The sequence below is a fragment of the Hipposideros armiger genome, unplaced genomic scaffold, assembly GCF_001890085.2.
Source record: "Hipposideros armiger isolate ML-2016 unplaced genomic scaffold, ASM189008v1 scaffold_547, whole genome shotgun sequence".
NCBI lineage: Eukaryota > Metazoa > Chordata > Mammalia > Chiroptera > Hipposideridae > Hipposideros > Hipposideros armiger.
The window spans coordinates 139043-211131 of record NW_017731897.1 but is presented as its reverse complement, the minus strand read 5'-3'; the positions used below and the strand labels follow the sequence as shown (position 1 = coordinate 211131).

The 72089-nt window shown below is 40.9% G+C and overlaps 1 protein-coding gene and 1 long non-coding RNA gene across 2 annotated transcripts; both read right to left on the bottom strand.

The window, feature by feature from the left end:
* Positions 1 to 26476: 26476 nt before the first annotated feature.
* Positions 26477 to 37650, bottom strand: LOC109396821 (7-methylguanosine phosphate-specific 5'-nucleotidase-like). The gene is given in 6 exon segments (XM_019668979.1): positions 26477 to 27765; positions 27767 to 27835; positions 27837 to 27950; positions 29669 to 29743; positions 33251 to 33374; positions 37448 to 37650. Coding segments are annotated over 6 exon segments (1515 nt in total). The 3' UTR covers positions 26477 to 26835.
* A 1950-nt stretch (positions 37651 to 39600) lies between these two features.
* On the bottom strand, positions 39601 to 42909 carry LOC109396820 (uncharacterized). Its single transcript, XR_002126926.1, has 3 exons — positions 42348 to 42909; positions 41427 to 41541; positions 39601 to 40042 (listed from the first exon to the last, which is right to left on the bottom strand). It is a non-coding gene; the product is annotated as an uncharacterized LOC109396820 (long non-coding RNA).
* Positions 42910 to 72089: the final 29180 nt, after the last annotated feature.

Sequence of the window (72089 nt, the reverse complement as noted above, 5' to 3'; positions counted from 1 at the left end):
GGGAGGGGGACAAGGATTCTAAGGGAGGCTGGGAGTGTGAACTTTTCTAGGCAGTTTATCTTACCTATCTGAGTAAAGGGGACAAAAAGAAAAAGAGAAGAAAGAAAAAAAATGCTCCTTCCAACCAGGCACCTCTTCTCCTCCCTAGTTGACATTTCTGCCCCAGCCACTGCGCCCTATGAATCCTGACGAACACTGGGCGGGATGGTCAGCACCAGAGGCTGAGCGTGTCCAGATGCTGCAAACACAGTCTGCCTTGTCTTGGATCCCCGGAGCTCTGCAGCCACGCAAGCAGACAGACTAACCCCCGTTCTGCTTCACGCGTGGCCCGAGGATTCTGCCTTAGCGTGCGCATGCTGGAGGGGTAGGGAGAGAGCGGTGAGCACTCTCCAATCTACTGAGATCCCCCGTCTCAGCCACCATGGGCGCAAGCAGCCTATGCCTCCGTTTACGCACCCTCCTCCTCTTCCGATCTGCGATGCGCGCGGCCCCAGGATTCTGCCCTAGCGCGCGCCAGCAGGGTAGGAAGAGAGCGGCGAGCACTCTCTAAACTACTGAGAATCCGCGTCCCCGCCGCCGTGGGCGCAAGCAGTCCGTGCCTCCGCTCATGGCGCCCTACTCCTCAGTTCTGCTTCACGCAAGGCCTGAGGACTCCACCCCAGCGCGCGCGGGCCGGAGGACAGGTGAGGGAAGTTTCCGATCTGCTGAGATCCCCGACTCAGCAGCCCGGGCGCTACCCGTGTCTCCACGCGCCTCGCCTCCCAATTCCCGAACCCGCCGGGTCTGCCCACCTCCAAGTAGTCCACATGGGAGTCCCTTTGCTGCTCAGCGTGTCCCGCAGAGTTGTGTTTTCGTGGCCAAAATTGCTGTGGGCTGCGAGAACAAACTCAGAGTGACTTCCTCACCGCGGCCATTTTTTCTCCCTGGGAGTAATCACTTAAACCTTGTTTTTAATTGTGGAATGAAGGATAATAGGACAGGAAATAAATTCTAGAGCTCCTAAAATTATACTTCTTTTAAATTAACTGTATTGGAGTGACTGGTTAACAACATTATATAAGTTTCAAGTGTACAAATATATATCATCTGTATATTGCATTGTGTTCTCACCACCGAAAGTCTAGTCTCCCACCATTACCACATATTTCACCTCCTTTACCCTCTTCATCCTCACCCTACTCCATCCCTTTTCCCCTCTGGTAACCACTCTCTGTTGTCTGTGTCTACAAGTTTGTTGCTTTCTGTTTTATATCTTACGTACGAGGTCTGACATTGTTTGTGAACTTGTTGCAATGATGTTGCTAATCGGTTTTGAAATCAGAGGGATTATTCATTATGAATTTGTACCAACTGGACAAACAGTTAACCAAGTTTACTATTTGGAAGTGCTGAAACAGCTGTGTGAAAAAGTTAGACAACCTGAACTTTTCACCAAAAATTCATGGCTCTTGCATCATGAACACGCACCAGCTCACACAGCACTGTCTGTGAGGGAATTTTTAGCCAGCAAACAAATAACTGTATTGAAACACCCTCCCTACTCGCCTGATCTGGTCCCCAATGACTTCTTTCTTTGCCCAAAGATAAAGGAAATATTGAAAGGAAGACATTTTGATGACACTCAGGACATCAAGGGTAATACAACAACAGCTCTGATGGCCATTCCAGAAAAAGTTCAAAAGTTGCCTTAAAGGGTGGACTAGGTGCTGGCATCAGTGCATAGCTTCCCAAGGGGAGTACTTTGAAGTTGACCATAGTGATATTCAGCAATGAGGTATGTAACACTTTTTTTCTAGGATGAGTTCACAAACGTAATTGTCCCACCTCATATATATGAAATCACATGGTTCTTGTCTTTTTCCTTCTGACTTATTTTGCTTAGCATGATATTCTCAAGATCCATTAATGTTGTCACAAATGGCAGTATTTCATCCTTTTTTATGGCTGAATCATACTCCATTTTATACATGTACCACATCTTCTTTATCCATTTGTCTACAGATGCACACTTAGGTTGCTTCCAAACCTTGGCCACCATGAATAATGCTGCAAAGAACATTGGGGTACATATATTTTTACAGATAAATGTTTTCAGATTTTATGGGTAGATATCCAGAAGAGGGATTGCTGGGTCATATAGTAGTTCTATTATTAATTTTTTGAGGAAACTCCATACTGTTTTTTATAGCGGTTCTACCAATTTACATTCCCACCAGCAGTGTACGAGGGTTTCATTTTCCGCACAGCCTCTCCCACACTTGTTATTTCTCACCTTGTTGATAAGAGCCATTCTAACTGGTGTTAAGTGATAGCTCAGTGTGATTTTGATCCGCACTTCCCTAACAGCTAGTAAAATTAAGCATTGTTTCATAATCTATTGGCTGTTTGTATGTCTTTTTGGGAGACGTGTTTGTTCAGATCCTCTGAGCATTTTTAAATTGGATTGTTTATTTTTTTGCTGTTGTTGAGTTGTATGAGTTCTTTATATATATTGGATATTAGCCCCTTATTGGAAGTGTTGTTCGCAAATGTCTTTTATGTCTTTTCCCATTCAGTTAATTGACTTTTTGTTTTCTTGATGGTTTCTTTAACTGTGCAGAAGCTTTTAATTTGATATAATTCCATTCATTTACTTTTGCTTTTTCTTCCCTTGACTTCAGGGTCAAATTCATAAAATCTTCTCTGACACCAAGGTCCATAAGTTTAGTACCTATGTTCTCTTGTATGTATTTTATTGTTTGGATCTTATAGTTAGGTCTTGGATTCATTTCAAGTTAGTTTCTGTATATGGTGTCAAATAGTAGCCTAATTTCATTATTTTGCATGTATCTTTCCAATTTTTACAGCACCATTTATTAAAGAGACCTTTTTTAAAGATTTTATTGGGGAATTAGGGGTGGGGAACAGTGTTGGGGAATTGGGGAAGGGGACCAGTCAAGTTGTTGCTCTTCAATCTTTGTTGTGGAGGGCACCAGTCGCCATTTGGCTTTCCGTTGGCAGCTCGTGGCCTCTACACTCAAGGTGTTGTGTTCAATCTTAGTTGCAGGTGGGCATAGCCACCATCCCCTGTGAGAGTTTAACCAGTAACCTTATTGTTAAGAGCACATGTCCTATCCACTGAACCATCTGGGTGGCAGCTCAGCTGAAGGTGCCGAGTTCAGTCTTAGTTGAGGGTGGGCATCGCCCACCATCAAACAGGCAATCTTATTGTTATACCAGCTGAGCCATCCTGCCACCTGTTGGCAGCTCAGCTACAGCTTAGCTCAGGCACAGCGTCACTGGCCCATGTGGGGATCGAACTGGCAGCCCTGTTGCTCAGAGCTCGTGTTCTTAAGCCAACTCTTAACCAACTGAGGCACTCGGCTGGTCCCAAGACTTCTTTTTAGCTATTGTATGCATGTTTTGGACTCCTTTGTCAACAATTATTTGCCCATATACATGTGGGCTTATGTCTGGGCTCTCAGTTCTATTTGTAGACCATATACAAAAATAAACTCAAAATGAATTAAAGACTTAAAGGTAAGACCCAAAACCGTAAAATTCCTAGAAGAAAACATAGACAATAAACTCTTTTACATTACTCTTAGTAGTATGAGGTATGACAATTAAGTTTGCGAACTCATCCTAGAAAAAGTGCTACATATCTCATTGTTGAATATCACTACAGTTACCTTCAAAGTACTCGCTTTGGGTAGTTATGCACTGACACCAGTGGCCCCTTCAAAGCAATTTTGGAACTCTTTCTCTGAAATGGCCATCAGATCTGTCATCATATTACCCTTGATGTCCTCAATGTCATCAAAATATCTTCCTTTCAATATTTTCTTTATCTTTAGGTAAAGAAAGAAATCATTGGGGGCCAGATCAGGTGAGTAGGGGGGTATTCCAATACAGTTACAGTAAGTCCCCAACTTACGAACATTTGGGTTGCAAACTTTCACAGATATGAACGGATCTCACATTCCCAATATGCTAGTTGTTGTATTGTACCATCATTTTAAGATAACTGTCAAAGTAAAAATAGCTTATTTATAGTATTTTGTGTGTTTGTTTAGTTTTTTTATGCTTTACATTGTATATTTGTGTCAAAGGTGTATAAGACTCACTTTGTTGGACTTACGAATGAATCCGACTTACAAACGTTCTCTTGGAATGGAACTTGTTCGTAAGTCAGGGACTTACTGTATTTGTTTGCTGGCTAAAAACTTCCTCATAGACAGTGCCATGTCAGCTGGTGCATTGTTGTGATGCAAGAATCATAATTATTGGTGAAAAATTCAGGTTGTTTTTGTCTAACTTTTTTCACACAGCCTTTTCAGCACTTCCAAATAGTAAACTTGGTTAAGTGTTTCTCCAGTTTGTACATATTCATAATGAATAATCCCTCTGATATCTAAAAAGGTTAGCAACATCATTTTGACACTTGATTTGGACTGATGGAACTTTTTTGGTCATGGAGAATTGGCTGACTTCCATTGTGCACTTTGGCACTTTGTTTCAGGGTCATATTGGCATACCCATGTTTCATCACCAATAATAACATGGCCCAAAACATCATCTTGCTTCTCAAAAGGTCTTGGCAAACTTTGACTTTCCTTTGCTTTTGTTCATTCGTGAGCTCCTTCGGGATCATTTTTGTACACACCTTCTCATGCCAAGATTTTCCTGTTTCTCTATCAATGTTTACTTGGTCTGCTATGCTTCTCATAGTCAGCTGATGATTTTGATGCACAATTCGATGAATTTTTGTAATGTTTTAATGTGTTCTGCTTGTTGCTGTCCACCCTGACCTCTCTTCATTAATGATGCAGTCTTTCCCCTCAGAAAAATGTTTAATCCACTTGTACCTGAATAGATATTTCTCCAGAGGACATACAGATGGCCAATAGACATATGAAAATGTGCTCAACATCACTAATCATTAGGGAAATGCAAATTAAAATCATAATGAGATACTATCTCACACCACGTCAGAATGGCTATCATCAATAAATCAGTATAAAAAATGGAACTAGCATATGACCCAGTAATCCCATTTCTGGGTATTTATCTGAAGAAATCCTAAACAGCAATTCAAAAAGATATGCACCCCTATGTTTATTACAGCATTATTACAACAGCCAAGATATGGAAGCAACCTATGTGTCCATTAATAGGCAATTGGATAAAGATGTGATGCATATACACAATGGAATATTACTCAGCCATAAAAAAGAATGAAATCTTGTCATTTATGACAACATGAATGAAAGTAGAGGGTATTATGCTAAATGAAATAGCTAGAGAGAGACAAATACCATAGAAGTTCACTTATATGTGGGACCTAAAAAACAAAATAAATGAACAAACAAGACAGAAACAAACTCATAGATACAGAGAACAAACTGATTGTTGACAGATGAGAGGGGAATTGAGGGGATGGATAAAAAAAAAGGAAGAGATTAAGATGTTAAAATTGGTAGTTACAAAATATTCACAGGGATGTAAAGTTTAAGAATATAGTTAATAATATTATAATAACTACATATGGTGTTAGATGGGTACTACATTTATTGGAGTGATCGTTTCGTGAGTCATATAAATGTCTAAATACTATGTTGTACACCTAAATCTAATATAATATTATATGTGAAATGGAATTGGAAAATAAACCCCCCAAAATTCATAAGTTTTAAATTGCACACCATTCTGAGTAGCATGATGAAATCTCATGTCTTTCTATTCCATCCTCTGGACATGAATGATCTATGTCCAGCATATGCATGCTGTATATACCCCCTTCCCTCTAGTCATTTCGTAGCCCTCCATGTGATCAGATATACTATCATGGCAACTCAGTGCTTATGTTCAGGTAACCCTTATAGTAGCCTAATTCTAGGTATATGTCTATGTCATTTACCTCATTTCATCTCATCAGATAAGCATTGTATCATCACAACAAGAAGTACAATAAAATATTTTGAGAGACTACAGTCACAAAACATTTATTACAGTATATTATTATAATTGCTCTATTTGATGATTAGTTATTATTGTTAATGTCTTACTATGTCTAATTTATAAGTTAAACTTTACCATAGGAAAAAACATAGTGTATGTAGTGTTCAGTACTAACCGAGGTTTAGGTAATTTCCATGGATAAAGGAGGACTAATGTAGTGAAACACTAAAAGGTCTTTCCACAGTCTGGGCACCTTAGTGTCTAATAATTAGTCTCCCCAGGGCACCACATGCCACTCTCTTCTGCGACCTGAGCAACTCCTTTTCCAGCTCTCAATTATTGCAGAAGAGGGAGTTGGTTTACATTCCCCTATCTCTCAGAGATGCTCTTCCAACCTAGTCTTTCCAACATAACTACTGTTCCCCAAACTTTATATGCATTTGTAAATCACAGAAAATCTACAATTCAGAGAACAGGAATATCACAGTGGCAGCTTGCATTGAGGTAGGTATACTTCCTGAAAATTAAAAATGTATTTTGGTAATATTGCATGGTAGATGTGTTATAGTTTTATACAAAAAGTTATTTTATCAGATTCTGTCCATGGCTTTAAAGCTTAAGAGTAAGAGAAATTAGAGAAAAGTTACACTTCAATTCCAGAAAAATGTCAGTTGGATAAGGTAAATTGGTTTCATAAGTGCTGTCTATCACCCAGCCTCTGGCTGTAAACCTGTGGGGTTGGGTTTCATCAACATGCATCAATATATCTAAAAGCAGTTTCAGATATACCATCCCACTGTATCACATCCTGTTTAGCACTTAGTCAATGCTGAATACATATTGCTGAGCACATTCTGTAGGAAATAAAGATCAATAGGTAGTGAAAATGAAGGGAAATAATGTGATTGTCTATGCTTAATTAAGATCATAGGATTGGATGGACTTAATATGGTAGATAATGAAAACAGAAAGACCAGAGTATCTTTTTTTTTAAAGACTTATTGGGGAATTGGAGAAGGGAATAGTGTTGGGGAATTGGAAAATTGGGGAAGGAAAACATTGTGTTTTTCCAGAACCCATCAGCTCCAAGTCAAGTTGTTGTCCTTTAATCTTAGTTGTGGAGGATGCAAGCTCAGCTCCAAGTCCAGTTACCACTTTCAATTCAGTTGCGGGGAGGCACAGCCCACCACCCCACCCCAACTGAGCCACCCAGCCTGTGCCAGAATATCTTTTAACTTGACAGTTATTTTTTATTGTTAATTTCAAAGTTAGAATTCACCTACTCACTAAAATGTATGCAATCCCCAAGTCAATACTTGCAGCACTTTCACAGTCATTCATAGACATGTGCAGAACAGCAAAAACTTGAGTTGCCCGATACACATGTTCCCACTGAGGGTGAATAAGGTGATGCTCTACTGTCTGATTTCAGCTCTTACACTGTAAACAAGTGTCCTTTTCACAATTTATTTAGAGCCACATTTTTTATGTATTTGCACTTTCTTATAGTGATTTCTTTTTTTAAAATGGCCCCCAAGACTAGTGCTGAAGTACTGTCTAGATGTGCCAAACACAAGAAAGTTGTGATGTGCCTTAAAGAGAAAACACATGTGTAGATAAGCTTCATTATAGTGCTGTTGGCCAAGAGTTCAATGTTAATGAATCAACAAATATATGTTAATTAAAATGTCTTTAAACAGAAACACACATAAAACAGGTTATGTTTTGATCAGTTGACAAAAAAGTGTTTTTACCAGAGATCTGCAGAAACCTAGCCCCATATTTCCTTTAAAAGCAGTGTTTTAGCATTCACTAATTCAGTGTCCAGAGTAACTTTATAGAACATAAACCTGTGAATAACAAGAATAGACTCTATGACTATATAAATATTTTATCTGCTATTTTTATTTGAAAATTCACAACACCTATGGACAGTGAAAAGGGTCAGAAAGCAAGTTAAAAAACATGAAGTCTGCAAATAACCCCTTACTCCAGGATGAGTTCAAACTATCATGGGGTAGAGGAGGTAGGGTTGTGATCCTAAGGAGAAAGGATGCAGAATTAGGGAATAAGATCAAAAAGTCTCGGAGAAAAGACATGTAACTGAAACTCTTTTATTCAGATAGCTTTTAGAATAGGAGAATTTTTTTAAACCTCTGTATCTCCAAATCAAATAGAAGACATGGTCTCTGAAATAAATCCATAAGTAGAGAAATGGCTTAAAAAATTTATATCTAGACCCTTCCTAACAAAAAAATGTGAATCACACACAAAAAGCTTATAGTCAAAAGAAGAAAAAATGTTCAAAGATTTAGAAAATGTTATGTTAAGATGTACTGTAGTTAACTGGTAAAAGGAAATTGTATTAAGAACAGAAGAAAAGAAAGTCATGTTCTAAAAAGCACTAAAACAAGTGAAACACCAACATAGTTCTGTATAACTGTGGCCATTCTGAACATAAAACTGAACACTTAGGTGAAAAGTTATTCTTCAAAAGGTATACATATGGTGTAAAAATATTGGTGTATTAGAAATAACCTAGGTCTAGATCTAAAACTACATAATATGTTATAATATGTATCAATAATAAATTATATAATATTGTGTTATAAATTATATTATAGTATATTAACAAATTAAATAGCAAGGACTACATGGGAAATGAAGGAAGAAAACTTGAAACCTTATGGATTTCTCATCTTAAGTAGCATGGATAAAACAATATCATTTTGCTCTTCACTATGATATTTAGAAACTTAGGTTAAGAAATACTTTTGAAACTTGAAAGTAACTGTTAGTCTGAATAAAGAGCTGATTTCTGTAACAAAATAACAGTAATGTAGTGCAGAAGATGTTTATTGTTCACTCACTCAAAGTCCAATGAAGATTTTCTGGTTGGATGGCCCTCCTCAGGAATTTGGGCTTCTTCCAACATATGACTCCACCATCTTGGAGACCTTCATTTCCAGCCATACAGAGGAGGAGAGAGTGTATGCATGAGAAAGATAGTGCTAGCTATTATATTGCCAGGGTTGACACTCCATTTGAATGTCACAATTGGATGTGGGGTGGGGAAGGGACAGCTGCTGGGAACTGTAGTTAACTTTGAGCACAGAAAGGAGAGTAGAAATGGGAATTGGTCTTTATCACAATAATCAATACATACATATAAATGTTTACCTTCCAAAATACTAGGGAAGACAAAGATGTAGAAAGTGTGGTCCATGTAGCCACACATAGAAAATAAAGAGACTAGTATGCTGTGTAATCACATTAAAAAAAAAGCCTAGTTTAAGCTACTGAAGAGTGAGAGGCCATGAAGAGGGAACAGCCCAGAGAAAAACATGCACCAACAGCCAGATGTATTAGTGAGGTGTCTCTGGACGAGCCAGCAGCCAAACTGCCAATTGACTTCAAATACATGAGTTATCACAACTAATACCATACAAAGCAGAAGAATTTCTAGTTGAGCTCAACCCAAATTGCTAATGTACTATTGTAAATAAATACATGATTACCATATTAAACCATAAGTATGGAGAAGGTTTATTGTGCAACAATAGGTAAGTGATAGAACATTTATAGAATATTGATTTTAAAGCACATTTTTGTAGAGTCTTCTGTTGCGAACCACAATGGAATAATTGGGGATCAGACTTACTTTCCTTCCTTAAATATGTACAGTGACAGACAAAAGATATGAAACAAAGATTTTCAAACATTGAATAAGCAGCACAGGACCTGAGAGAAGAGAAACACATGAGGTAAGCCCAAAGGTTGTCTCAGCTTATTGCCTAGAGAAAGTTTCCAGGCTGTAGTGTAGAGAAGGAAATAGAGCCTGGTAGTCTCCATAAGTTAAGGAGATAAACAGAATTCAGTATGCTGCAGAGGCTAGAATTTACAGAGCAAAGTACCACAGACTAGAGAACTGCTCAGAGAAGTGAGATCTGCACAAAGAGAGCTCTGGAGATCTACAGAGGATCCACCTCAAATCTTCAGCTGGGTACTAATCAGCACAAGTATGTGAGGAAATTACCCAAAACCATAACAAATAAAATAAAATTACCCAAGAGGATTAGAAGGAACAATCCTGGAAACTCACACTGATCAAAAAGTACTTTGTATTTTACCAACCAGAGTGGAACAACTATATTTCATACAGTCAAGTAGGTAGAGAAAAGAATGAATATGTTAAGGAAAGACACAAGAGTATAAAAAAGACCTAAATTAAATTTCTAAAGATTAAAAAAATCTATGTCTGAAATGAAAAATACATATGATGGAATGAATGGCAAATTGGACACTGCAGAAGAAAAATTTTAGAAAAATAAATAGGTATCAATAATCTGTGGTAGAACTGCAAGATGCCTACAGTTGAGTGAGGACTTATATTTGAAGAATTAATGGCTAAGATTTCCCCAAATTTGATGAAACAATAAGCCCATAGAACCAAGAAAGCTTAATGACTCAAGCAGAAGGACACATAAAGAAAACTTCACCAACGGACATCATATAATCAAATTACTTAAAACTAGTGATAAAGAGAAAATTTTGAAAGCAGCCAGATGAAAAAAGATACACTATGTATAGAGAAACAACATTTGTGTGTAACAACCGATTTCCTATTGGAAACAATACAAGCCATTGCAAGCCAGAAGACAGGAAAACAATATCTTTAAAATACTGGCTAAAAAACAACAACAACAAAATGCTGTCAGTCAGAATTCTATACCTGGCAAAACTATCCCTCTAAAACAACAGTGAAATAGTTTTTTTCAGACATACAAAATCTAAAAGAACTTTTCAGAAGACCTACACTACAAGAAAATGAATAAAACAGAATGCATAGAATCAGAAGGAATAGAGCATGAAGAGATGGAAGACAAAGATATCATTGATTAATGATTTATGTAAAATGGTTTAAACTATAGATAGATGACAAAGAGTCTTGAATTGAGTTCCAAAATAAATCCCAAGTATTGTTGGTTAATGGGAGCTTATCATGGTTTAGAAAAAGGTCCACAAATTATTTAATACTCCTCCCCAAAATGTTGATCCCCTTAAATGAGAACTTGGAAACTTGCTTCTAACGAAGAATGTGGCAGCAGAAAGATGATGTATAACTTCCATAATAAGGTGTCAAAAGGCATTGTGGCTTTCTCTTCGCTCTCTCTTGGATCTGTCACTGTAATGGAAGCCAGCTGCCATGTCATGAAGATACATTCAAGCACCCCTAGAGAGTTCCATAGGGTGAAGAAATGAGGTCTTCTGCAAGTAACCAACATTGACCTGTCAGGTGTGTGAGGGAGCCATCTGAAAGCAAACCCTTTAGCCTCGGTCTAGCATGATTACAGACTGGGTGACAATTTAACTGTAACCTCAGGAGAGGCCCTGTGCTAGAACCACTCCTGAGTTCTAAGCCTGTTCCAACTAAGCCACTCCTGAATTCCTGACGTACTGCAACTGTGAAATAATAAATGGTTACTATTTAAGACACTAAGTTTGGGGTAATTGTTATGCAACAATAGCTAACAAATACAAAATTAAAATCTCAAACAAAACAATATGTTAAACCTATTAGAATGGCTAACAGCATATCAGGGAAGTACAAACAATAATTTGTTGAAATCACAATGTTAATAGTAGTTGATGTAGACTTCGAATTGTAAACTGCAGATATCAAAATCACCTTTATATATGAATCTGGAAAGAGATCTAATTAACCAAGTGGGGTTTCATCCATTGTATAATTTGTTATTGTTCAAGATAGGAAAATGTATATGGAGACAAAGGGCTGGTATTCAAATTTTCTCAGACTTAGAGTATTTGCTTCCTGCTGCTGCAGGGTGAGAAGGGAGATATGCGCAGAGAGGGTAGGTAAATGTATGTCACATGTTACTAGCCAGGGTCAAATTGAATCCTTTTCTTTTATAAAAACTGAAACTTGAAATGAAGCTATAATGACCATGAAGTTTGATATGCCAAATAATACTTTGAAAAAGTATGTAAAACACAAACTATTAGTAATACAAGGAGAACTGACAAAAATAAAATACAGTTTTAATGGTAAACATTGCCCAATTCAAAAAGCAATTGAAGTGATCTGAAAATAGTTGGACTTGGAATTACTTACTGGTCCAGCAGTCTATTAAAAACAAAAACAAACCAACCATCATTTAGTGGATTCACCATTGAAGAGGTCTGCTGAGCTCAAGGCCAGGACCCAGTACTCCCACAAGCCCTCTCTCCCCTGAAGTGTGTGGTTACTTCATATAGATAGCTGCTTAGGCCCAAACCTAGGTGTCTTCAAGCACTTTGGCAGAACAGGTTTTTAGACTTCCCCCAGCTAAGTAGGAGAGAGTGCGTGCCTTGATCACTGTTGCATACAGTCTTTTTTTCAGTTCAATCCTTCTTTTTGAGTGAACTTGGCTATCATGCCTTAACAATCACTTGCCAATTCTTGCTTCTGTTCATTAAGAGTGTTCCACATAAATTAGATATGAGGGGAGGTGCATAGGTGAGGATAGTTTGGAAAAATACTTCACCTTGAGCTGACAATTTTTGAAGCAGTGCAATGGGTACATAGAGATTCATCACAGTGTTCTCTCCACCTTTTTGTATGTTTGAGATATTCTACAACGAAACCTTAAATGAAAACAATTTGTAGACTGAGTGCAGCATTTCATTTCAATAAAAGCAAACAAAGATACAAAGAAAGAAAATGTGTTTAAATGTGTATGTATGGAAAAGGGAATGAAGGCCTGGCACATAGTGTGCTATTTTAACACTGGTTATTTCACAGGAATAGAGGAGGTGGGGCAGGAAGAGGATTAGTTCTGTTGTTAGACATATTTATAATGTACTGTTTAATTTATTATATAACATCCATGTAGTAATATTATTTTCAAAGCATAAAAAAATTAAAAATAGTGCCATAAGGAGAAACAGACTTAAATGCTTTCAGGGCTTTGGAAGATGAAGTGAATGACAAAGCCTAGAGTTCAGAGAACTGTAACAAATAAGAATGGAACAGTTTAATTCAGAAGAAATATACTCAATATGTCAAACCAAACACCTCCAGTTTTTGTGTTTTATTTTATTTTATTGGGGAATTGGGGAAGGGGAACAGCGTTGGAGAATCGGGCAAGGGGAACAAACAAGTTGCTGTCCTTTTGTTCTTCAGTCTAGTTGTGGAGGATGTCGTTTTGCTGGCCCATGTTGGTATTATCATTGCGCTCTTCCCGGGTGAGGCAGATAGGTCGCTGGTCACTGGACGGCCACTCACGGCAGCTCTTGGCAGTTCATGCCAGCTGCCGGCTGCTCACGGTACCTTATGAGAGCCCACTGCAGCTCCACTGCAGCCTATGCATTCACTGTCGGCGACTCACGGCAGCCCAGTGCCAGGTCGAGCTGTAGAGGGTGCAGCGTCACTGGCCCTAATGTGGAATCCGAACCGGGACCCTGCTGCTCTGAGCTGGCGTCCCAAGCCAACTCAACCAAAGCGCCTCAGCCGACCCCAAACACCTCCAGCTTTTAATCTCTGGACAAAACTTTCTCAATATACCCAACATAGGTAATTTAACAAACAGTGTGACAGCCTAGTGAGTTGAAAGGGCTTTTCCTACAAACCACCTAGAAGTAACAAATTTGCCACTCCTATCACTCATACTCATGGGCCAGAAACCTATTCTTGCTGGCATCTCACAGCTTTTAACATAGTAACTTTAATCTTTGAGATTTTCTAAGACACTGACACCAGAAGAGACACAAACCTGAATAGATCAATAATTATGAGAAAATTTGGAAATGCTGTCAAAGCACTATCCCAAAATATACTAGATCAGGCAGTTTTATTGGTCATTTAAATCAATCTCTTCAACAACAGATGATATTGCTGTTGCATGAATTGCTCAAGGACCTAGATAAAATTGGAAATCTTCCTATCACATTTTATATAGCTCTGAAAACCCTGACAGAGTTCGCACAGAAAAGAATCCGCTCCCACTTCTGATGATAGATATAGGTAAGCATGAACAAGTTGAAACTAAGACTATACTAAAAAAAATAGAGCCTGCCGAGTGGCTCAGCTGGTTAAGAGCTCACTCAAGAGTTTGAGCTCTGAGCAACAGTGGTTCAATTCCCAGCCTGAGCTGAGCTGCCACTGAGCTGCCAACAGGTGGCAGGATGGCTCAGCTAAAAAATAAAATAAAATAAAATAAAAAATAATGTACCATAGCCAAGGAGAATTGGTTTTCTAAATATGCAGTATTAGAGACTCTAATACAGTAAGTCCCCAACTTACAACCGTCCAAGTTGCGAACTTTCACAGATACAAATGGACCTCTCATTAGGAACATTCATAGATGCGAACAAATTGTGGAAGTAGCTCACGTGTCTGCTCTTGTCAGTTCACTCCATGCAATCCCCTATATGCCATTTGTTGTACTGTACTGTACCACTATTTTAAGGTAACTGTAAAAGTAAAAAGTTTATTTACAGTATTTTTTGTGTGCGTGTTTAGTTTTTTTATGCTTTACATTGTATATTTGTGTCAAAGGTGTATAAGACTCACTTTATCAGACTTATGAACAAATCCGACTTATGAACGTTCTCCCAGAACATAACTCATTTGTAAGTCAAGGACTTACTGTAATATCTTTTTCACATTAATAGATTAAAGCAGACAGCCCATTCAATAATTTCAATTAAAATGGAGAAGCCATCTTTTTTAATGTGTGTAAGTGACTGTGCATAATCGAATGGTCTTCGGATGTTTGGAGACTCTCATACCTGTGAGTATTGCTGTGAGACAGAAGACCAAAACAGAACAGACTTGTTCTCGCAGCTTCTCCTGCATCCAGAGCATGAGTACACCCCATGTGATTGGCCTACCACACCGGCACCAGGTTCAAGTCAAAATTAAATGGATAAACAAAGAAGTAGGGGCAGTGAGAGTGGACATGACCAGGCTCTAATGTGGCAGGGCAGCTACACCGAGTTTTCTGGGGCTCAGAAGTGATCTCACTGCTCTGGTTCATGGAATTATTTGGAAGTCATCCTGGCAATGCCTCGCCCTTCCTGAGGATCTTGCAAGCTTTCCCTGGGCATGATCTGAGTACCCAGGATCAACCAGATTCAGTTATTTTAGTTAGAATTGAAATCTATGAGTTACTGAAAATGTAAGAGCCATGAGATCCAGAGGCTGAAAAAGTATTTGTAAAATTAATCATCCACCCTGATTTTAAAATAAACAAATAAAAATAAACTTTTAGAAAATTAAGAATAAGAAGTGGCTTGCTTGATGCAACAGATACCTAGTACCTCTATTGTACTTAATAGTGAAATATTAAAAATATTTCTATTGAAATCAAAAGAAAGACCATGCCTGCTGTCACTGCAGTGCAACAAGAAACTGGAGAAAAAAATAATGTAAATGGTGAAGAGTAGAAGAAAATTATTCTTATTTACAGGTTATGTGACTTTTATATGGAAAAGTAAGGAGAACTACATTTTAAAAAATTAAACCAAACAGATAGTTAAATACATCACCCAGTTAAAAAGTAAATATTAAAAGTAACTGAATTCTTCTATATATCAGCAATAGCTAGTTAGTGCTGGAATAGAAAAATAATACCTAGAAACAATTCCTGTAAATAAGGCTAATAAAAAATAGGTAACATATATATTAAATTTGTAAACATTTATTAAAAATAATGTAAATAATTATTGATAATTATTTATCAAGACATTTGTTAAATAAAAGAAGAGGCATGTTCTGTCCCTGAATATAAAAACTTAATAATTTAAACATGTTACATTTTATTATATACATATATATTAATTAATGAATATATTAGTTAATGAATATATTAGTTAATGAATAATATATATGTAGTTTTTTAATTAGGGAATTGGGGAAGGGAACAGTGTTGGGGAATTGAGGAAGGGTAACATTGTGTTTTTCCAGAACCCATCAGCTCCAAGTCAAGTTGTTGTCCTTCAATCTTAGTTGTGGAAGGCACAAGCTCACTCCAAGTTCAGTTGCCGCCCTCAATCCAGTTGCAGGAGGTGCAGTCCAACATCCCACGCAGGAGTTGAACTGCAAACTTGTTGCACACTGAGCCATCCGGCCACCCATCATCAGATCACAGCTGCTCAGCTCAAGGTGCCATGTTCAATCTTAGTTGGAGGGGGTAGGGAGCGCGCAGCCCAGCTCGGGTGCAACAAACCGGCAACCCTGATGTTCAGAGCTTGTGCTGTTAACCAACTGAGCCACTTAGCCTGTCCCACTAATCTGTATTTTTAAATCCACTCAGAACATATCTCTAATGAAGTGTTTTTTTGAGAGCCTGAAAAAAATTATTTTAAAGTTCACATCCATAAATGAATAAAAAATGAAAGACAAGAGAATTCTTTATAATTACTACACCAAAGAGGGCATAACTCTGTGAACTATTAAATCATCTTATAAACTGAGGAATAGTAAGCAAGGTGGAGCTGTTCCAGGAATAAACAGCAAAATAATAGAAAAGGAATTACAGAAACAGAGTTAAGTGTATATAAGATTGTGGTAATTAAAAAGCAGCACAGGGCCGGCCAAGTGGCACATTGGTTAAGAGTTGGCTTGGGACATCAGCTCTGAGCAGCAGGGCCCCAGTTCAGATCCCACATGAGAGCCAGTGACGCTGTGCCCTCTATAGCTAAGATGGTGAACAACAGCTCGACCTAGAGCTTGGCTGCTGTGAGTCACTGGGGATGACGTAGGCTGCAGTCCCTGCTGCAGTGGGCCGCTGTGAGCTACCGTGAGTGGCTGGCAGCCAGCATGAGTGGCCGGCAGCTGGCGTGAGCTGCCATGAGCCACCATAAACAGCTGTCCAATGACCGACGAACGACTGCCTCACCCAGGAAGAGCGCAATGATAATACCAACATGGGCCAGTGAAGCGATGTCCTCCACAACTAGACTGAAGAACACAAGGACAGCAACTTGTCTGTTCTTCTCCCCCCAATTCTTCAATAAAATCTTTAAAAATAAATAAATAAATAAATAAATAAAAATAAATAGCTTGTTAGCTATCTTAACATAGGAAAAAAAAGCAGTACAAAGAATTACTAAAAAGGGTTTTTACTTCTAGACCAATACATCAGACTATAACAATAAATTTGTCAAATGCAGCTATGTGAAAATTTTAGCCTTAAATATGCATATTATAAAAGAAGAAAGACTAAAAAATAACAATTGAAGTATTTATCTAAATAAATTAGTAAAAAAAAAAGGATCCAAGATCGTGGAGTAGGTAAATGCTGTGTTAGCCTCCTCCAGTAACCACATTTAAACTACAACTAAATTATAGAGCAATCAACCTGGAGAACCATTGCACGTCAGGCTGAACAGAAGTTTTATAACTAAGGATATAAAGAAGAAGACATGTCAAGGCTGGTAAGAGGGACAGAGATGTGAAACAAGCTGGCCTCACACCTGTTTGTGGCAGTTGAGAATCGGGAGGGATATCTTGGCTGCAGAAGTCCCCCTGGCAGGAGTGAGAGATCCCAGACCGACACTGGGCTCCCCAGCCCAGAGTACCAGTGATTGGAAGAGGAGGAGCTCACACAACATCTGGCTGTGAAAAACAGTGGGGATTTCAACAATCTGGGTGAGACGGAAGGCTGCAGGAAACCTAGAGGTCTTCCTAAAAGGCCCACACACAGACTTAGTCACTCACTCATAGGTACTTACCCTTGGCTCCAGTAGAGGGACTGTGACTCCGTAGGTGTCAGAGACATAAAGGGAAAGACTGAGTGTGTGGCTTCAGGTCAAAGACTGGCGGGACAGTTACCATTTTCCCTGTGTAGAATCATCCTCCCTTGCAGCCAGAAGGCAAGCCCCATCTTTCCTGTGTTGAGCCCTCCCCAACACAGCCAAATCTTAATCTGCATTGGCCTGGTGACCTCTGTTCACTCCATCCTGGTGACTCCCTGGGACTCTGCTCAACCCAACTCACACAACACCAGCAGCACTTTCTCGGCAAGAAGCCAGGCTCACCCACATTGCACTCTTTCTTAAACAAGTCTCAGGGGTCCATAAGCCCCAGGTGCTCAGCGGCAGGCCTTGGTGTGTACTGAGACTTTTGCAGAGTAGCTCCAGACTCAGCAATGGCACCCAACCAGAATCTATATTAACCTGGTGAACACTGCTCATTTCACCCTGGTGACTGACTCCCTGAGACTCCACCTCACCCAACTTACATAGGGCATAAGGTTTTATCAGCAGCTGAGCCTTACAGGAGATGGCAGCACACCTCAATGTGTCCATAGATATTTGCAAAGCTACCCCAGGCATGGTATTGGTGGCAGCCATCCTCGGATCACAGAGTGGCTCTCTCCCACATGCCTCTAGGTCCAGCACAGGTGGTGGCCAACCTCAGAACACTTTTGTAGCTCCTACCAGGTAGTCCCTCCCAGGCTGTTCATAGGCAGTGGCTGACATGGGCTCGCACCTGAGCTTCTCCCAAGAGGCCCCAGAACCAACGTACCTGGGGGTCAGCTTCAGACCACAGCAAAACACCACCCAATTAGCCCCACAAATAGCACACCCAAACAGTTGTCTCAACAGACACCAAAGCCCACTGGGGTGAATCCTGCTCCATGGCATAAGCTTCTGGCACAACAATGAGTATACTGTGGATACAGCCAAACCCAAAGGCCAGTCAGCCTTAAGGTCAGTCCCACTCACTGATGTGACAATAGCAATCAAGGCTGAACTATAACAGATGGGCACACACAACCCACATGAGGGATGCTCTTGAAACACCTGGCAGAGGTGACCAGGGACACAGTGACACTAGCCCCACAGGGCACCTACTACATAAGGCCACTTGGCCACGACTGGGAGACATAGCAGATCTACCTAATACATAACAAATGCACAAAGAGTGGCAGACAAAATAAGGAAACAATTAAATACATCCCAAATGAAAGACCAGGAGAATACTCCAAAAAAAGAACTAAATAAAATGGAGGCAAGCAACCTACCAGACACAGAGTTTGAAACAATGTATGCTCAGGGAACATAGTGAGAACTTCAACAAAGAGATAGAAGCAAGAAAAATGACATAGAAACCATAAAAAGAACCAGTCAGAAGTGAGGAATACAATAACTGAGAAGAAGAATACATCCGAAGGAATCACCAGCAGACTAGATGAAGCAGAGGAAGAAAAGGTAGCAGAAAACATTGGAACTAGAAAAAGAAAAAAATTTTCAAAAAATGAGCAAATTTAAGAGACTTCTGGTACATCAAGTTTAACAACATTCACATCATAGGAGTAACAGAAGGAGAAGAGGGAAAGCAAAAGATTGAGAACATATTTGAAGAAATAATGACTAAAAAATTTTCTAACCTGGTGAAGGAAATAGACACATAAGCCCAGGAAGTGCAGAAAGTCCTAAACAAGATGAAGCCAAACAGGCCCACACCAACACACACTATAATTATAATGCAAAGGTTAAAGACAAAGAGAGAATCTTAAAAGCAGCAAGAAAAAGACAACTATTTGCTTACAAAAGCACCCATAAGAGTGCCAACTGATTTCTCAACAGAAACTTTGTAGGCAAAAAGGGATTGGCACCAAATATTGAAAGTGATAAAAAGCAAAAACCTACAACAAAGATTACTCTAACCAGCAAAGCCATCATTTAGAATCAAAGAAAAGATAAAGAGCTTCCCAGACAAGAAAAAGCTAAAGGAGTTCATCATTACCAAACCAGCATTACAAGAAATCTTAGAGGGACTTCATTAAGATGAAAAAAAAAAAAGAAGATAACAAAGATGAATAATAAAATGTCAATAACTTCATATCTATCAATAATTACTTTAAATATAAGTGGATTAAATGCTTCAATCAAGAGACATAATGTAGCGGAATGGATAAGAAACGAAGATCCACATGCTCTCTACAAGAGTTCCACTTCAGATCTAAAGACACAAACTGAGAGTAAAGGATGGAAAAAGGTATTTCATGCAAATGAAAATAAAAAAGCTGGGGTAGCAATATTTATATCAGACATAATATACATTAAAAGAAATGTTATACTAAGAAACAAAGAAAGAGATTACATAATGATAAAGTCATAAATCCAACAAGAAAATATAACCTTAGTAGACACTTATGTGCCCAACACAAGAGCACCTAAATATATAAAGCAAATATTGGTGAACATAAAGGGAGAGATCGAAAGTAACATAATCATAATAAGGGATTTTAACATACCATTGACACCAATGAACAAATCCACCAGACAAAAAATAAATATGGAAACAGCAGCCTTAAATGACACATTAGACCAGATAAATTTCCTTGATGTTTTTAGAGCATTTCACTCCAAAGCAGCAGAATATACATTCTTTACAATTGCACATGGAACATTTTCCAAGATAGACAACATGTTAGGCCACAAAACAAGTCTCAATCAATTTAAGATTTAAATCATATTAAGGTTTTCTTTGAACAAAATGGTACGAAACTAGAAATCAATTATAAGAAGAAAACTAAAAAACACACAAACACATGGAGGCTAAATAACATGCTACTAAATAATGAATGGGTCAATCAACGAGATCAAGAAAGAAATCAAAAGATACCTTGAGACAATGAAAATGAAGACACAATGATACAGCAAAAACAGTCTTAAAAGGAAATTTATGGCAATACAGGCCTACCTCAAGAAACAAGAAAAATCTCAAATATACAATCTAACCTTACATTTAATGGAACTGGAAAAAGAACAGCAAACAAAGCCCAAAATAAGTAGATAAAGATCAGAGTGGAAAAAAATGAAATAAAGTCTAAAAAAAATACAAAAGATCAATGAAATTAAGAAATTGTTCTTTGAAAATATTAACAAAATTGATAAACATTTTACCAGACTTATCACAAAAGAAGAGAAGGGACCCAAATAAATAATATCTGAAAAAGAAGAGGTGATGTGACAACTAATACCACAATATACAAAAGAATGTAAGAAAATACCACAAACAATTACATGCCCCTAAATTGGACAATCTGGAAGAAATGAATAAATTCCTAGAAATGTACAATGTTCCAAGACTGAATCAAGAAGAAACAGAAAATCTGAACAAACTGATTACTACTAAGGAAACCAAATAAGTAACCAAAAAATGCCCTACAAATAAAATTCCTGGACTGACTGGATGGTTTCACAGAAGAATTTTACCAAACATTCAAAGTAGACTTAACACTGATCTTCTTAGTCCAAAAAATTCTAGAGAAGAGGCTCCCAAACTCATTTTATTAAACAACAATTACCCTGATTTGAAAACCCGGCAAAGACATTACAAAAAAAGAGAAAATTATAGGTCAATATCCCTGATGAACATATGAGGTCTGACAATAAAGTTCATGAACTCATCCTAGAAAAACTGCTACATAGCTCATTGCTGAAAATCACTATGGTCACCTTCAAAGTACTCCCCTTGGGAAGCTATGCACTGACGCCAGTGCCTAGTCCACTCTTCAAAGCAATTTTGGAGCTCTTTTTCTGGGATGGCCATCAGAGCTGTTGTCGTATTACCCTTGATGTCCTGAATGTCATCAAAATGTCTTCATTTCAATAGTTCCTTTGTCTTCAGGTAAAGAAAAAAGTCATTGGAGGCCAGATCAGGTGAGTAGGGAGGGTGGGTCAATACAGTTATTTATTTACTGGCTAAAAACTCCCTCACAGACAGTGCCATGTGAGCTGGTGCATTGTCGTGATGCAAGAGCCACGAATTTTCGGCGAAAAGTTAAGGTCGTCTAACTTTTTTCACACAGCCTTTTCAGCACTTCCAAATAGTAACCTTGGTTAACTGTTTGTCCAGTTGGTACAAATTCATAATGAATAGTCCCTCTGATATCAAAAGAAGTTAGCAACATTGTTGCACATGTTCGCAAACTTAATTGTCTGATCTTGTAGATCAAAATTCCTCAAACAAACATTAGCAAAGTGAATTTAACAATACATTAAAAAAATCATATACCATGATCAAGTGTGATTTATTCTTGGTATGCAAGGTTGGTTCAATATCCACAAATCAATTAACATGATACATCACATAAACAAAATGAAAAATAAAAGTCATATGGTCATATCAATATGTTTAGCAAAAGTGTTGGACAAAATCCAGCATCCATTTATGATAAAAATTCACAGCTAAGGGCCGGCCGAGTGGCTCAGTTGGTTAAGAGCTTGCTCAAGAGTGTGAGCTCTGAGCAACAGCTGTTCAAGTCCCGGCTGGAGCTGTGCTGCTGCTGAGCTGCCAACAGATGACAGAACAGCTCAGTTAAAAAAATTTTTCATGGACTCTGAAAAACTGAATGAACAAGGAAAATAAACAGAAGTGGTTTCAGAGATATAGAGGAACAACTGATGGCAGTTAGTTCGGAAGGGGTGGGAATAAGGGAGAAGGGGAAGGGGTTAGACAGCATAAATATGTAACTACAATATTGCCACAGGGAAATGAAAGACAGTTCGAGGATTATAATTAATAATGTTGTAAATATTTTGTAGGGTGTCAGGTGGTCACATGTCTTGCTAGGGAGACTGCATCACGGATGGGGAAGAGGCTTGATCACTGCACTGTACACATGAAGCTGATGTTGTATAATATTGTATGTCAAATATAAGTGAATATATATATATATATATATATATATATATATATATATAGTCATGGGACATGGAGTATAGTGTGGGAGTGGAGTCAAGGGAATTGTAATAGATATGTATGATATTGGGGGGAAGTGGGGTGGCGGATTGGGGGAGGGAGGTTGTCACTTTGAGGGGTAAAAAGTATAATTATTGCACTGTGTTGTACAGCTGAAACTAATTCTAAAAAATGTGTATTTCATAATAAAAAATAATTAAAAGAAAAAAATTTCACAGCTAAGTGAGAATAAAGAGAAAAAAAACCTCAACATAATAAAGGTCATACATGACATACCCACAGCTAACATCATACTCAATGGGGAAAAGCTAAAAGCATTCTCCTTAAGATCAGGAACAAGACAATAATGCCACTTTCTCCACTTTTATTCAAGATAGTATTGGAAGTTCTAGCCACAGCAATTAGACAAGAAGAAGAAATAAAAGACATCCAAATTGAAAAGGAAGAAGTAAAACTGTCATTATTTGCAGATGACATAATGCTATCTATTGAGAATCCCAAAGATCCCACCAAAAAATTATCAGAGCTGATATATGAATTTAGTAAAGTAGCAGGGTACAATATTAATATTTAGAAATTGATTGCATTATTATGTACCAATAACAAACTATCAGAAAAAGAAATTAGAAAAACAATTCCATTTAAAATTGTGTAAAAAAAATCCCTAGGAATAAATTTAACTAAGGAAGTATAAGACCTGTATTCAGAAAATTGTAAAACAGTGAAAACAGAAATTAGAGAAGATACAACAAAATGGAAGCATATATCCTGCTCATGGATAAGAGGAATTAATATAGTTAATATGTTTATACAACCCAAAGCAATATATAGATTCAATGCAATTGCTATCCAAATAACAATGATATTTTTCACAGAACTAGAACAAATAATCTTAAAATTTGTATGGAACCATAAAAGATCCTGAATAACCATAGCAATTTTGAGAAAGAAAAACAAAATTGGAGATATTCCACTACCTCATATCAAACTACACTACAAGTTAATAGTAATCAGAACAGTGTGGTATTGGCATAAAAACAAACACATAGTTCAATGGAACAGAATAGAATATCCAGAAATAGATCCATGCCTATAAAGTCATTTGCTCTATCACAAAAGAAGCAAAAATATTCATTGGGGTAAAAATAATCTATTCAATAAATAGTCATGGAAAAATGGACAGATACATGCAAAAAAATGAAACTAGACCACCTTCTTAAACCATATACTCAAAATGGATTAAAGAGTTAAATGTAAGACTCAAAACCATGCAACTAGTAGAAAATACAGGCAGTAAACTCTCTGACATTGCTGCTAGTGATTTTTTTTTCCTAATCTATCTCCTTGGGCAAATGAAACAAACAAACAAACAAACAAACAAACAAAATAAACAAATGAGACTGCATCAAACTAAACAGTTGTTGCACAGCAAAGGAAACCGTCAACAAAATGAAAATACATCCTACTGAATGGGAGAAGATATTTACCAATGATACATCTAATAAAGGGTTAATATCCAAAAAATATTTTATAAAACTCATACAAAACAACAAAAATACAATTAACAAATGGGCAGAGGACCTGAATAGACATTTCTCTAAAGAGGACATACAGATGGCCAATAGACATATGAAAAGGGCTCAACGTACCTAATCATCAGAGAAATGCAAATTAAAACAATGAGATACCACCTCACTTCTGTCATAATGGCTATCATCAATAAATCAACAAAAAACAGGTAATGGTGAGGATGTGGAGAAAAGGAAACTCTTGTACAGTGTTGGTGGGATTGCAAATTTGTGCGGCCACTATGGAAAGCATTATGGAGGTTCCTCAAAAAATTAAAAATAGAACTACCTTATGACCTAGCAATTTTACTCCTGGGTAATTAGCCAAAGAAATCCAAAATACTAATTTGTAAAGACATACACACCCCTATATTCACCGCAGCACTATTTACAATAGCAGAGATATAGAAACAACCAAATGCCCATCAATTGACAATTGGATATAGAAGATGTGCTACATAGATACGGGGTATACTCTGTCATAAAAAGAATGAAATCTTACCATTTGCAACAACATGGATGGACCTAGAGGTTATTATGCCAAGTGAAATAAGTAGACTGAGAAAGACAAATACCATATGATCTCACCTATGTGTGGAATCTAAAAAACAAAATAAACAAAGAAACATAACAAAAACAGATGCATAGATATAGAGAACAAACTGATGGGTACTAGATAGAAGAGGTGTTGGGGGGCTGGGTGAAAAAGGTGAAGGAATTAAGCAGTACAATTTGGTAGTTACTAAATAGCCATGGATATGTAAAGTACAGCATAGGGAATACAGTCAATGATATTGTAATAACTATGTACAGTGTCAAGTAGGTAGTAGACTTATTAGGGTTGTCGTTTTGTGTGATATATAAATGTCTAATTAGTATGTTGTTTTGTAAACCTGAAGCTAATTAAAAAGAAAAAAAAAGACATGATTGAAATCTTATTTTAAATTCTACATTTAAATAGTTGTAACCCTGTTTTAAATTTTACATAATTTTCAAAATGTTTTAATCAACTTATATTCTTATCAATTGTCAAAATCAGAAAAAGAAATATGGTGTATCATTACCTTCCACTTGATCATCAATTTTCTTATCCTTATCAACCTAATTTATCATCACGCAGTATGATTTTATCATGATTGTTTCTTAAAGATCTATTTTAATAAGAGGATTTAAAATTTTTTTGCATTTGGTTAGTGAACCTATTTATCAAAGTCACAGTGAACTCTACATATGCTCATGTGTAGTCCTACATTTCTTCATTTTTACTTATATCTTGTTTCTGTGGTGCATGTTTTGGGGTTTTTTTTTAGAAAGGTACATGGGTGGTATGTTTCTGCTTCTGAATTTCTTTATATCTTGAGATATTGTATCTTCTGTTGCTTTTACATGTGAATAACTGGGTAAGTTAGAGAGTTTTTATTTTTAAAATATTTTGCTCTCCCAAATGCTGTTTATTGTGTATTTGCATTTGATATTGCAAAAGAAAATCTGAGTTTATCCAGACTATTGTTCTTTTGTCTTACCTATATTTTTAATCTGGTACTCGCACAATTCTTTTGTGTATTGATGATAATTTAAAATTTAGTTTATATTCAGGTCTAGGATTTTTATTCTTTTTAAAATTGTTTTTATGCCAAGAGTCCTTTAGCTTTGTTGACTCATGGGTTACTTCATCTCAGTAAGGATTTCTTCTATACTGTTTGTGATTTTTGTTTTGTATCCTTTTTGGTTCAAGTCTCCTCCCCACCATACCAAAGAACACATACACTTTTGAGATTGGAGCTTCTTTACCTGTACTACATAGTTTTCATTTTTCCCCTCATCCATCTCATTGTCATTTTTTTCTAGAGTTTGATAGTTTTCTCAGGGTTATACTTTATTTGACATCTCTTGCATCAATCGTTCATTTTCTGTAGTATCTTTTCTCTCGTTTTAGTCTCCAAAACTGATTTTTAATTTGTATTTGAATTTGAAGTTTTATTGCATTTTTGTTGTTTCTCACTATCCTTTTTTGCATTCCTACCTTCATCAATTTTTTCTCTTTTTATTTCCTTTGTCAATTTTATGACATTACCTAGGAAACACCTTCTAAATTTTGAAAATATTTTTATTGGTAGAAAGTCATTTCATAGACATGCTCTTTAGTTTCTAACAAAAATAAATGTCCTCTCTTTAATTAAATTATATTTTTGGCATTCCCATTTTTGCGTTTGGATTGTTTGTTTGTTTTTTGTTGTTGTTGTTTTCCGGTTTTTTCCTTTTATTTTGATATGTTTTACACATTCAATTTGTTTGAAGAACAGCTTCCTATGTTTAAAATGTTTAAAAGAAGGAATCCTGGACCAAATGATTTCTGGAATGCAAACACCCGACAGGTCCACAGTTCACTTGGAATGGCTTTTGCTGCCTCCCACCTGGCAGGGCTCCCACAGGCCTTGGAGAACACACACAGGGAAAGGAGGAGGGAGGGGCGAGGATCCAGCAGCTTCTGGATGCCCTGGGCTTTCCTCTGCACACACCAGGAAGAGCAGGCTCACGGCAGGGCGGCCTCGCAGCGAGGCGCCCTCTCCGTCAAGGCCTGCAGGGACTGGCCCCACGCCTGCGCCTTCAGGAGCCGTGGATCTCCACCCCGGGCCCCTGGTGCAGGATGTGCTTCAGCAGCCCGTTGACCACGTCCAGAGTCTCGTCCTTCTCCAGCACAATGTCATAGGCGTCCATGTAGCTCTCACGCTGCTCCTCCACCTTGTCATTTAGGAAGCCAATCTTGAGAATGTTCTCCACACCCGGAACCCCATCGGCCATCGTGAGATCCCCCATGGTGTCTCCCAGCAGGATGATGTTGGTTCTGCCCTTAAGCTGCTGGAAGTAGCCGGAGTTCTCGAACATGGAGCTGTTCTTGTTGTATGTGTGTATGAGCTGGCCCTTGAATCCCTGAAGGAAGCCATCTTTGTCAAAATCCATGTAGTTTGACACAATGTGGATATTGGGGTGGAATACTTTCATCTGTCGGATAATTTCTTCCAGGATATCACCAATGCCCGCGGAAAAGATGAGAAGGGGAATGTTGTTTTGGTCGAGGGTGTTGAAGAACGTCTTGTATCCCTCCCTAAGCATTGCATTGGGCTCTCTAACCACCTCGGCTATCTGAAACTTCTGAATTTTCTGCTGACACAGGCAATCGTGCGCTTTGGTCCACCATTTGACCATATGGGGTAACTTCTCTTCAATGGTCCGGTGTGGGTCAATCTCAATTGGGTAATAATGGTGAAGGAGCGCTTTCAGCTCTTTCCGGCACTCCTCACTGATGACCTTGCTGTTATCCAGAATATTGTAGGAAGAAGGGCATCGCTTTCCATTATATGGAAACCTGCTCAAGGTCATGTCAAAATCAGAAATGACCTGTAAACGGTCTCCCCCGCCTCTGCGGAGGGCGCTTACGATCTCCAGCACCCGCCCGGGCTGCCGCATCCAGATCGTGGCCTTCTTCAGGATGCTCACCTGTCCCAAAACCTGAGAGAACGGCTGACTCTGGCACCGCCGCTGAGCTCAAGGGGAGCCCGGGGCTTGCTCGGGCAACCCTGAGAGGCCGGGTCGGGGGCACAGGGGACGGAGCGGGGGCTCCGGCCGGGCCAGGAGCATCTACTAGCCAGTGTGGCACAGCCGGGCCGAGATGGCCCACTGGGGGTCTCGGAGAGCCCGGGGGATCGAGGACCGCGCCACTCCTGATGCTTCCATACGCCTCACCTCTTCCGCCATGGTGTTCCTGGATTGTTTGTTTTATAAATTTTCAAGTGGCCAGAGAGTTACGCATGTTCAGAAGGCATTGGGATAGTGGGACGTTCTTAGCTTCCTCATTGGTTCACTTGAGTCATTTCCCACACTGGAATAAAGATCTGAAAGTTAGTTGTGGGCAACTCCATTTAATTTTCAGTTCCTTCTAGGCAATCTGGATCTGCAGGATTATGGTTAAGTACATGTATACTGCCTTTGACAGTTTAGGTTATGTAACTAAATTAGAGACTCCGTTTGCAGTTTTTTGAACATCATATTTTATTTAAATCTGTATTCCTACTGCAGTATTCACTGCTTCCATAGCTTGTCCTGGCTCCTCTTTAGTTTATAAAGCCTTCACTATGGATGAGTAAGCATTCCAGAAGACAATACATCTATTCCTAGCCCTCTATTCTCTGTCAGTCTATTTTGTGAGACAGAGAACTGAGGGTTGCACAGAGAAACATGAGAGGAGGTGGGCAGTCACAAGACTGCTAGCTCAGAGGATAGTTAACACATAGTAGAATGATGATCCCTGGTGTGTTTAGGTTAGTGCCCCAGAATTACTTGCAGAAAACAGAGTGGAGGGCTCAAAATTCTACCTACCTTACTTTGTGTCATATGATGTCGTGATCTATGCTAGATTCTAGAGGATGGAGCATGTGATATATAGTCCAAGAATGTATTTCTCAGCCCTTCATATAAAAGATGTAATTGTTAGAGTTCTGCCCAGGTTTTGGCCAATGTGGTCTTGTCTCTTTTGTTTCTCATAATACCATCACTTTGAGTCCCCATTTCTCTATCCTTTTCTGTATTCATACCCTTTACATTGTGAACTCCCCGTTTCTCCAATCAAGAGGTAGAATCTATTTCCCCATCCTTTGTATCTCAGTTAGTCTTGTGATGGGCTATGGTCAATGGAATATGGTGTGACGAGGCCCGCTCGTCTGTCATGGCCACCTGGCTTGTCAGCCAGGCATCTAGAGGGTTAACCTGAGTGGACTGGATGAGGAGATTAGAAAAGAAACACACAGAGATGAAAGTTGGGCCCAGGAGGTCCACTGCCCGCTGATGGCGGAGAGTGGCACCATTTATTGCTTGTACACAGCTTTCATAGCAAAAGTAGTTTTCCTTAGGTAAGGAGTTTGGGAAGCTTGAGGGAGTGGGGAAGCAAATGTTCCCGAAGTGAGACAAAGTATAGCAAGTAGAAACTGCTAACATGCTGGCAGTTCATTTTGTAACTTTCAAGGTTGTCTGTGACATAGGCTTGTTCTTTCTTCAGTGGCACAGTGGAGAATGAGATCTATCTAGCAACTTTCCCATGCTGCTCACCTGGGCCTGAGATCCTATCAGCTTCCAGATGCCAGGCTTAACCGTTACTACAGACCTCCGGCTCTCCACATCTCCCTGTTTTTTATTTATTACTTAAAGGGAGACCTCTGATTTACTGAGGCTGCGGTTCGCCCCCCGGTGGTTGTGTCTGGCTTAGGTTGTCCCTCTCGAGGAATGGAATCTTACCCATTATGGGCTAACCAGCCATCTCACAACTGTGCCTGGCTTAGGTTGTTCCTTCCTGGGGGATCTTACCCGTCATTGACTATCCAGCCATTTTATAGCTGGCCCCTGCGACTGTGCCTGGCTTGGGTCATCCCTTTCCCAGGGAACTTACCTTTCTTTGGCTAACCAGCCATTCTGCGGGGCCAAGCCTCGTGGGGCCAAAACTGGGGGTGAAGGTGGAGTATAACTACCGGACACAAAGGATATTAACTAGAGGGTGAGCAACATGGAAACAATTAGTGCAGGAGTCGATAATTGTCGACCCCCATCCACAGCCATGGGTGATGAGCTCCTTCATTGAGAGCCTGATGACAGGCTTTGATGACTGTTTCATGGACTGAAAATAAGCACAAGACTAGTAGCAAGAGAATCATAATTTTTTAGCAGGATCCAAGATTTTGAGGTGTAATATTACTTTTTGTGCCAAATCTTTTGGACCAATAAGTCCCAAAGCTGAAATCTATACTCTGCCAAGTGCCCTGAAGGTGATTGCTATTTATTTCTATTATGTATTGTTTATTTCATTATATGATACCTGTAGGTAAGTCGGTGGCGTATGATCTCAACCTTAACTCCTATTTTTTCAACTATGATCTTTAAGACATTGATTTTTAATTTCCTTTTTGTATCCGCCTCTTTTGGATATGAATATGAAATGTTAAAGACTTATTTTAGAGCTTTTTATAGTATTAGTAAAGAGAGACTTCTGTGGTGACTGTAGTAGCAATGATTTTAAGCTATGAATGATGTAACTGTTACAAAGCCTTAAACTATTATTATGAATCCTAACCTATATTTTATTTCTTATTTTTCCATGAGGCCTTGTATCCCCAGACCTTTAGTCCTGGGTCCCTCAATAGTGATTGACAGAGGACTAGAATGCTATGTCCTCTACATTTGGTAAAACTGCCAATTGTGATAAGAACCCTTATATTTAAAATTTTCCTATGACTCTGAAATTGCCAATTAAGATGATATTAGAGACATACTTACCTGTTGTGAGTATGTCTTTCTTTCCCTTGTCCTGTGTTCGTGGGAAAAGACATAGACATTCCTCCTCCACACAAGGACCAAATCTTGTCCTTGTTAGATAAAATTGTCCATTATAAAGACGTTGTAAAGAATTTAAAAACTGTGAAAATTTGAAATTTTAAAATTTGAAAAATGGGTTAGTTAAGGTTGGTATTCTTGGCACCCAAGGAATACCTATAGTCTCCCCCTTTTTGTCTTATTAATTGAAATGTTAGGGATTGACGGGTACATGTTTTATGTTAGTATAGCCAAGTCTCTATGATTGAATATAAGAAAATGATTAAATAACTTATAGTGGTGAATTTTGGAGTGAGAAATTTTTAATGTCCATGATGTTGAGAATAATTTTGTGGAGTTCTTCTGGAAGGACGGCAGGTGTCCCCCTCGCCAATGAGACAACTCTGTATAATGTGTTGTTAGGTTCTTACTCGTTAATAAAGACCTAAGAGACAGAGATTTCATTCCAAAGTCTTTATTGAGCCAGGCCTGGCATCCGTCTCACTCTGCAAGACAACGACCCTGGGCCTTGGCCGGTGAGAGTTTGTATATGCTTTACCTATTTCCGGGAGCTTAAGCAGGAGCAGGTTTACAGAATAAACTGTTATTGCAAACAGGTTTACAGAATCGAGAATAAACCGTTATTGCCAACAGGTTTACAGAAGCGAGAATAGACCGTTATTGCAAAACAAGCAGTTATTGTTGGCACCTGACTGCATCCATTGCAGGTGTTGCTTGGCTGGAGCATGACTCCTTCCTTGAAACAGGTTTTGAACAGAAACTTTTGTAACGGGGACAGGAAGCCCCTGGTCTGGCCCCAGGGACAAAGGAGGTCCTGAATAGTTTCCTGGAACCTTATTCTAATTTGGTTCTTGCAACAGTATCCCTGAGGACAGGTCCTTACAGTGTAACTGACCCCTAAAGTAAAAGAAATACTTACAGTTGATTATGTTTATTTTTAAGCACACCTAAAGTTAATTAAAGTTACTTACTTAAAAATACCTAGTTAAACAAAGATCATGAACCTTAAAATTGACCATCTTATACTTAACATTGCCTAATGTTAACTAAACTTAACACTGTAATTAAAAATACCTAAAATCAAGTATACTTGACCTTATTTTTATACTTAACCTTATACCTAAAAATGTCTAAGATTAATTAATAAAAATATCTTATATACTTAACCTTATACTTAAAAACACCTAAAATGAATTATACTTAACCTTATACTTAAAAATACCTAAAAGTTAATACTTAACCTTACATTGAAAATTACTTAAAATTAAGATACTGGGTGGTTTTTGTAAAAAATTTTATACCATTAATATCTCCTAGGAGTTTGGAATATTTATTAAAAGATTTAAGATGGCCCATCTAATTGAAATCTTTTGTTACTGAATTTAAAGCAAAGTTGGTGGAACCCCCATTATTTGGTGATGCCGGGTTGTCTGCCCACAAGAGCAGTAACCTCTCTTTTTGCTGTTTCAGTTTCTCTTTTGTTGGAGCTCTGTCTGGGAGGAATACTTTTTATAACCTTGAAAAGCATAGGCTTTTGTAATGTAATATATGATATATTGATCGATCTTAATTTATCCCTTAATGTCTCTGTGATAAGAAACCAGAAATAGACAAATTTAGACCTACTTAATAATTGATATTTTAGTATTTTGTTATTTTTAAATACCTATTAAAATATTTAATAACTTTTATTATTTAATATAACTTGGTAAAACTAAGAAATCAGCCTTAGTTAAATTTATTTATTTATTTATTTATTTATTTATTTGTATTATGTGATCCTGAGTAGTTGAGTTAATTTTTATTATCTTAATTAATAGTGTTTAATCTTTTATTTTTATCTAATCAAATACTATAAATTGATAATACCATCCGGAGGCAAAAATATTATAATACATATAAAACATAGACAAGTATAGACCTCAGAGACTATATATATAAACAGAATTAGTAACAATTGTAGAGAGGATAAGATCTTATACTTGTCCTTAGAACTTTAGGAAGCTGTAATAAGGATTGGGGAGTGGCCTGCTGCCTGGATTTAAAAGTGTCTCTTTTTTTCTCTTTAGTTACCTCAGCCTTAAGCAGAGGCTGTTTACATTTAAGGCTCTCTGTAAGACCTTGAAAGTTACTGAAAGTTAGAGAAATCTTTTAAGACTTATTTTTGTTAAGTTGCTGAATACAGAGGAGTAAGTGTAGTTGCCAAAGAGCTATTCAAGGGGTCCCGGCGCCCCTGAGGTGTATAATTGCAGCTTCCAGGGTAAGTAATTCCCCTCTCTGCCATCCTGGGGTAGCGTCTTCTTATACCCCTCAGTTGGCATGAAGCTTCTGAACTGGTGGTGAGACTGTTGTGCACCAGTTCCCAAAGTGAAAGTACTTTGTTTGGAGGCTTTTCCATCTCCACCAGCGCCTGACGCTCTCTGAGCTGTCTTTTAACCCTTTCCCAGACCTCTGAGTCAAGGGTGCCTTCCTTGGAGAACCAAGGGCAGGTGTCCTTTACATATGCAAGAAATTTCTCTAGCTGATGCATAGTGACGCCACTGCCATGGGCGCAAAGCATAGTTGTAAGCATTTGCGTGAAAAGCTGACAGTCCTTTAATTTTGACTGACCCATGTTTTACTCCTGATAGCCTTGCTCCCTTACCTCCTTTTTGTAATGGTGGCCGCCTTGTCTGAAGGGAGTCTCCTCACTTAACTTTTCCTTCAGTCCGTCCTCGGGCCCCACGTTGGGCGCCACTTGATGAGGCCCGCTCGTCTGTCGTGGCCACCTGGCTCGTCAGCCAGGCACCTAGAGGATTAACCTGAGTGGACTGGATGAGGAAATTAGAAAGAAAAGACACAGAGATGAAAGTTGGGCTCAGGAGGTTCACTGCCCGCTGATGGCAGAGAGTGGCACTGTTTATTGCTTGTACACAGCTTTTACAGCAAAAGTAGTTTTCCTTAGGTAAGGAGTTTGGGGAGCTTGAGGGAGTGGGGAAGCAAATGTTCCCAAAGCGAGACAAAGTATAGCAAGTAGAAACTGCTAACAGGCTGGCAGTTCATTTTGTAACTTTCAAGGTTGTCTGTGACATAGGCTTGTTCTTTCTTCAGCAGCACAGTGGAGAATGAGATCTATCTAGCAACATTCCCACGCTGCTCACCTGGGCCTGAGATCCTGTCAGCTTGCCAGCTGCCAGGCTTAACCCTTACTACAGACCTCCGGCTCTCCACAATGGTGGAAGTGACAATGTGCCAGTACTGAGCCTAGACCTCAGAGGCCTTGTAGAGTCATGCTCTTTCTCTTGAGCCCCAGCTGCTACCATGAGAACAAGCCTGGACTAGCTTGCTGGAGGATGAGTGATGACAGGGAAGAGAGCCAAGTCATCCCAGATGAGGTTGTCACAGATCAGCCAGTTCCCTGGAAACCTGCCAACTGCCTATAAGGATGAACCCAGCTGAGATCAGCTTCATCTGTCGCAGACCAGCAACTTATAAACTCATGAGAAATAATACATGGTTGTTATTTTAATCAACTAAATTTTGGGATGGTTTGTCATGCAGCATTAACTAACTGATGCAGCTGCAGTTAAGCACATGAGCTGTTTAAAGTTCCATGAAAAAAGTGACAAGTTGCACTTCAGATAAGTTGGAATGATTTATTTTCTCACCAGCAGAAATGCACTACACCTTAACTAGTGTTTCTAAATGTGGGGTTTTTTTGGGGGGGTGTAGCAACTTAATTAGTGAAAAATCATTTCTCAAGTTAATTTTCACTTATTTGATTCATAGGGTTATTTAAAAGTTTTTCATGAATTATGCATTCATTGTTAATTTTAAATCATCTGTCAAAGTTTTTGAGTGTCTTTTGTCCCACTTTTCTTTTGTATAAATTGTTTTCTTAAAATCTCTTTGAGGGCTGGCCAAGTGGCGCATTGGTTAAGAGTTGGCTTGGGACACAGGCTCTGAGCAGCAGGGCCCCTGTTCAGATCCCACATTAGGGCCAATGACACTGTGCCCTCTACAGCTAAGATGGTGAACAACAGCTCAACCTGGAGCTGGGCTGTCGTGAGTCACCGGTGACGGTGTAGGCTGCAGTGAGGCTGCAGTGGGCTGCTGTAAAGTTACCAGGAGTGGCCGGCAGCCAGCATGAGCTGCCTAGAGCCACCGTGAGCAACTGTCCAGTGGCCTATGGCCGATTTGCCTCACCCAGTAAGAGCACAATGATAATACTAACATGGAACAGTGAAGTGACATGCTCCACAACTAGACTGAAGAACAAAAGGACAGCAACTTGTCTGTTTCCCTTCTCCAATTCCCCAGCGCTGTTCCCCTCCCCCAGTTCCCCAATAAAATCTTTTAAAAAATAAAAAAATAAAAATAAAATCTCTTTGAAAAGCCTCTTTAATGTTTTGAATATCTAACTTTTGTCCAAACACTTTTAAACTTAGTCATGCATTATAGCATGTTGGAATCCTCAAGTGGATTTATAGAAAGAATACTACTGATGGCACAAACTAAGGAATATTGGATGCTACTACCATGTACAATGTTATGAACTTCACATTTGTTATCCCATTTAAACCGCAATAATTTTTAAGGTAAATAATATTAATGTTAATAAATCAACTCTATACAGAAGAAAATTGAACTGAAATATATTTTAAAGAACACAGAACAAGTTAATGGTAGAACCACTTCTTTTTGTTTTTTTGTTTTTTAAAGATTTTATTGGGGAATTGGGGGAGGGAAGAACATTGGGGAATTGGGGAAGGGGAACAGACAAGTTGCTGTCCTTTTGTTCTTCAGTCTAGTTGTGGAGGACGTTGCTTCACTGGCCCATGTTGGTATTATTGTGCTCTTCCCGGGTGAGGCAATCGGTCGCTGGCCACTGGATTGTGGCTCACGGCAGCTCACGAAAGCTCATGCTAGCTGCCGGCCAGCCCCATTGCAGCCTATGCCATCGCCAGTGACTCACGGCAGCCAAGCTCCAGGTTGAGCTGTTGTTCACCATCTTAGCTGTAGAGGGCTCAGCATCACTGGCCCTCATGCAGGATCCGAACTGCCGCATGATGCTCAGAGCCGGCACTCCCAAGCCAACTTTTAACCAACGCGCCACATGGCCAGCCCTGAACCATGTTTTTAAACCCAGGCTATTGACTTGAGTTTATGCTCTAACACAGCGGTTCTGAACCTTCCTAATGCTGCAACCCCGTAATACAGTTAGTTCCTCATGTTGTGGTGACCCCCAACCATAAAATTATTTTCGTTGCTACTCTATAACTGTAATTTTGCTACTGTTATGAATCGTAATGTAAATATCTTTTCGTTTTCCGATGGTCTTAGGCGACCCCTGTGAAAGGGTCATTGTACCCCCAAAGGGGTAGCGACCCACAGGTTGAGAACTGCTGCTCTAACAGTTATCCTCTACTGCTTGTCCTAAATGATGGCTTTGCGTTTCTGTGGAAAGGGAACAGTGATATTTGTTTCTTTTTGCTTTTGTTTTTTTCTATCTGGCTGTATTTCAATGCCGAAATTTGTCTTTGATTAGTGAAAAAATTATTCTGGAGTGTCATTAATTGTTGATAAATATTCATAGTTCATAATGGTCTGCCACTTTGTCTTATGCTCTTTAAAGTACTTTGATGGAAAAGTGGGTGAAGGTAAATCAGCCAGCTGCTATCCTAAGCTGACACTTCTGTTATCAATATATCTTAATAATCGAAAATTATTATAAATTTTCAGTCATACAGTAAATTTTGCTTTGCTATACATTTAAATGACAAATCTTGTTGTTTTACTTCCTGGCTTTAAAAATCTTCATGGTTCTCTATTACTTATAGAAATAATTCTAAAATATGGAGCAGGGCATGTTTGGCTCATCATAATCTGTCCCAAACCTTTCTTTCTAGTTATGCCTAATGCCCTTCTCTCTTTGCTCCAGATAAAATGAACTCTTTAGCATTTCCCAAGTACACTCTATTCATTCAGTCTTCTGTTCTTTCATGTATGCTGTTCTTCCTCTTCAGGATGCATTCTACTTTGGGCTGCTCAACAAACTCTTGTTGTTCCTTTAAAGTCCTATTAGTGGAGGCTTCTCTAGCTTCCCCAGGCATAATTAGCACACTCACTCCTGTCACACTGTCAACTCACCTTTATCTTAGCACTTACATCATATTGTACTTATATATTTAATTTGAGCACAAGTTTACATGTCCTTTAAGTTTTATCAATCTTTATACTGAAGTTCAATAAATAATAAATTATTGAATTAATCAATAGAATTAAAATACATGCAAGGAATGGAAAAGATAGCTAGTTAGAAAATACAAAAAAATTAAACAAAATGAATACAGATTTTAAAATGAAGAAATAAAACTCTATTAACAGACATAAATGTCTACATTGAGAATTCCAATAAATCTACACAAAAGCTTCTAGAGCTAATAAATGAGTTTAGCAAGATCATAGGCTACTAAACAAATATGTATAAAGGAAACCTTCATTTTTTCGCCCTCTATTCTAGCATTGACCAAGTTTGTATTAATCATGTTTTTTATTTTCTGTATTTTAACATGTTTTGACATCTTAAGGGCCTTGATGTTTGAAGGAGATTTCCCGTCCCAGGGTTAGCTAATTCCAGAGATAGCAAACAACTTTCCTATGAGCACAGCTTTCATATACAAACCACTAATCCTGGGTCCATACCCATAATGCTTCCTTGATCTAACTCTCACACACCAAGCTAGTATTGCTTCTCCTCTAATTCACCCCAAGGCCAAGTACAGAATAACTCTAGACCACCCTAACCCAGAGCCCACTACGGTTATTCAAACTATCTGTTCCTTAATTTGTTCACATTTACCTGTCCCATCCCCCCAGTTCCTTCCTGTAAAGAACAAAATAGAAGCTCTGGGACATGTTCTCCCTTTGCCCCTTCCACTTGCTGACTAAGCCAGGTGCTTCTCCATGTGGCATGTTGTGGCATGTCATACTTTCTGTTTCTAGGGGTTTCTGAATTTCTTCCTTCATGACAATCATTTCTGTGTTGTGTGCCTGTATGTCCATTACCGATTAAAACAAATCCAAGACCATTTTAGTAAAAGTGAAATTCCAAATTAAAATCAATACCTTTTACAGCAGTACCCCCAAAATGAAATTTTTCAGTACATATTTTACAGAATATGTGTAGAACCTGTATGCTAAAAACCATAAATATTGATGAACTAAATAAAATAGAACTTAAATAAATGCAAAGATATAATAAGATAATGGTTGGAACACTGTAAGAAATAGAAAGACTGTTAAATGCCAGTTCTTCTGAAATTGATTTATAAATTTAGCACAATTGCAATCAAGGCCTTAGCAGAAACTTTTTATAGATATTGATAAACTAATTTTAAATTTATATGGAAAAGCAAAATAATGAGAATAGCCCAAATAATTTTGAGAAAAAAAAAACAAAGTTGAAGGACTCTACCTGATTTTAAGACTTAATATAAATATATTAAACAGTGTAGTACTGGCAAAAAGATCGACAAACAGATCATTAGTACAGAATAGAGAATCCAAAAAGAGACCCATATGGCCAATTTATTTTAGAAAATTTGCAAAGGCAATTCAATCGTCTTTTCAATATACAGTGCTAGAATAATTGAACACTCACATGCAAAAACAAACAAAACCCACAATCCGTACCTCACAGCTAAAAAATAATAATAATTCCAAATGAACCAAAGACCTAAGTGTGAGATGTAAAACTATACAAGTTGGGAAAAAAAGAAAAACCAAAACGAAACATAAGCCAAACTATTTGTAACCTTCGATTAGTGAAACAGTTCTTAGACATGATACTAAAAGCATGATTCATAAAATAAAATTAATAAAAATGAACTCTATCAATCTTAGAAACTTTGCTCTGTGAAAGAAACTAAAAAGAGAATGAAAAGTTAAGCCATAGACTTGGGGGGAGGGGGCAGATATTTACAAGTCACATGAAGACAAGAAGACAAAGAACTTCTATCTAGAACATATAAAATACTCTCAAAACTCAACAATATTAAAAGGAACAACCCATTTAAAAATATACAAAAGCTTTGAACAGATACTTCATTAAAAATGGAAAATAAGCACATGAAAAGATGCTCACCCTTACTAATCATTAGGAAAATGCAAATTATAACCACACAATAAGACACTGCTACACACCTATGCATTTGTCTGCATCTCAATCAGACTGAATTTTTCTTGACTCTACTGTACACCTCTCTGCCTATCTTCTGACCTCGCCACATTAATCTAGGAAGCTCCTCCTTCACTTCCTTCATCTGCCAACTCCTACTGATCCTTTAAAACTCAACTTGGGTACTATCAATTCCAAAAGTCTGCCCTTGGACTCCCACCCTCACTCCCTCCACCTGGGTCTGAATTAGTGGCTTTTATAATGTGTGATGATGGGCTTGCCATTTTTACCTACCATCTCATCCATCAAATATATAGTGCTAACTTGTTTATTAGAAGTTTTAGTACTCTCAGCTTTGATTCCCACAAAGTCAGAGACTTTGTCTTCTTCAAGCTTATATCCCCAGAAAACAGCACATTAAAAAAATTGTTGAGTGAGTGAATAAATTCATATAGAAAAGTCGTATGCTCTTTCAAGCACAGCATCTGCTTGAGGTATACTCACTCTTCAAAATTAAAATCACTTGGGGCTGGCCAAGGGGCTCAGTTGGTTAAGAGCGTGAGCTCTGAGCAACAGCGTTGCCAGTTCAATTCCCACATGGGCCAGTGAGCTGCACCCGAGCTGAGCTACCAACAGGTGGCAGGATAGCTCAATGGTTAGAGTGTGCACTCTTAGTAACAAGGTTTCAGGTTTGACTCCTGCATGGATAGTGGGCTACGCCCACCCACAACTAAGATTGAACACGGCACCTTGAGCTGCCGTGGAGCCACCAGATGGCAACTGGACTTGGAGCTGAGCTAGCTGTGCCCTCCACAACGAAGATTGAAGGACAACAACTTGGCTGTTCCCCTTCCCCAACTTCCCAATAAAATTTTTAAAAGAAAAAAATTAAAATCTTTTTTCCCTCATCAGAGGAAGACCTGGTTTTTCAGATAACTTGCTCAGCTGACCTAAGGCTTTTTATTCTAAGCCTTAGGAACTAACGTGTCCTCAAATGATAATTTTGTATCACTGGCTATAATTTGTCCTGTGGAGAGAGACTATGTCAGACTTGACACCATGAGCATAGCTACAACAGCTCGGTCCGTAGCTATAAGGCATTCACTGCCAGCACTGAGGTGAAGCCTCTTCCCAATGGTGAAGTCCATGGTCAGTCCACGTCATAGCTTTCTCAGCATTGTAGGTGCCACTTGAGTGGGAACTGTGTTCTGGTTGTCTTTATGTGCACATGGCCTGAGGTGAGCAGGCATGCCAGTCCTTTCCTGCGTCCCACCAGACCTCGAGTTAAAAAAGGTAAAAACAAAGGTTGCATCAGCATGTAAATATACTTCTCAAAATGCTTTCATCATCTTATGCCATTATATATGTGTAAGATTAGTATTGTTGGAGGCATTGGGACTGTGAATTATTATTATAATTGTATTTATAACAGTGTTTGGAGTGTATTTGGAGCCTGATAAATATGGGTATTTGGAGCCTGATAAATATGGTTCATTCATGGGTGGCTTTAAAACTCATGGCATGTCTTTTTATTTCTCCACCAAATATACCTTATTTGAAGGTTAAGACAGCTGAAGTCAGTGACCTGTAGATATGAGGTCTTCTGCAGACAATGACATGAGAACTCCATGTAGCCCTGGTTTTCTCCTCTGTGAAATTGGATGATGCTACCCAGACTGCAGTGGGACAGAGAGGAATACTCCAGAGAATGTGAGTGTAAGGAATAAACAAGACAATCAGCTGGTGTGGATGTGGCCACAGCACCTGGTGTGTAGAAGATGCTTTACTAGGATAGGAGCTTCTTTATCTGCGTAATGTGTTGAAATGTGAAACTTTGTGTACTCCTGCTTTTATATCTTTTGTCTTCAGTATTTAAAAAAAGAAGCAAGAAACTCTCCAGGGGAAAATAAAACCCACCTCAGGATTGTTACATCAATAATCTTTATGAGAGATGTTCACTTGTCGAGTTATCTCCATGATAGAACAAATGGATGCTGCATCACTGCAAATAATGAGGTGACCATCCTGGCAATGAATTGAGGGAAAGAATGATCCTTTACTGTGGTCTAGTGACACTGTGCTTATTTAGAAACCATTGGATGCTGGCTTGTGGCAGAAGTTTGGTTTTGTTCAAGTCTCTGGTCAGAAACCTGACATAGTTTGTTGATGTTGCTGTTTACAGCTGCAACCTGCTCTCCTCTGTTGTTGGAGGGTTTTCTTCATTTAGGAAGGAATAGTAATTGGAGTATAAAATCCCCCAGAGGAACGTGTACCCAGCTTTTTGCATGGATCATTGGCTGAGGTTTGAAAAGTGGTCTGCGTTGAGCTCTGACTGGGAAAGCTAAAGGTGGCAGGCAAGCAGGAGTCTGTCATGAAAGGGGAGGCCTGGGCACCTCCTCCTCCGTGGAATGAGGAAAGGGAAGCCTGAGGATGTGTGCCTCCCTGGAGAAAAGTATATAGTTGATGAAGCTGCCTTCACATCTTCCAGGCTTTCCACTTCTGGAAAGTTCTGGTTGTGAGAGAGAAATCAATGCCAAGAGGCTGGTCAGTGAAATAAAATCCACTGAGAAGCAGCCCATCTTACAATGTTTGCGGGGATGCGGATGGAGGGTGGGGGGTGGGGGGGAGTTAGGCAACACGTTTTGGGGAGGTCTGTGCTCACCTTCGTCTTGATAGAAGTCTGGAGTCAAGGCCGACCCTGTTTATTCTAGAGGAGGACTGCAGTTTGGGTTATGGGAAAGACTTTTCTGGGTGTGAAAATGTCTTCTATGGGAGTGCTGGCAGGAGAATGGGAAGAAGTAAATAAGCATTGTGGAAAATGCAATTAGGTCATGGGATCACAAACTGTGGAGGTGGTTCAACATCACTGCATCTTGTGTGAACACAGGCCAGGCACAGACCAGATGCACTTAGATTTACCTACACAAAAGAGTCAGGAACCAACAACAACCAGCACTGCAGTTCCCTTTGCATCTCAATGGGCTGTACAAGGAGGGGTTTCCAGCCGTTGCTTCCTTCCAGTTCTAGCATTCTGATACTGGATACCGTTTAACATAAAACCCAGTTTGAAAGCTAGGCTTGCCCAACGATGGATTTTCTAGGGGGGATTTTTATCCTTTGCATTTGTAATTACAATGTTTGTTTTGCGTGTTTGCGGTGCAAATACTGGGCGGTTCCTAGACATGTGTTTGAGTGTTCATAACAGTATATAAGGTAGGTGGGTAAAGTGTGTACAGCAGGCCGTAGAACACTTGCCACAGAGTACCTGCTGAGGTGTCCGGACCACGTCCTTTATGAACAGTTTGCACATACACAAAAGGGCCTATGGGCCGGAGCTGGCGCGGGATATGCCCAGTACTGGTGCTGGGTGCCGGAAGGATGGGCCCGGCGGTAACAAGAATCAATATATATTTACGGTGGGGGAGGGGGGGAGGGGATTGCGCGGAGGCTGCAGGGCGGGGCAGCGCTAAAGAGAGCGAGCCCGGCTTGTGGTTGGTTCCAGAGTCTGGTACCCACAGAAGGAGCAGGCTAGGAGGGAGGGGATGCGGACGGCAGGATAAAGCGATGGAGAGTACTGCATTACCGTTCTTCAGGAGCCGTTGTTGGAGCCGAAATACAGCGCTTCTCTGACCCAGCCGGCCCTCACCGAGCTGCGTACGCCCCTCCGTCGTGGCGGTGGTCACCGCTCGCCCGGAGCACCCGGAGCGCGGCGGTAACGAGTGGGCGCCCCAGTCCCCCTCGCAGGTCTCGGTCGCCCGGCGCGCCCTGTAGGGCACGCACGCCCCGCCGGCTCTCATCTACGCGCCGACAGGAGCATGATTTATGCCCAGGCCGAGGCTGCCAAGGTAAGCGGGCGCCTGGCGGGGACTCTGCCTGCTGCCCCCTTCCTTTCCCTTCTCTGGGCGGCTTTCCCGCTTCTCCCGAGGCCCTGGCAGCGCCTTATCAGGGCCGGGAATCCACCCTCCTCTCCACCCTCTCGCTTCTCCCGCGAGGTTCAATTGTCAGCCTGGGGCGCGCTGCAGCCAGGATCCTGCAGGCATCCCCAGTGCGACCCCCGCTCGGGTACAGCAGGCACACCCGGCCCTTTAGTGAGCACAGAGAGGAACAAAGAAGCCCCCAAGAGGGTTTGCAGCGCCTCCCCCACCCCCGGCGCCCTTCCAGTGACGGAGAGGTGTCAGGGGAGGGGGCGGAGAAACCTACGTAATCCCCTGTCCCAGCCCACACCCACCCCTTGTGAACCAAAGCTGTAGATCTGGGTTTCGCCTTGGGCCCGCTTTTAGACAATTGTATCCCAATCAATTCCTGTGGCTAGCTGAGCGAGCGCCCACAGCCCCCGCACAAGCTCGCCGCGGGTGCTAGCTCAGGAGGCGCGTGGAAAATTCGGCTCTGCCTCCCCTGGGGGTGGCAGGCGCCGAGATGCTCCGTGTGGGTGCTCCTCCAGCGCCTCCCTGTCCCCGGCTGGTTGCGCCGTTCAGCCGAGCCTGCCACCTGAGTTTTAGCGGGAGCAGCCGGTCCTGTCGCCTACCGTACTGCGATCTGCACACAGGCTGAGAGGAAGCCGCTGGGGAAAACGCGCCTGGTCCATTTTTGGCTGGAGGTGCGCTTTCTCCTCCCCCTACATTGCTGGGCTGTGACAATGCAGCAAAATCCGGGGGCTCAAACAATGTGGCCCCCTCCTCCTGATTGCTCTGCAGTTTGACGTCCCGGCCACTTTGGCCCATTTGCGGAGTCTGTCTTGCATACAGAGCCTGAGCACCATAACTTCTCTGCCAAATGTCTGAGCGTGGCCGGGGTCGGGGTTGGGGGTGGGGGAGGGATGGGGAAGGAGAGCTGGCAGGGACACAGGCTGCAGAGATGCCCGGCTTCCTGTGGTTCCCGGCACAGCGTGCCCCAGTATGCACTGGGCCAACACCAGGTAGCATGCGAGGGTTTTCCTAATTGCTGAATATTATTTGACGTTGCTGTAGTTTTGTGCTTACTTTTCTTGGGATCTGCAGTAGTGCAATTCTCCCCTTGTTTTTATTTTTTCTCTTTGAAAAGATAACATGCTGTCTTCAGCAGAAATGGATATAGGAAGATAAGCATAGTTCAAAGACTAAGGAAAGAATCTTCTTTCTCTCCCTGGGATTTGAGCGCTATTTAGGAGGGCAGATGCCCTACCAAAAAAGCCAGCCTCTAAAGACCCCAGCAGTGTCGTCCAGGGAGGCTCAAAGCAGGTGGCCAGATCTGCGTTTCTCATCAGTGGATTCGCTCCGGCTTTGACTATTAACGGTAATTCGTTCTAGATCGGGGATTCATTTTGAAAATGTGTGTTGTTTGCTAAGAAGGGATTAGAGTCCCATGCCACCATGGTATGGACTGTGTGCCCATTTGGTAGACAAATCAAGGGTGGTAGAATTCCCTGCTGTCCCTTCTTTCTGTTTGATACCTCTTCTGGCATGTGGCATTGGAAAAACATAGCGTTATTTTAGTTCCTAGACCTACATGACTTCAGAATGTTTACTTGAATAAACCATGTTCTGACCAATTCTGGAGTCCTTGTCTAGTAGTACCGTTGGCAGCTTTGTGCAATTGACAGTCTTTTTTTTTCTTCTTTTGTCTAGGGGAGTAATTTCATGAAGGCAAATTGCCTAAGTTGTTTCAGATGGTGACATTATTGACTTGGTAGGGAGATCACATCCTAAGCTGAAAAGCCTGTCAATGCATCAGTATGGGATTGAAGCTGCTGTGATCTGTTTGCATAGCATAATTTGATTCCTTTTACACCTCTGGTTTTTAAAGATGGGTGTTTTAAAAGATAATTTTAAGCTTTACCTTTTATGATGCTTGCATTAGGTATGACTATTATTACAGGAAATGCTAAAAGACCAGATGTGGTCATGGGAAGACAAGCTCAGCGCGTCCTCTCTTCCTTATCTGTAAAGTGAGCAAGTTGGACTACCTGATTTCTACGGTTACTTTCAGTTCCAACATTGTGTGATAATGGTAGAAGAGTAAGAAAAGTTACTCAGTTTAGCAAAGCAAATGGTCATAGCCCTAACTATATAAGCAAACCAGAGATTGATTCTAGAATTTATGGTTTATTTTTATACCTGCAGTCTTTTTAACCCCAGTATCTGCGTTTTTCTCATAAATTAAATTATCCAAAAACTCAAACAGCTCATTTTTTCCCCCACTATAGCAAAAGATTTTGTGGGGGTTGAGGGAGAGAGAAAAAGATCGAATTAATAGGATAACAGGTTTTCTCTTTATTTGTGGATTAGTATCTATTCCAGCCCCATCTTTTGTGGATAATCAAGAAGATAGCTTATTTCCAATGATTTTTGTTTTGCTTTGTTTTGAATGAAAGACTCTAGCTAGCTGTTTCATCCTACACAGTAATTGGCAATAGTGTCTGACTTCCTTTCCCTGATAGAATTTGCTATTGCTCATAAAACTGGCTAGTACTTTGCTTGTTATAAAAATGAGTGAGGCAACATTTATACTAAACAGGTAAGCAAAGTGTTTTCATGTGCTTATAGTAATTTGTACAATTTAGGGATAGTCGAGATATTGGGTCATTGGTTTATGCTTATCCACATAGTTTTCTACAGTAGTGTGCTAGTTTTTTTATTTGTTTGTTTTGTTTTTTTAAGTTACAATCAACATAACATCCTGAATAACAGCACCTGCTATTATGAATCACTCCCTCTCTTGTTTCCCCATAGCACTTTAGTCCATACCACTAAGGGAGCACTTACTATATTGCAGTTATATGAGTTGTCTCATATATGGTATGAGTGCCTTGATGACAAAGACATTGTTAGATTTACCTCTCATTTCTGCAGCACACTGGTCCATGGTATGTTCTCAGCAATGTTGATTGAGTGGATTTCAGGACATAAAAATACCATCTACTTGTTTAGGCAGGAGGTAGATGGGAATTCTTCTCTTGGTTATGTAAGACGCTGAGGAGAACTGGCAAGACAGTTCTTCCACTACACTGCTTCTGAGAGAGGCTGTACCCTGACCTCAGTAGAAAATGAGGCAGACTGCAAGTCAAATGCTGCAGGTTTGGGTCCTTTACTTTTTACTTGAATGACCTATATTGTCCATTTTGGTAAAATTGATCTGATATCTGCTCTGTTCTGTCTTGCTGTGGCCTTAGAAGGAAACTCGTTTAGCCCAAGCGCTCTGTCCTCTAACCTGCACTTAGGCAGGAATGGTGAACGCCCGTGTGCTGTCCTCCTCTCCAAATGCTTCTGAAACAACCCAGCAGTTCCACCAGAGACAGCCATCATTCCTGGCCAGCCCACCCTGGTGGAGTTGCCCAACAGACAGATTTCTGTGCTAACAGGTGTAACTTATAGACTGAGAGACGCCTGCTTCTTTCCCTTCACCTCCTTCCTTTCTATCTTAAAAAATAGGACAGGTGACCTTTAGGAAACCAGGAAGTTCAGTACCCACATGCCCTTTCTGTAATGCAGCCCTAGGCATGTTTATGTTCACAGCTTTGTAGGGAAAACAGTGTGAAATGCTCAGTGTAGCTTTTTTCAAGTCACTTTTCCTCTCAATTTTCACATAATAGAGAGGTTTAGTTTCTTCTTCTTTAAAAGTGGGGAGTTGAACCAGGTAATCCCAAAAGTCACTTCTAACACCAGGATTCTTTGATTGTTGTTAATGGTTTATTTAATTGAGCCAATTGAAGGGTAAAATATATTAGTGATAATTTAACTTGTCTATATATGTATGTGTGTGTGTGTATCTATATCTGTATGTCTAAAACTGTATCATCTATATCATCTGTATGTATATATGTATGTATGTATGTATGTATATATGTATCTATCTATCTATCTGTCAATCATCTATCTAGTAGAACTAATTAAGTCTGTGTATGTCAGGCCCTGGGTTATCTAATAATCAATTTGGGTTCCCTGTTAATGCTATTCTCTACAAATATAGTAATTTTTTCTTATTTGTAAAACTAGGAAAAGGTTTGTGACATTTCATGTTTCAAAAAACATACAATCCCCACTCCTATATAAACTGTTTAGAATTTTAGGGTTTGAGAGGCAAGCCTCCAAAATATATAGTAAAGCATTTTTATTCACACCATGAGTGTGTTCACAGCTGAATAACTGGAAGTGAAAAGTGTTCCCTGAGATTCATTCAACAATGTCCCTTTCCATTTCTTTCTGCTTCTTCATTTTTCTCTCTCTTTTTTTTTTGCCCCTTCCTTCATTCTGTTGACCTCTTGTCACATTCATAAAACACATGCCACTAGTATCACTGTCCACCCCCCCCAACCCTGCCCCACTAAATGCAGGAGTCAGAGCCTCATAACTTTCTTACTTGTCTCAACCTTTTCTACTTTCTTCATGAGCATTGTTTCTTAAGTTATATGTGAGGTTTAGAGACATACTGGTTCATCTGATGATTTTGTGTATAGTAGACATGTATTTCTCATCAGCTTTCTTACCACCAGACATTTGTGTGTTAAAGTCTTCTTAAATATTTTAGGAGACAAAATGGCATACAGGTGATTTACATATCCCATACCATAATGTTTGCATGTGTGGGTGTTGGTAAGTGGTTGTCATAATCTGTGGCATGGGCGCTGTAGGGAAAGTGAGTGGTAGGTGCAGGATGTCACTGCTTATTAGCAAGATATTGCAAAGACCACTAAGCTCCCAGGTCACTGGAAAAAAATCTGGATTTCCATAGCAACAAGTGATGTGTGCCATTCATATTATTAATTCAGAACCCATGCTTTCCCTGATTCATTGGCCCAAAGCTTGATGCACACAGAGAGCTCATAAATAAAGATATAGTGTACAGGGAGGCTCTTCTGGTCTTATCAGGCATATATTGAATTGCAGTATTTTTTGGAGAATTCAGTGGATGGAACTTAAAGCCACTTTTAGGGTGGGGGGAGGTGGGGAGAGCTGGAAAAGGGTGCCATCTGTACCCATGATGAAGAATACTATCATGGGGACTTCATGTGGAGTCCCTTTTATATATTTAGTGGAACAGATTTTCTTTTTCACACTTTCTAGATCTATTTGTATTACACAGATGTCAGGGAAATACCACATGTGTTAAAGGGGAAAGAAAAGACCAAAGTTCATATCCATGGCCAGGGATTGTAATCTAATCACTTTGCCCTTAAATTGACACCAATATAACTTGCACAAATGTTCCCTGCTTTTGCTTTCAGGGTTTAAGTCACAGCAGTTTGAGAAACAGAAATCTCAGTTCTGCACAGCATTGAAATTCAGAGATTCAGGATAACAGGGTGGAAAAAAGATGGGAGACTGGGATTCGTCGAAGTAGGCCTGCTGTCAGCATGAGTTAATGGGGCCCAGCATTGTGTCACTTCCTTCCCACCAGCTGAGAACACTAAGGACACACCCATAGGTTTTTATTGTTCAAAATACTTCTCATTTTCTTTACTGTTATTCATAATTCCTTTTACCATCAAAACTTAAAACTACTTAATTAACAAGCTATTTTTGCCTCTTTTTTTTTTAAGATTTTATTGGGGGAATTTGGGAAAGGGAACAGCACTGGGGACCTGGGGAAGGAGAACAGCCAAGTTGTTGTCCTTCAATCCTAGTTGTGGAGGGCACAGCTAGCTCAGCTCCAAGTTTAGTCACCATCTGGCTGTCCATCAGCAGCTCGCAGCCGCTGAGCTCAAGGTGCCGAGTTCAATCCTAGTTGTGGGTGGGCGTAGCCCACCATCCCAGGCAGACACAGAACCGGAAATCTTGTTCCCAAGAGCACATGTCATAACAACTGAGCCATCCAGTCGCCCGTTGGCAGCTCAGGGCAGCTCAGCTCAAGGTGCCATGTTCAATCTTAGTTGCAGCTGGGCGTAGCCCACCATCCCATGCAGGAGTGAACAGGCAACCTTGTTGTTAGGAACACGTGCGCTCAGCAGTTGAGCCATTCTGCCATCTGTTGGCAGCTCAGCTCCGGCGGCAGCTCACTGGCCCATGTGGCAATCAAACTGGCGACCCTGTTGCTCAGAGCTCACACTCTTAACCAACTGAGCCACTAGGTTGGCCCCTCCCCCCCCCTTTTTTTTTAGCACAAGTTATTTTTGTGAAAATGCCCGCATTTCCTACCCCTCTCCCCTCTGTCCATAACAGGCACAGGATCTGTGTGTAAATAGGACAACAGGAGGGAAACTTGGCACACAAATGAACTATAATATATTAATTACACTTTACAGATTTCCTGACTCCACATCCCCCTATGACATTGATGTTCTGTTTCCTGGAACACGCTTTAAAAAGTTGTCTACACTAGCTTTCTCCACTCTTTCCAACTCAGCCTGTAAAGACACATTTTATCGTGTAATGTTTGATTTAGACAATACGTTTAACATATATGTAAATTATGAAGAAATGAATAAAACTAACACCTGCCATGCAGCCTGAGACCAGAACAGTATCAGTTCATCTTAAGGTCTCTTTGTGCTCCTGCTGCATCTCTCCTTCTGCCTCTTTGAAACACTCCACCCAGGCTGCTGTCCCCATCACTCCCTTGTACTGTTCCCATGACAATCCCAGTGGTCTTTGCCTTGTCGAGTACAAGGTCAGTTCCCTATCATCAGCAGCACTTTGCACACTCCTCCCTCTTTCTCAAGCTCCTGGCTTTCCAGACACCAGGTTCTTTCGGTCTTCCTGCTGCCTCCTGGAACCTTTTTCTTAGGCTCTCTTTATAGTCCCTGAATTTTTGTCCCTACTGACCTCTGCTGAATTTTGACCTCTACATGACGGACTTCTGCAGGGCTTGGCTTTCAGATCTCTTCTCTTCTTACCTATGACCCTGCCATTGATCTTAAATACTGACTTCATGCTGATGATTCCAAATTGATTTCACCAGTCTTAACTCATTCCCAGAACACCAGACTGGAATCTGCCACTGCCAGCATCTTTCCTTGAATGCCATGTAATCTTAAACTCTTATGTGTAACAACCTCTCTACCCCTCCCCACCCCCCATTATCACTCTCCAAACATGCTTCCCTCCAGTGTTTTCCATCTCTGTCTTTCTAGTTGCTCAGGCCAAATGCCTTCGAGTTGTTTGGGGTTTTTTTTAGATTTTTTTAATGGGGAATTGGGGGGATGGGAACAGTGGCTGGGGATTGGGGGGAAGGGGAACAGACAAGTTGCTGTCGTTTTGTTCTTCAGTCTAGTTGTGGAGGACGTTGCTTCACTGGCCCAAGTTGGCACCATCATTGCGCTCTTCCTGGATGAGGCAGATCAGTCACTGGCTTCTGAACGGCCGCTCACTGGGGCTGCTGGCCGCTCACGCTGGCTGCTGGCTACATATGGTAGCCCATGGCAACCCACTGCCACAGGGGCTGCAGCCTACGCCATCTCAGGCGACTCACAGCAGCTCAGCTCCAGGTCGAGCTGTTGTTCAGCATCTTAGCTGTGGAGGGCAGTATCACTGGTCCTCATATGTGGGATCCGAACCAGGGCCCTCTGGCATCCCAAGCCAGTTCTTAACCATCGTGCCACTCGGCCGGCCCAGCCTTCGAGTTTTTTTATTTCTCTCTCACTCACCCAAATCTAGCTTTCAGCAAATTGCTTTCCCTCCCTCTCACCGCCCTCATCCAGCACGGCCACCCCTAGGTAAGCCACCAGGATTTCTCGACTTCTGCACTCGATTTCTAGTCAGTTTCCTGCATTTCTTGTCCATCTGCAATCTATTGTCTATACAGCAGCCCAAACGGTCATTCATTCATTCAACAAATCTTAACAAATCTTGGCTAACTATCTGTTAAGTGTCAGGCATCAATTTAGATGTTGGCATATAGCATAAACACAACACACAACAGTCACAAATCCCTGTTATTTGCCCACAGTTTTCCAATGGTTCCATCCTGCTCAGAATAAAATCCAAATCCCTCATTTTGGCCTACAAGTCTCTTGCCTCACCATACACCTCACCCTGCTCACTGGTTCCCAGCCCTCAATCTCCTTGCTCTTCCTAGGACATGCCAGGGACACTGTCATCTCACATGCTGTTTCCTTGATCTGGGGGATATTGCCAAGCTATCTGAAAGCTTGCTCCCTTGGCTAATGACATATCACACCTTCAGAAAGTCTTTCCCAGACCCCCCATGTACATTGTTCTCTCTTCTATCTATGTGATTTCTTTTTCTTCACACCACCTAGCACCACCTGATTTATTATATGTCTACTTACTTATGTGTCTACTGTCTGTCTCTCCTTCTAACTTGTAAATTCATTAGAGCAGTGACCTGTTTATTTGCCCAGTGTCTGGAATAGTGCCTGGAACATAGTAGACACATTTTTTATGAGATCAAGTCCGTTTAGAATCTTCTGGCTTAGAGTTCAGGTGGCATTTTTAGGTCTCTGAATCCTCTTAGAATACTCCTTTTCTCTCTCATAAACTATTTCCCCCACTCCTCAAGGTGGGAGTTGGGAGTCTTCATTATTGTCTGGGCATTTTGCTGGTATTGAATCTCTGTTATTTATCCTGGCTTTGCTCTCTAAACGTTAAAGCTTGATCTTGTCTTTGCTTCCTCCTCAGCACCCAACAAGTAGTAGTTGGTCACTCAGTTATTGTTGCATCACTTACTTGTTGTTGTTGCCAGGACTAGATAAAACTTTTCTCTTCTCTTCTCTTCTCTTCCCTGTGCCTCTGGACCACACTGACTTTGTCATCTTGAATGTGAGCATGTCATTCCTGTGTTCAAAACCCTCAGGAGTCACCAAAGTCTCCACAATAAAGAGCCAATTCCCCAGGATGGCTTGGCAGCTATGTCCCCAGTATGCCCCCCTGACCTCTGCAACAGCCAAATGGATCTTTTCTCCATTTTTCCAAACATATTCTGTGTTTGCTTGTAATTATGTGGTTTTTTTTCTCATGCTGTTTTCTACTCCTAGATTCCCTACCCATCTAAAAGTTTGCCCATTTTAAAGATCTAGCTTAAATCTCACCTCTTAGCAGAACCCATCACTCAGTTTCCCAATAAGATATGATTCTCCCCTTACTGAGGTCCCTGTGATAGGTATCATTGTATGCCTTTACTAACTCTCCCATCTTTCAGTCTCCCTACTAGATGATGAGCTGGCTCCCCAAGGTTAAAGTCTGTGTCACATTTATCTTAGTATCCTGAAAACACTTGTCCCAGTATCTACCACCACAGAATATTAAATGAGTAAGTGACCAAGGAACAACCTAAGAGTTGAGGTTTGTATTTTATTGCTTCTAGAGTGGCATTATGTACAATGCATACATCCATGAAATGTGTATCATAAGGGTAATTAGAAAGTTGGAAAAGGCAAGCTCTACAGGACTGGAAGTTGTACCTGCTTTTTCTTGTTGTTTGTTTTTGGGTTTTTTGTTTTTTTTTTAAGATTTTTATTGGGGAATTGGGGGATGGGAACAGCACTGGGGAATCGGAGGAAAGGGAACAGACAAGTTGCTGTCATCTTATTCCTCAGTCTAGTTGTGGAGGACGTTGCCTCACTGGCCCAAGTTGGCACCATCATTGTGCTCTTCCTGGCAGAGGCAGATCAGTCGCCGGCTTCTGGACGGCCGCTCACGGTGGCTTGAGAGCCGCTCACGCTGGCTGCTGGGTATACACAGTAGCCCATGGCAACCCACTGCAGCAGGGGTTGCAGCCTAACCGTCGCCGGCGCTGGCGACTCATGGCAGCCCAGCTCCAAGTTGAGCTGTCGTTCATCATCCCAGCTGCAGAGGGCAGTGCCACCGGCCCTCATATGTGGGATCCAAACCGGGGCCCTCTGGCGTCCCAAGCCAGCTCCCAACCAATGCGCCACCCGGCCGGCCCTGATTTTGTTTTTTAATGTATCATTTTATTGATAGTCTCCCAGACATTTGTGTGTGTGTGTGTGTGTGTGTGTGTGTGTGTGTGTGTGTGTGTGTGTGTGTTTCAGGAGCCATCAGCTCCAAATCAGGTAGTTGTTTCAATCTAGTTGTGGAGGGTGCAGCTCAGTGACCCATGCAGGGATCGAACTAGCAACCTTGGTGTTATTAGCACTGAGCTCTAACCAACTGAGCTAACCGACTGCCCCCCTGCTTTGTCTTTTGATTCTCTTGAGTGCTAAGAACAGTGTTAAGTTACAGAACTCAGTAATTTTTTAAAGACTGAATAGCTGGACAATATCTTACATTTCTAATATTCTTGTTATATATATATATATATATATGAGAAAACCTCTCATTAAGGAGACTGAAGAGGCTTTCCTGAGATCATGCAGTTAGACATGGAACCCATCTTCTCCCTGCTTTCCAGCCCTGCTCTAAATAGTGTCAGACCTGAATAAAGAATGCCTCATAACCTTTTCCAATATGGTGCTCACCAGGGTTACTTTCTCACCAATATCTGAGTGACTTCCTTCTTCAGGAGAAGCCTAACTTTTTAGACCTTCTGAAAGAAACAATGGAGTAGAAATTTCAGAATTTCAAATGACCCAGAGACTCAGTGATAGGAGACAATACTTATGTATTCCCACACTGGTTCTCCTGCTTGAGCATTTCATCATTTTGCACATGATTGAGCAGATCTGGACCCTTAGTGCTGGTGAGCCACATTTTGCTTAAACCTGGTGTCTACTTGAAAGGATGTCTTCAGTGTTTCTTAGAACATCTCTCAGGGCAGAACAATTGATAGTGAGGTCATCTTGTCATAATTTGAGCAGGGGTTTTATTGGTAAGGCTGCTTTCCATCTTTACTAACAACTTTCAATAGCAAGCTAGCACAATTTTTGAAGAGATATCTCTCATAGAAAACTTGCAAGCATTCTCCATCCTTTTGCTGCAATCAAGTAAAATTTGTCTTTCTTAAAAATACACATTCAAGGGGCGGCCAGGTGGCTCATTGGTTAGAGCATGTGCTCTGAGCAACAAGATTGCCAGTTCGATTCCCACATGGGGCAGTGAGCTGCACCCTCCACAACTAGATTGAAGACTATGACTTGAGTTGAGCTGCCACTGAGCTTCCCGTGGGCGGCCAGATGGTTCAGTTGGTTAGAGCACGTGCTCTTAACAAGATTGCTGGTTCAATTCCCGCATGGGACGGTAGGCTGCGCCCCCGGCAACTGGATTGAAAATGGCAACTGGACTTGGAGTTGAGCTGCACCCTCCACAACTAAGAGGGAAGGACAACAATTTGACTTGGAGCTGATGGGTCCAGGAAAAAACACATTATTCCCCAATAAAGTTTTTTTAAAAAACCTATAATAAAACATTTTAAAATATACATTCAAATTGTGATGTAACAACCTTGGGAAAAATAGTGGACAGTCACAAATTGTTATTTTAATTTTTTTCCCCCAGGAGAGAGGGGAAAATATCACTCTATGTATAATGAATGTTAAGAAGGCTTAAAGCTTCTAAAGAGAAATTTGACCAAGGGTCTCTTGGATTACAATCTAAAATAAAAATGCATTATATGTAAACACACACACATATATATGTGCAAATATACATATATATTTATATTTATATTTATATATAACACCAAAAAATATATACACATTTTAAGAAAGGAAAAAACTATTAAAATTATAATACTCAATATATACCAATAACAAAAGATGAATACAAGTCACGTTTGACTTTTCCATTACAAGAGGTTCTCAAAGTGGTTACCATCAGCGTCCAGACACTTCTGATTATGGAGAACTATGTTGACCGAAGTGTCCACTTGTATACATTTTTTTGGCACTGGTATATGATACATAAAGACATGTATATACATATTTTAATTCTGGTTAATTATTTTCAAATAACTTTTCAATTATTCACTCAGAAGACATTTCTTGAGCTTCTGTTATATGACATGTATTTATACTTGTGTGTGGGATTTTTCCATCTACACAAAAATTTACTTACGGTTTAATGTGAAAATGTGCAAAAGATACAGCAGAATTAAATCCCTGCAGTAAAGAAACATCTAGTTTGAGAAGGCAAATTGCAAAACTTGTGTGTTTTCAGAGTGATTATTTTATTTTTCACACTATTACTGGAGCATCTATTATGTGCCAGACACTGGGTTGGGAACTGGGTTACTGTGGTAACTGGATACACAACCACATTCCTTGTCTTCACAGTGCTTAAGAGTGAGGTCCTCAGATTTACAATATTGCTTCCTGGGAAGCTATTCATAGTTTAGTCATAAAACAGAACATCACCTTGTGAGGGACTTAGAAATTATTGTGATATTTTTCAATTAATCATAATTTTACCAAAATTGAATGCTCCTGTCACTGATCTTAGGCACCTTAAGAGACCACTGTTACAGGAACATGCTCCCTCATGACTTGAAGCTTTGCCACAAATTTTTCTTTTCTCAGTGATCCAGAGAATCTTTTGGAACAGGAAGCACTTTTTTAAAATCTAAATATCCCACATGGATATCAGTGAACAGTTTTGTCAAAGGACATTCTGTTACTCAGACTCGCCATCTGTTCAAGACCCACAAGCTCCTAAGGCCAGGTGAAGTGAATGGCCTGGTGGTTAGCAGGTGGACTGTGCCTGTGATGGAGACCACACCCGACACCGGGCCCCAGGCTGCTCACCTGACTTAAGCGGAGGAATAGTCAGGCCACAGGCTGCGGGTGGGGAGGGGAGGTAGGAAGGCCCTCCTCTCTAGGGGACTGCATCCTTCTCTGGGTTAAAAGGCATTCATCATGCTACCTCTGTCGCGTCGCGTTCCGTGTAGCATGGGCAGTGGGGAGTCAGAGGGGCGGAGAAGGGTTAAAGGAACACAATAGACAAGGATAAAGTTAAGGTGAGGTCAGGGGACTGCAGTTCTCTCTCTGGAACTGAGCCCCAAATCGAGCCAATTCATAGCTTTTATTAAGAAACTTCAAAGGAGTGAAACTTTTTTTTTCAAACGTTCGTGTGATAAGTACCTTATAGCTAGTTACCATCAACCAGCCCCATTGTATCCCAACACATGCTGTGCCTTCATACTCCTATACACACAATCCCCAGGATGGTGCAACTGTTGCTGCGGCCATGAAGTAAGGGAGATAACCAATATCATTCCACCAGGCCTCAGCATTCCGAGACACTTCCTCGTGACCTCCTTAGGTCAGGGGTTGGTGTGTGGGGGGGCGGTCGAGGATAAAACTATAAGACAACATGCCTCTAGGATATTTTTTAGTTTCTTGGAAAAAGCATTGAATGTACCATTTCAGCTATAGACAAAATTAGGGGTTATAGCAAGAGAAATAAAACAAATCCAAAACCAGCTTGTATCTGTAGGTGTGGAAGTAATGGGGGAAGATAGGAATTGGGTGAAAGAAGGGTCAAGTCTAAGATAGGAAAACGTCATTCTGTGGTCCTGATCGCTCCATTTTTCAAGTGTTTATTTGTCTCTACAAAATAATGTAATTGAAGCTCTATTTTTATGAAAACATTAAACTTTATGGTAGGAATTTTTTCTTAATTTTTAGAACTCTTTGAAATTTAATTGTAAAGGCAAATAGGAGTAAATCACTTTGTTTGTACATGTAGCATGAATTTACATTTAGTATGAATTTGCAAATGGCTTTTGAGGGATCCAGATATTTTATTTTACATATCTACTTTTTCAAAGTGCTATTAGCAGGTGGAACACATGACTTCAGGCATTTTTCAGGCAATGAGCTCAGTGAGATTTGAAAATTAGCTAAGCCATTTATAAATTCATAGAATGCTGGCTCCAACCCTCTGGACCCCCTCATTTTCCACATGATAAAACAGCCAGCCATCTCCTAGGGTCATGACCTTGCATTTGTTAAACCTAGGGTGGGAAGCTGTCTCTGGGCTCTGGGGCCTGAAGTTCTGCCCCACCTTTTGCTACCTCATTGTTGGAAAGGGCAGGAAATGCTGACGTCATGGGGTCTAGGCAGATGTGGGTTTCAGGGTTGACAGGTAGGGCGGGGGAGCTGTAACCAAGGGCTCCTGCTGGTTGTTACTTAGCTTCAAGACAATTGTTGACATGTGGGAATGTGACCCAATGTTGCTAGCTTTTCTAATTTTTCTAAGAAAACTAAACCAAAAGAAAACCAAACAAAAACCCTGGGTGTTTAAGAAAAATTTTATGGTTTAATATGTTTTAACTTATTCAATTTAATGATTTTACAATAACCAGTGGGTCAAACCAGGCATAACCTTCCAATTAGAGCTTCTGTTATTGAAAAAAAATATGCTTTGAGGATTTCTAGGCTGGAAACAAAGGACCATGATAATGGCTTCAAATAACTAAAATCTGAAATGTGGCCAAGGGACTTGCTTCGAGTCCAGAACGAGAAATAGTGGGCAGAGGATTTTGACAGAAGTCTTTTCTGTTTCTCAGGATTATTCAAGAGGAGTGAGGCATTAATATGGCAGTGTGCTACTGAGCAGAGGCCACTGAGGCCTTTGGTGAGATGCTGGATGAAGCCTGGGCTACTGCTATTTTCTATGACCTGTTGGGTGATAAGCTCCAAGTTTGCTCTTTAACCTGGCTCTTCAGTGGTCCCAAGAGTCTCCCACAACCTCACCATGCCATGGGAAATGGGCTGAAGCTTTCAGGGCAAAATCCAGTGAGAGGAAAGGCATACATACCAGGGGTGCCAAAAAAATGTATACATATGACTTGTATTCATTTTTTGTTATCAGTATATATTGAGTATTACAATTTTAATACAGTTTTTTCCTTTCTTAAAATATGTACACATTTTTGGCACCCTGTGTATACACTCGTAGTTGCTGTCTTTCATTTTTTAATAAAACCCCATCAGTTTTATTCCTTCCCCCACTGAGTTATTGTTGCAGGGAACCCAGACAGACAGGACAACAAGGCATGGGAAGCAACTTTTATTAATGCCAGCACTGGCTCAGCGGATTCACATCCAGAGGCTGAGCCCCGACCCGAGTGGGACTCAGGGCTATATACCCTGAAGTTTCCAGGTTAGCAGCTAGGATACCTTATTAGGGCATGTGGCACTGTGTTATTTTCTGACTGGCTACCAGCTGAGGTAGGAATTTAGAAATATTAAACGTGGAAGTCTTGCTGACCATACAGTCCAAGAATGTCTTTGTCTGAAGCCCGCGTGAAATCCTTAGTGACCACATGGTCTGGGAAAGCCTTTGTCTAGGGCCCACTGCCACATTTCCCCCTTTGATGCTCGAACCCATAGGTGGGTTAGAGAGCATCATCTCCTTCAACAAGCTGCAGGCCTAGGGGTTCTACCCCAATAGCACTGGGCAGGCATGTATGTGTAGGAGACAAAGGCTACCTGAGATGTTGTTCCCAGACTAAAGGACTGGAAGCATGATTTAGGGTATGAAGTAGTGATACCATTCCCGACTGGGAAGAAAAAAGGGTGAGGGTAAGGATTAGAGTCCTTGGAATAAGCATCTTGCAAGAAAGAATTCCTGAAGCTTCAGCCACGCGTAGATTGGTCAGCTTCTCGGTGTGACCAAAACTGGGCTGATGATCTCCTCCTAAGGACCAGTAACACTGCTAGCCGTCTTCCTCCAGAGAGTAATCTTGAGGGACTCAAAGGGGTCAGAGGTGCAGTTTCAGCTAGCAGCTGCAGGTTTCAATCTGCTGTGGTATATTCATAGAGTGATATCAGCAACCTTAACTGCCGTGAGGGTAGACAAAATGATAGTAAAGGGGCCCCTCCTCAGGGGTTTTAAGGGCTGGAGGTTCTATTCCTTAACCCAAACTGAATCCCCAGGCCTAAAGGGATGAACTTCAGTTGTTAAACTAATAGGGAGCCTCTCCTGTACCCATTGGTTGAGGTTCTATAAGGTAAACCCTAACGCCTCAAGCTGTTGTCTTAAGGTTAGGTGTCCTATTTCTTTAAGGTCCCCTCAGAAGCCTCTAATGAGTGGAGGTGGCCTTCCATATATGACCTCATACGAAGAAAGGCCCATCTTCTTAGTAGGAGCTGAGCGTATCCTCAGGAGTGCTACTGGAAGGGCCTTGTCCCAATGGAGGTGTGTCTCTTGGCATAGTTTCTTCAGGTAGGACTTGAGGGTCCGATTCATGCATTCTACTTGTCCTGAGCTCTGTGTGTGGTAAGCAGTATGTAGTTTCTAAGTGGTGTGGAGGAGCTTGGCTAAGAGCTGGATTACTTCAGCTATAAAGGCGGGACCATTGTCAGAGCCTATTGAGAGTGGCAGCCCAAAGTGAGGGATTATTTCCTGTAGCAATAGCCTGGCGACTTCCCGTGCCTTTTCTGTCCGGGTGGGAAAGGTTTCTACCCACACCGAGTAGGTGCATATAAATACTAAGAGATAGCTAAGACCCCTGGAGCATGGCATCTCAGTGAAATCTATTGTGAGATCTTCAAATGGGGCACTGCCAGTATTTTGGACCCCTGGGGGTAGGACCGGTCCTTGACGTGGGTTGTTGCGAGCACAAACAAGGCACTGTTCACAGACTATTCGCAAGATACTGGAGATTTGGGGTACGTAGAAGTACCTATTGAGAGTCGATTCTAGGGCATTCCGACCAAAGTGGATCCTTTGGTGAAACTCATTGACAAAAGCCAGGGCTAGAGTTTCTGGTATGACAATGCGGCCATCTCGAAATTTCCACCATCCATTACGGAGATGGCTTCCTCCTTCAGTCTTGAACCAGGCCTCTTCTTGGTGGGAATATTTGGGATCCCATTCATCTAAAGGGCTGGGAAAGAGGGAGGCTTCGAGGGTTTCTCGAAGGTTCGAAGGTTTCTTCAGCTGCAGCTAACTTGGCTGCTTGGTCCGCCTTGCGATTGCCCCGGGCTGCAATGGTGTCACCCTTTTGGTGGCCCATGCAGTGTATGACTACCACCCTTTTGGGTGCCCATACTGCTTCTAGGAGATCTAGAATCTCTTGTCTATATTTAATTTCCTTCCCTCCTGAATTGATTAATCCCTTTTCTTTGTATAAAGCCCCATGAACATGGAGGGTAGTGAAGACATACTTAGAGTCGGTATAAATATTGGCTCTTACCCCAGCTGCCAGCTGAAGGGCCCGAGTCAGGGCGACGAGCTCCACCTTTTGTGCCAAGGTCCCCTGTGGGAGGGGTTTCGCTTCAAAGTGTAGAGTTACTACAGTGCATCCAGCCAACCGTCTATTTCCCTGGACGTAGCTGCTACCATCAGTGTAGTATTCTACATCGGGGTCTGCAAGAGGTTCATCAGTCAGGTCCAGACTACTGGAGAGCACTTCATCCATGACTTTGATACAATCGTGGTCTGGGACCCAGGCCCTACAGGCAGTAAAGTGGCTGGGTTTAAAGTCCGTAACACCTCAAGGAGGACTTGTGGGTTTTCACACAATAGTCCTTTGTACTTGGCAATCCTGGAGTTGGTAAGCCAATAATGACCCTTATGATCTAACAAGGCTCGAACTGAGTGTGTAGCCTGGACAGTTAATTCCTTACCTAGGGTCAGCTTGTCAGCTTCAGACACGAGCAAGACCATTGTTGCGAGTGCCCTCAGGCAAGGTGTCCATCCTAATGCCACTGAGTAAAGTTGTTTTGAGAGGTAGGCTACTGGACAGTGCCAGTCCCCTAGGAGTTGGGTAAAGACCCCTACTGCCGTTCCCGTGCGTTTATGTACATAGAGGAAGAAAGGCTTGGTGATGTCCAGGTGTCCTAGGCCAGGGGCATGAATGAGAGCCCGTTTAAGCTCATTAAAAGCTTTCTGTTGTGGAGACTCCCATAAAAAAAGGTTCACGTTCACCCCCCTTTGTGGCTTCATAAAGGGGTTTGGCTATAGTAGAGAAGTTGGGGGTCCAGATCCTACAGAAGCCTGCCACCCCTAAGAATTTGCGAACCTGTTTCTGAGTAGTGGGGACAGGGATGGTACATATTGCCTGCTTCCTTTCTGGGTCAAGCTGGCACTGTCCTTGTGACAGGTGGAAACCAAGGTATTTGACCTTATCTTGGCATATCTGAGCCTTTTTCTTGGAGACCTTGTAGCCTGCTTCCCACAAAAGCCCAAGGACATGATATGTACCCTGCATGCAGTTATTGTAGCTCTTCCCAGCTAGTAAAAGGTCGTCTACATATTGGAGCAGTACACAACCAGTTTGGCTGGCTGGAAAGGGCTTTAGGTCCGAAGCCAAGGCGGCCCCAAAAATGGTTGGGGAGTTCTTGAAGCCCTGTGGTAGCCTTGTCCATGTTAGCTGTCCTTTGTCCCCATTTTCAGGGTTTTCCCATTGGAAGGCAAAGAGTGGCTGGCTCTGTGGGGCCAGATGAATACAGAAGAAGGCGTCCTTGAGGTCCAGGCAGGTGAAGTGGGTTGCTTCAGCTGGGATGAGGCCCAGAAGAGTATATGGATTGGGGACAACTGGGTGTAAAGTAACCTTTGCTTGGTTTACTGCTCTCAGGTCCTGTACTGGACGGTAGTTCTCAGTTCCTGGCTTTTCGACTAGAAGCAGAGGTGTGTTCCAAGGTGACTGACAGGGATGAAGAATCCCATATTTTAGAAGTCTGTCCAAATGTTTTTGGATGCCTATTTGTGCTTTATGGGGGATGTAGTACTGCTTGTGGCACACTGGTTCCACCCCAGGTTTAAGCTGTACAACTACTGGGGCTGCAAGTCATGCCAGGCCAGGTGGATTGTCTTCTGCCCAAACTCTCAGTATTGAGAAAGGGAATTTGGGTCCCTCTTGGACCTCTTCTACAAGAACAAACAGTCGCCATTCTTCCTCCCGAGGTATGGTGAGGGACATAATCTTAGCCCCTGATTTGCCCAATGTTAACTCAGCATTGCCACTGTGGTTAAAGGTGATTTGAGCCTGGAGCTTTCCTAGTAGAACTCTCCCCAATAATGCTACCGGGCAGTCTGGCAGGTAGAGGAACTGATGAGTAATTTCTCAGTCTCGCAGGGTGCATTGTCGAGGTTGTAACAAGGGCCGACGGACTCATCCTCCCGTGGCACCCATGATGGTGGCCTGCTTTTGGGAGAAAGGGCCTATAGCCTGTATTACAACAGAATGTTCAGCACCTGTGTCAACCATAAAGTCAATGGGTTGGCCCTAATTAACATTTGGACCATAGGCTGCTGGGGGCCTAGCTGGATGGAGCCCAGTCTGGCCTACTCTTCCCCATATTCTTCCATGCCAGCAAGTCCAATGAAGTCTTCAGAAGGGCCTGGCATCTGTTGGAGCAGCTGGTAATGGCCGTGAGTGACTCGACCCCACCTTCGGGGACTCGGACCTGTTGGCATGTTCTCCAACAGCTGAAGACATTCATTTTTCCAGTGGCCACATTGGTGGCAGTAAGCACATTGGTCGTGTCCCAGCCTTGGCCTCCCTGAGTGTGGCCCCCTTGACATTGCCCTCACTGGGGTAGTCCCAGGTTTGGGATGGCGTTTTGTCCTGGGGTCCCAGCTGTTCAACAAGTGCAGCAGCAAGCAAGTCCACCTTTTTCTTCATCTTCCGATCTGCCTCTCGACGAGCCTCCTGGTCACGGTTGACATAGACTTTTGTCATCACTTCAAGGAACTGGCTGATATTCATGCCAGCAAATCCATCCAGTTTCTGAAGTTTCCACCGGATGTCACCCTGGGACTGCTTGACAAAAGAAGCATTGACCATCTGCTGATTCTCGATAGTCTCGGGGTCAAAGGGAGCATAGAGACGAAATGTCTCACAGAGTCTTTCATAAAATTGGCTTTGGCTCTTCTCTGGCTCCTGGAGGATATTAGAGATCTTATTCATATTGATGCTTTTTTTGCTACCATCCTTTAAGCCTCCTATAAGGGCTTCTTTATACTGTTCCAGCATCTGGAAGTCCCGGTTATTATTGGGGTCCCACTGTGGGTCCTCCTCAGGGAAATGATTCTGGGCATACACTTGAATGTTTAAGGTCCCGGGTTGGGGCATGTTCCTCTAGCCATTTTATAGCTCCCTGGGTGACTCGCCGGCATTCCTCAGTGTTGAAGAGAGTTAGGAGGAGCTGGAGACAATCAGCCCAGGTGGGCCGATGCGTTTGAATGATTGACTGAAGGAGGTCAGTCAGAGCCTGTGGTTTTTCTGTAAATGATGGGGTATGATTTTTTCAATTTAAGAGATCAGTGGTTGAGAAGGACTGGTACACAATAATGTGTCAGACTCCATGAATCTGGCCTTCCTGATCGTAGTAGATGGAGCTTCTGGTTTCCCCTAGGGGGAGCTAGAGAGCGCCAGTCTCAGGGCCCTTTGTCTGCAGCAGCTTATCTGTGGGCCCATAGGGGCTCAGGCCTGGAGGCGGAGGCATGGCCTGAAACTTCAGGAAGGGCATGGTGGGCGGAGGAGGTGGAGCTGGCGAGGGCGGTGCTGGAGGCAGTGCTAGTGTGGTGGGCGGAGGAAGTGGAGCCAGCACAGGCGGTGCTGGGGGCTGGGGTAGCGGCTCCGAGGCTCACGGAAAGGGTGGGTAAATAGGCGAATAGGGAGGTGGGATTTACTCTGGGTCTGAAGACAGGACGGGCTTTTGTCCTTCTGTTTTTTCCTTAGGTGGCTTCCGTGAGGGGATTATTGCTTGTGCCGAAAGAATTCTGCTCTGCTTTTCCAAACAGGACTTTAACCAAGGGGGTCGGGTACGTGCAATAGCCTCCCATGAGTCAATGTAAGGGAACTGATAGGGGTGACCAGGGCTCCCGGTAACAACGAGGTAAACTTTCCTAATGAGGTCTCTGTCTACGCTTCCCTCTGCTGGCCATTCGATACCGAATAATGGCCAATCAATCTCACAGAAGGTACGGAGCTTTCGGGGGGTCATCTCAATGCCAGAATACCCCAAAAACCCCTTGTTAAAAATTTTTCACATACATCCTAACAGAGTCTGAGTACTCTGTCACCCACCCATGGCAACCACCCGAAATTGGCGCAACACACTCAGAGATTCACTTCGTCTATCTCCGGCCGCTTGTCTCACGAGAATTTCCAGGAGCCTCTTAGCAATTGGTGGATCAGTACAAATCCCCGATTCAGATTACTAAACCATACGATACAATTTAGCAATACCACCCTAAGCCATATGAGGTGCACCACGGAACTGCGGATCGGGTCTCCACACTCGCTTCGCAGACAGGCTGCGTCTCATTCACACAGACTCAAACACATTTATTCTCCGCCCACCGCCCTGTTCCTAGGAGTCACGGTTCCTCTCAGAAACTGAGATACTTGGGTGACTCCGGGAGGTGATCAGTCTCCCCTTCTGTCCGCTGATGGACAGGTTACCAAGTGACCCATGTCCTTACCTGCCTGGTCAGGCGGCGCTCCGAAGTTGGTTCCTGTAGCCCTCAGGGTTCCTTTGTGCTCCCGGGTCGGTCCCCCGTGGCCGGCAGGGGAGACGTCCCCACTGATGGACAAGGGTCCATTGGCACCGAGTAGAGTACGCGTCTCCTCTTGTCTGGGGGAGCCGGGCCTCGGGGACAAGGGAGGCGAAAATATCGCCATCTCCGTCTCCTGGGCGAGCCCTCAATTATGTTGCGGGGAACCCAGACAGAGAGACAGGACACCAAGGGCGTGGGAAGCAACTTTTATTAATGCTGGCACTGGCTCAGCAGATTCACATCCAGAGGCTGAGCCCCGACTCGGGTGGGACTCGGGGCTATATACCCTGAAGTTTCCAGGTTAGCAGCTAGGATACCTTATTATCCTAGGGCATGTGGCACTGTGTTATTTTCTGACTGGCTACCAGCTGAGGTAGGAATTTAGAAATATTAAACATGGAAGTCTTGCTGACCATACAGTCCAGGAATGTCTTTGTCTGAAGCCCACACAAAATCATTAGTGATCACATGGTCTGGGAAGGCCTTTGTCTAGGGCCCACTGCCACATTATCACTTCTTGTCTTCCTCCATAATTGGTCTCTTTTCTCTTGTCCATAAAGCATTGTGCAAGACTTGTTTAGCTTCTACATCCCCACTGCACCATTGGGAAAAATCCCTCTTTTTTCTTGATTTTTGCTACACCATGTTAAAACCTTTACTTTTGAAATACAATATGTATATATCATTATCTACAGCAAGGGTCTGCAAACTGGCTTGCCTCCTGTTTTTGTAAAGTTTTATTAGAACAGTCACACCATCATTTTCATATTATCCATGACTACTTTCAAGCTGCAAGGGCAGAACTGAGTAGTTAAGACAGGGGCTATAAGACCGGTACAACCTAAAATATTTACTAACTGGCCCTTTAAGAAAAACTTGACTGACCCCTGATCTTTATAAAAATGATTATTTCAGATACATAATTTAAAAACAAAAACATGCATAAAGGATAAAATAACAACCACCTGTAATGCAATGACCAGATATAAGAACCATTGCCATCTTAATATATTTCCTCTAAACATATATACATTATAATATTAAAATCACACCATAAAAACAATTTTATGCCCATTTAACAATGCATCAAATGTATTTTCTTGTCATACAATTTTTTTATATTATAAGTTATTTAATTGGCCATATGATAATCTATATAATACTCAATACTCCATGTATCTATTATACATCAGTTCTTTATGTGGCACTTTGCTATACGTTTTACACATAAATTTTTATTTAATCTTTCTAAGCTTATGTGGGAAGTATTATTAACTCCATTTTACAGATGAGAACACTGAGAGCCAATGAGTTTTTGTGAGCTGACCAGCTCACACAACTAGGCTATCTGACAACAACCCTGCATTTTCAGCCATTCCTCTATTCTGAGCACTGAAATTAAATTTATCTTTTTTGTTTCCCAGGGGGTGAATATTAAAAATATTGCAGTGATGAATATCAATGTATACAAATTATTGACTGTATTTCTCATTATTTTCATAGAATTGATTCCCAAAAGCAGAACTGATTGATCCTAAAGGTACATTAAGTTTTCCTCAAACACATGGAAGATGTGTTTTTTCACTTTTCAGAAAAGTTGTAACAATATATACCATAAACTACCAGTTTATAAGGGTGCAAATCTCCAAGTTATCAGTACTGAGTACTATGATTTAGCCATTCTGTTTTTGCTTTTTTGTCTAAAGAGGAGGCTGACTCTTTGCAGGTCAGTTGTGGCCAGGTGACTTCTCTGTGAGTGACTTCTGAGAAAAATATTTTCTGGATAAAAAAGGACAAGCTCAGTTGGCACAGCCTTTTGCCCTTTGCCCTTCTACTTCTTCCAACATCTGTGACCAAGGATAGAAAGCTGCAGGCTAAGAATGGCATGCAAAAGAAAAGGTGGACTGGGGATTTGGGTCCCTGCAGAAACTGCTTGGGAAGAATACTCTGATTTAGTAAGCCTGTGGTGCTTGGTGCGGGTGGGTGGATGCAAACCTGTCTAGTGCTATTTCTCTCACTGCCAGTGGAGGGACAAAAAGACAGTGAAGCTCTGTTTCTGCAAATTCTCTGTGCCTGTGTTTTGCTAACACCCCCTCCCCAGATAAGGTCTTGGTGTTCTTCTTTCCAATTTGTATGAAGTTTTTATATATTATAGATATTGACTCTATGATACTTGATGTGGATATAATGTGTCATTAATTTTATTTATGATGATCTATTGGTTAAGGAGGGGATCTTCAGAGGTCTCCATCAAAAGGTGCAGTTTGTTTTCACAATTAGTAATAAGGACAAAACCCTGTTTCCCAATAACCTTTCACTTAATTGTGTTATTATCCAGTGGATCCTTCTTTTAATCCATTATTACATTGGGGATTGCAACTTGGTGACTTTCTGATGATATAATTTCTGCCACATTTATTAACTGTCATTCTTCTGTGAAAAGGAGCTTTTTCTTTTTTCCATTCTCTTCTTTTAGGAGGAGAGAAATCACTGTGTTCTCATACGTTTTCATTTACTTAATGTAAACAATCAGTTGCAGTCATTATTATTTTTGATGCTCAAATTGACCCAGTTTTGGCCAGTGAGAACCTTTTATGTTATCTCTGCCACAAGAAATTGAATACGTGGGGGAGGAACAAACTTTCCTTTTACCCTCAAGTTTCCTTTGGCTGATCTAATGATCATGTAGACATGAGGCAGATTAGCAAGAGAAAATAACCAAATTTAATACATACATATGCATGGGAACCACACATAGATGAGAGTCAGAGACAGAAAGAGGAATTGAGGAATATAAGACATGCTGAGCTAGGGATGAGGTAAGGTGACTTGGTGGCTTCAAAGGGTCATTTCAGGACAATAAGAAGAGCAGATGTTTAGTAAGTAGAAGCTTGCACTGCCCTATAGATTGGTACAAGAGGTTATCTCTGATAATCTCTTATTAAGGGCAAGGCCCCTAATTCAAGTTCTTCTAGGCTGTTAAGGGGTGAGGCAGGCAGAAGTTTCTCTTGAGTCTATGGCTAAAGTTACCTTTAGCTCAAAACAATTTGAATACCACTGGGGCAACATCTTGGGATGACTCATTCTGAACCCCACAAATGCTTACATTTCTTTGTAATTTTCTACGCATCTTTCTTCCTCCGTTTCACCCTCCCTGCATTCTTCCATCTTTTCCTTTCTTCCTCCTTCCTTCCTTCCTTCCCTCTCTCTCTCCTTCTCTCCCTCCCTTCTTTCCTTTCTTTCTCCTTGTTTGGGGGTAGGAAGTCCTTATAACATTAACTAAAGCCAGAAAAATCTTAAGTAGTAATAGTGGTAAAAGGAGGCCTTGTTATCTTGCTCTTGTTCTTATTAAACTGGATTTAGTTTTTCACTATTAAATGGTTCAGGCTGTTTATTTCAGTATTTGTTTGTTTGGTTTTTTTTCATTAGTGTTTCTCTCTCTCTCTCTCTCTTTTTTTTTTTGCTGAGCCATCCTGCCACCTGTTGGCAGCTCAGAGGCAGCTCAGCTCAGGCCGGACTCGAACTGCTGTTACTCAGAGCTCAAACCTTTGAGCAAGCTCTTAACCAACTGAGCCACTCAACCAGCCCTTAAATGAGTGTTTCTCTATTCCTAGTTTTGTAAACATTGAATTCAGGGTGGGGGTGCTTACTAAAGTTAATGTGTATTTTCTCCTTGAAACAGTTGGTGAGACAATCAATTACATTAATAGGTTTCCTAGTATTAAACTATCTTTATTGTCTTTATATTCAACCTGAACATTATTACTTTTTGAATTTTGTGCTATTTTAATATGCTTAGTTTTATATATATACATGTAATAAATATATTTGTTGGATATTTATAAATATAACTAAAGATAAACTATAAAATATATTTATATATACAACTATATATATATGAATAAATGAGATTACTCTACATTTTTATAATAATATGTATTTGAAATTTATAAAAATGAATTGGGAAACCTTCATTTTAGTTCTCCTGAAAAATGAATATGGTGTCAGCATTATTATTCCCTGGAATTCAGAAAGCCTTTATCTGTAAAAACTCCTTGGGCTTTATGCCTTTTTCAGGGTCAATTTGATAAATTAATTATTGTTTTACTTAGAGTTTCTACTTGTACTTGAGACAAATAAATTATTTTCCTAGAAAATTATCTATTTGCCTAACTTCAAATTATTGACCATTATTCTTTATTAAATTTTAAGTTGTCTCATAGCCTGTGATCTTAGTTCATTTTTTAAATTTTTTATTTTTCTTTCTCTTTCTTCCTCTGCCCCCCCTTTCCCTCTTTCCCTCTATTCCTCTCTTTTGAAACTAAGATTGGTTAGAAATTTGTCTGTTTTATTTTATTTTTTAAACCAAGAACTAGAGCTGGTATTTATTTTATTTAACACTTTCTTATATCCAATGTATGCATTTATGTGTCCATTTTTAATAATACATTTTTATGAGTCTCTTTTGCTTTCCTCTTTATGCTGTCTTGGATAAAACGCTGATTTATTTATTCCCATCTTGTAATATTTGTAATTCTAAGGCAGTCATTTTTTCCTGCTGAGCCCGAATTTGGCCTAAGAATTCTTCTCAACATGGAGCCATACGTTGTTACATGTAGGGTAGAAGGCACTGCTGTCCATCACTGGACAATACAACTGGCTACAGGACCTCTCTAACCTGTTGAAATTTACCCAAATTATGGTATTTTATAGCCCAAGTTTCCCATTCTTACATTTTAAGAATAAATTTATTCTTAAACATGAATATGAGTTTCATGTTCACAGACTTGGGGGAAAAAAATCTATGTCGAAGCAAGTTTTCCCGTGGCATATTTTCTGAGTTCTTTGACATATGGAGGATTTTAAAAGAGATTTTAATTAAAATATAACTAACATACAATATTACATTAATTTCAGGTGTACATCATAGTTATCCAACATTTGTATACCTAAAGAAGTGATCACCATGATAAGTCCAGCATCAATGTGACACTGTACCATGCTATCACAATGTTATTGACTATATTCTTCATGTTGTACATTACATTCCCAAAACTTATTTGCTTTATACCTGGAAGCTTGAACCCCTTATTCTTCTTTATCTTTTCCCTCTTTTTGAATTTTTCAATTAATGTTGACATTCAATGTTATTTTATATTAGTTTCAGGTGCACAGTGTAGTGGCTATACATTTATATGATTTACAAAGTGATCTCTCTGACTACTATCCACATGCACTATACATAATTATTGCCATATTATTGATTATATTCCCTACCATATTATTGATTATATTCCCTATACTCCCCATGACTATTTTGTAACTACCAATTTGTATTTCTTAATCCCTTTACCTTATTCACCCTGCCCTCAACCCCCTCCCACCTATCACTCAGATAGAACTAGTACCCATCTGACACCATATATAGTTATTACAATATTGACTGTATTCCTTATGCAATACCCCACATCCCTGTGACTACTGTGTAACAACCAACTTGTACTTCTTAATCTCGTCCCCTTTTCACCTACCTCCAACCCACCCCCTATCTGGCAACCATTAAAATGTTCTCTGTATCTATGAGTTTTTTTCTGTTTTGTTTGTTTATTTTGTTATTTAGAGTCCACTTATAAGTGAAGTTATATGACATTTGTGTTTTACTGTTTGACTTACTACACCCAACACAATAGCCTCTAGGTCCATTCATATTGTTGCAGATGGCAAGATTTTGTTCTTTCTTATGACTGAGTAATATTCCATTATTTATATGTACCACCTCTTCTTTATTCATCCATTCAGGGACACCCAGGTTGACTTCATATCTTGGCTATTTTAAATGATGCTGCAATGAACATATGGATGCACACATCCCCTTGAAGTAGCATTTTGGGTTTGTATGGATACCTCAGCTTTTTTTGTTCGTTTGTTTTCATTTTCATGAAATCTTTTTCCATCCTTTTACTTTCAATCTGAGTGTGTCTTTCAATCTCAAGTGAGTCTCTTGTAAGCAGCATATGTAAAGGTCTTGCTTTCCTATCATTTGATTGGAACATTTAATCCATTTACATTGAATGTAATTGTTGATAGGTATGTAGTTATTGCAATTTTATTTATTATTCATATTTTTTACTTTTACTTATTTATTAATTTTTAATCTTAAGAAGCCCTCTATGATTCCTTTTAATACTGGTTTGGTGGTGATGAACTTCTTTAGCTTTTTTTGTCTGGGAAGCTCTTTATGTGTCCTTCGATTCTAAATGATAGCTTTGCTGGGTAGAGTAATTTTGGTTGTAGTTCCTTGCTTTCATCATTTTGAATATTTCCTGTCAATCCCTTCTATCCTGCAAAGTTTCTTTTGAGAAATCAGCTGATAATCTTATGGGAGCTCTCTTGTAGGTAACTAACTGCTTTTCTCTTGCTGCTTTTCAGATTCTCTCTTTGTCTTTAACTTTTGGCATTTTAATTATGATGTGTCTTGGTGTGGGCCTCTTTGGGTTCATCTTGTTTGAGATTCTGCACTTCCTGGGGTTGAATATCCATTTTCTTCACCAAGTTAGGAAAGTTTTTCATTATTATTTCTTCAAATAGGTTTTTATTGTAATTTCTGCTCTCTCTCTCTTCCTTCTGGCACCCCTACTATGTAAATGTTGGTATGCTTAGTCTTTTTCCAGAGGCCCCGTAAACTCTCCTCATTCATTTTTCTTTTGATTCTTTTGTATTTCTGCTGTTCTGATTGGGTGTTTTCTCCTACCTTATCTTCTAAATCACTGATTTGATACTCTGCATCATCTAATCCACTGTTGATTCCCTGTAATGTATTCTTCACTTCTGTTAATATATTCTTTATGTTTGACTGGTACCTTTTTATGTTTTTAACTCCATTTTTATGTTTCCTATGTCTTTGTTGAAGTTCTCCCTGAGATCATAAAGCATCCTTATAACCAGTGTTTGGAACTCTGCATCTGGTAGATTACTTGTCTCCATTTTGTTTAGTTCTTTTTCTGGAGCTTTGTTCTGTTCTTTTATTTGGGATGTATTTATTTGTCTCCCCATTTTGGCTGCCTCCCTGTGTTTGTTTCTATGTATCAGGTAGGGCTGCTATATCTCCTGGTCTTAGTAGAGAGTGGCCTTATGACATAGGTGTCCTGTGGGCAACAATGGCATAGTCTTTTTGGTCACTTGAGCTGTACACTTCAGGTGTGTCCCTTGTGTGGATTGTGGGTGCCCTCCTCTTGTAGTTGTGCCTTGATTGCTGTCTACCTGTCAATAGGAGGGATTGGCCCTCAGGCTCATTTGTTGTGAGGACTGGCCTTGACTACAGTGGAGGAGTTGTAGTGCAGGGGCTGGCCCTACAGAGCAGGATTTAGCTCAGCAAAACTCTGTTGCCTGCCCAGTCTTCCCCTTGGGTGTCTTGTCCCTGGAGGTGGCTAAGTGATGCTCCAGCTCAATTCAAAGCTGACCACTGGGGCCGCCAGCCCCAGGACCACCTGGGAGGGGACTCACTGCAGATCAGTTTTGGCTGTAGCCAGTGCCCCACCCAGGGCCACCTGGCAGGAGCCACAAAGAAATCCTCAGATGGCCACCGCCTGAGCCATTCTTGGACGTGCCTTCAGAGGCCAAGCCTTGAATCAAGGCTGCCTGCTGCTAATGCCAAATTTAGGGCTGCTCAGTCAGAGGTATAAGACACTCAAGCCAGATGCTGCTTGTCTGGATTCCAAGGACCTTTGAGAGAACCTAGGAAAGTCTGCAACATGAGCCAAGGCAGACAGTTTGTACAAAAAAGCCACTGGAAGTGGCTTGGGTATGCCCCAAAATTGGGCAGAGTGGGGTCTCAAATCTTCAGGGTGTGGGGAAGGAATGTTGTTAGCCAGGTCAATGGAAACAGATATGGCAACTGCCTGCCTCTGCACTCTGGGAAGAGGGAGGTTTCAACAAAGAAACAATCATATCTGCCAGCTCCTCTGTCCAGGAGAAAGCTGCCCCTCCAGCCACCGTCCTGAGGCCAGACAACTCAGTTCCCCACCATATGTCCCTGCAACATC